General features: G+C 51.4%; 3 protein-coding genes across 6 annotated transcripts; 1 reads left to right on the forward strand and 2 right to left on the reverse strand.

Annotated features, from left to right (window-relative positions):
* The first annotated feature begins 488 nt into the window (after positions 1-488).
* Positions 489-26,008, forward strand: Copz1 (COPI coat complex subunit zeta 1). Its single transcript, XM_051159396.1, has 10 exons — positions 489-523; positions 743-842; positions 17,245-17,313; positions 19,203-19,284; positions 19,880-19,971; positions 22,116-22,171; positions 23,743-23,820; positions 23,977-24,028; positions 25,060-25,098; positions 25,830-26,008. Exons 1-10 carry the CDS (start codon positions 489-491, stop codon positions 25,875-25,877), a joined length of 651 nt encoding a protein of 216 aa, XP_051015353.1. The 3' UTR covers positions 25,878-26,008.
* Positions 26,009-36,667: 10,659 nt separating this feature from the next.
* Gpr84 (G protein-coupled receptor 84) lies at positions 36,668-38,829 on the reverse strand. The gene is made up of 2 exons (XM_051159397.1): positions 38,690-38,829; positions 36,668-37,869 (listed from the first exon to the last, which is right to left on the reverse strand). Exon 2 carries the CDS (start codon positions 37,859-37,861, stop codon positions 36,668-36,670), a length of 1,194 nt encoding a protein of 397 aa, XP_051015354.1. The 5' UTR covers positions 37,862-37,869; positions 38,690-38,829.
* A 2,525-nt stretch (positions 38,830-41,354) lies between these two features.
* Znf385a (zinc finger protein 385A) lies at positions 41,355-68,537 on the reverse strand. 4 transcript variants are annotated; one of them, XM_051160436.1, is made up of 8 exons: positions 68,457-68,537; positions 61,168-61,304; positions 48,047-48,157; positions 45,592-45,754; positions 43,581-43,823; positions 43,112-43,281; positions 42,851-42,946; positions 41,355-42,717 (listed from the first exon to the last, which is right to left on the reverse strand). In XM_051160436.1, exons 1-8 carry the CDS (start codon positions 68,464-68,466, stop codon positions 42,487-42,489), a joined length of 1,161 nt encoding a protein of 386 aa, XP_051016393.1. In that variant the 5' UTR covers positions 68,467-68,537; the 3' UTR covers positions 41,355-42,486. The 4 variants fall into 4 exon arrangements, with proteins under 4 accessions (XP_051016393.1, XP_051016394.1, XP_051016395.1 ...); XM_051160437.1 differs by lacking the exon at positions 68,457-68,537 and adding an exon at positions 62,294-62,407; XM_051160438.1 differs by lacking the exon at positions 68,457-68,537 and adding an exon at positions 61,670-61,692.
* Between the last annotated feature and the right edge of the window lie 455 nt (positions 68,538-68,992).

Consider the following 68,992-nt stretch of genomic DNA (forward strand, 5'->3'; position numbering starts at 1 on the left):
CTTGGTCCTTATTATCCTAGTTCATGTTGAACCAAAGGGGGGAAAGTGTAGCCGGGATCATCCATGGAAGTGCAGGTTCCCTGCATGCACCTCACCAGGCAGATTCCCTGGACATGAGCAATGGGACCTGGGCGCTGGGAACTTTCACAAGAAGAGTATGAGCTCTTAATTACTGAGCCATCTCTCCAGTTTCCCAGAAAGTTAAAAAAAAAAGGTATGTTACAATAAAAATATTTATTTATTGGGTATGTGTGCATGTGACACGGTACACACCCTGGGGATATAGTTCGGGAGACCTTGGTTTGTCTAGTTAACGCTTGGCTGCCTATTGCTGGTTGGCTCTAACTTGGTGAACTAACTCTCTGTGAAGTTATTGCAGTGACCTAAAGGACATCTGTCCCACAGGACCTACGGGGGGCGCTGGGAATCCGGATTCCCGCAAGGACAGAGAGACATAGCACCCCCTAGAGCGAGTGCAAATTAGAGCTATGGAATCACGTGTCTTCCTCCTGCCAATGGTCACGTAAGACTCGCTTCCTCCGTTCCCCATGGAAACAACACCGCCCTCAATGGCCCTCCCGCCCCTTCAGTGGTGAGGTTTTGGACTTTCATTGAAAATTCCGGGTGACAATCAAATACCCGCTCGTTCTGGCTGGACAGCTCGCTTCCGTGAACCGGGCCCCTGCGCCGATTGGTCAAGACCTGAAGGCTGGCTCATCCTTACCCAATGCCGCTCTTCTAGGGCGGGGCCTAGTGAAGACTCCCGGCCAATCAGCGGTGACGCCGCCTTGCCCGACTCCACGTCGGCAGCTGCTGCGGGCAAGATGGAGGCGCTGATCTTGGTAGGAGCTGGAGGGCTGCTGCCTCTGCCGTCGTGTGCAGGGGGTCCGGGAGGCGGGGTTCCGCAGCTGGGGCCGGGAGAGGGGAGGCCCGGGCATGCCTCAGGGCCGAAGCTCCCGCAGTCCGAGGAACGCGCGCGTGTGGCCTAGAGTAGGAAGCCTTGCCCGGGAGGGCTCAGAGTCCGTGTCAAAGTTGAAGAGAGCGTGCCCGGTCCTTAGGACAATTCTGAGTGCACTGGAGCGGGGTCCTTCAAGTTCTACCTCATGGCTGGCTTTGTGGATCGTACCTACTTGAATTTCCCCCAGATCTCCATATTCCCTTCCAAGTTGCAACATACGGAACAGAGGTGTTTGGTCACCCCCGGATGCTCCTGGTGTTGGCCAGAGTCCTATTGGCAATTCTGTGTCACGTTCCTATATAAAACTTGTTTTCGTTTTCCTCAGTCCTTAGTATGTAGTTCTGTCATGATTGAGAACCAGCATTCATTCTAAGTTCTGCTCTCCTTTTCCTGTCTCCTTCAGACTTCAGGAACTCGTGCTGTCGGACCTGTTGTCAGACTTCTTTCTCTGGTTGGTTACAGGAGAGTTGTGGTGGCTACAGAGGTGCGTTAGCTCGCTTGTCCCTTGATCCTTTCTGCTTGTTCAAATAGAACACGACCCCTTTAGGGCAGGACCAGAGCATTTGTTTCAGTCAGTGCACTTGGTGTTTGGAGACGCGGGAGTCTGCCTACCTGTGTCTGTGTGTTAGTGTAGAAATTTAACTTCCAGCTTCTTCCCTCGAGTTGGATTCCAGGATCGGTCCCAAAAAGTCTTCCTTGGCTCCTCTTTTCCTTTACATTCCTATGTGTATACGTGTCAAACTCTTGTCAGTAAAAGAAAAAACAAGTTTTACCCTCTCTCTTTTTAAAAAGAAAAAAACGTGTTTTTTGTTTTGTTTTAAGACAGGGTCTCTCCCCCAACCCTTTCTCCCTGGTGCCTGGATTGTCCTAGAACTCATTATGTAGACCGTGTTAGCCTCAACACCCAGAGATCCGTCTGCCTCTACCTCCCAAGTGCTGGGAGCATTAAAGGTGTGTGCCGTCACACCAGCTTGTTTTAGTTGAGTAAGGATTTCATACAGAACATACTGGAATCAACTTTGCCACATAGCCAAGGCAGACCACTGTACCTGCCTGGCGTTTATGTGGGGATTTGAACTTTGGGGTTCTTCCTTTCTTTCTTTCTTTCTTTCTTGTTTCTTTTCTGTTTGTTTGTTTGTGTTCCAAGACAGGGTTTCTCTGTGTAGCCTTGGCTGTGCTGGGATTACAGGTGTGAGCCACCACACCCAGCTCCGAACTTTGGTTTTTCTTTTCTTTCTTTCTTTTTTTGGTTTTTCAATAGAGAGTATTTCTCTGTCCTGGACTCAGATCAGGCTGGGATTACAGGTGTGAGCCACCACACCCAGCTCCAAACTTTGGTTTTTCTTTTCTTTTCTTTCTTTCTTTCTTTCTTTCTTTTTTTTTTTTTTTTTTTTTTTTTTTGGTTTTTCGAGACAGGGTTTCTCTGTGTAGCCCTGGCTGTCCTGAACTCGCTTTGTAGACCAGGCTGGCCTTGAACTCACAGCAATCCGCCTGCCTCTGCCCCCCAAGTGCTGGGATTAAAGGCATGCGCCACCACGCCCGGCTCTTTTTTTGGTTTTTCAATAGAGAGTATTTCTCTGTCCTGGACTCAGATCAGGCTGGGATTACAGGCGCATGCCACCATGCCCGGCTGGACTTTGTTTTGTATGGCAAGTGTTTTTATCACTGACCTGTCCGCCCTTACCTTCTTCCCCTGTTTCAGATGTCAAAGAGGGTTTATTCCCATCTGTTGTTTTAATTGCAAATCCCAGATCATTCATTCTCTTTTACCAATAAAGACTCAGGAGCCAGGTGTTGTGATGAAAAACCTGCTAGCTCAGAGAGGCAGAGAAAGCACCCAGCTGAAGGTCCTGCTCAGCTCACATCCTGATGGAGAAGGCCCAAAACACTCCCCAGCTCAGCTGACAGCCCAGGAGGAAAAGCCCCCCCCAAAAAACAACAAAGGCCAAGTTGCTCAGGAGCTCAAGCTAAAATTGCCAAGGCCCCTTCTACTTCCACACGCTGTCTTAAACACCCCTTAACTCAAAGTCCCTCCTCTGTTTCTTTCTCAACCCCTTGACCTAGGGTTAATTTTATTAATTCCTGTGTACAGATAGCTCTTGGATTAAAGGTGTGTGTGCGTTAGGGCTCAACGGAACCAAACAAAAGTCAGTTTTTTTACAGCTCACAGTCTTGGGGACCACATTGGGATCCAATATACTGCAATACTTATCCTACGAGTTGGGCAAGTTGAATAGTTTCAAGTGTTTACTCTTACCAGTCAATGGATTTGTATTTTTTTAATATTTATTTATTATGTATACAGTGCTCTGCCTGCATGTTACCTGCAGGCCAGCAGAGGGCATCAGATCACATTATAGATGGTTGTGAGCCACCATGTGGTTGCTGGAATTGAACTCAGGACCTCTGGAAGAGCAGACAGTGCTCTTAACCACTGAGCCATCTCTCCAGCCCCCAGTCAATGGATTTGTAAAAATCTGGTGAAAGATGCGGATAGTCAGTGAAATTGGTTTTCTTAGACTTTTTAGCCTTTTTAATTGGGTGTGGTCAACAGGTAAGACAGCTCAAAGGGTTAGAATGCGTCTGCTCTTCCAGAGGCCCTGAGTTCAATTCCCGGCAACCACATGGTGGCTCACAGCCATCGATAGTTCGATCTGATGCCCTCTTCTGGCATGTAGGTGTACATGCAAATAGAGCACTCATATGCAAAAATAAATAAGTCTTTAAAAAAGCATCAGGTGTGATGGCTCATATCTGTGACCCCAGCACTCAGGCTGGGGCCGTAGTGCTGCTAGTTTGAAGCCAGTCTGGATTTACAGAGTAAGAGCTTGTCCTATAAAACAAAAAATGAATTTAATTTAGTGGAGCCAGCTTAGAGAGTGAGGAAGGTGCTGCCTGGGCAGCCCTTTACCACTGGTGTAGTGCAGCGGTGAGAGCACGTGTCTAGCTGGCTTTAAAGGCCCTGCATTTGGCCCACAGCACTGGGAGAGTTGAAGCTGTACTGGGAAAGCTGTATTATTTTCTCTCCCTTGTCTGTGTGGTCTGTCCACGGCTGCTTCTTCCTCATGCACCCCCTTTCAGCTGAGCTAACCTGCTGCATGCAGTAGAAGATTCTTGCTAACTTGCCTGGACACCCCTTATCTGTACTTTTAAAGTTTTTCGAGACAAGGTTTCTCTGTGTAGCCTTGGCTGTCCTGGACTCACTTTGTAGACCAGGCTGGCCTCGAACTCATAGAAACAGCAATCGCCTGCCTATGCCTCCTGAGTGCTGGGATTATAGACAGGTGTGCGTGCGCCACCACGTCTGGTGCTGACCTTTACTTGTAAAACTATACTGTGTCTTTGTCACCTGCACCCTATGTAATGGCATCAGGGAAGCAAAGCTGCAGGAAAAGGCTGTCTCAAGGAAGTGCAGCGCCAAAACTCTATTCCATTTTGGTTTCTCCCGGTGGGGGGGTCTACTCTCTGTCTCTGTTTGTCTCTCTCATTTTTTATTATTTTTATTTTTAAGATTTATTTATTTATTATGTACGCAATGTTCTGCTTGCATGTACACCCACAGGTCAGAAGAGGGCACCAGATATCATTACAGATGGTTGTGAACCAAGGTGTGGTTGCTGGGGATTGAACTCAGGAACTTTACAAGAGCAGCCAGTGCTCTTGACCTCTGAGCCACCTCTCCAGCCCCTTTTTTTTTTTTTTTTTTTTTTTTTTTTTTTGAGACAGTTTCACTATGTAGCTTGGGCTGTGCTTGAATTTGTAAGCTCTCAGCCTCACCAAGTTTCTCTCTGAAGGTTTTTGTTTTCTTTGTTTTTTGTTTTTTGGCTGTCCTGGACTTGATTTGTAGACCAGGCTGGTCTGGAACTCTCAGAGATCTGCCTGCCTACCACCATGCCTGGCATGTTGATATTATTTTTAAGAACAGGGTCTCAAAGCCAAATCTGGCCTTCAACTCATTTGTTTGTTTTTCGAGACAGGGTTTCTCTGTGTAGCCCTGGCTGTCCTGGACTCACTTCGTAGGCCAGGCTGACCTCGAACTCACAGCGATCCGCCTGCCTATGCCTCCCAAGTGCTGGGATTAAAGGCGTGCACCACCATGCCCTGCACCACCATAAACCATATCCTTTGTTGTTTTGAGGCAGGGCCTTTAAATTTTTTAAATTTATTTTTATTTTATGTGTATGTGTGGGTGGGTACCACAGAGGTCAGAAGAGGGTCCTCTGGAACTGGAGTTACAGGCAGTTGCTGCTTGATGTGGGCACTTGAACCTGAACTCAGGTCTTCTGCAAGAGGCAGGATTGAGTTTGAAGCCAGCCTGAGCTATATGGCAAGGCCTTGCAAAAAAAGAAAGCAACAAGCAAAAATCCAAGGATTCTACTGGCTGAAGAGTTTACAGTGCCTGCATAGTGCTAAGAAGCTACTCTTAGAGTAGACATGGTCCTGTGCCGCCTCCAGGCTTCCTGTCTTGCATTTCCGTTTGCTGATTTGGTGGGACCTCTGAGAAAGCCTAACCAGAACATGTTCTTGCCTTTCCCCCACAAGACACACAGCTGTACAATGCCGAAAAGACACAGGGGCCAAGAAATAGATAAAAAATTGCCCCATTCTGGGCATTTCTAGGTAACAATAGATTCTTTCTTTTTTTCCTTTTTTTTTTAAGGTTTATTTATTTATTATGTATACAGTGTTATGCCTGCATACACACCAGAAGAGGGTATCACATCTCACAGATGGCTGTGACCCACCATGTGATGGCTGGGAATTGAACTCGGGACTTTGGAAGAGAGGCCTGTTCTCTTACCCTCTGAGCCTTCTCCCATTGAGGTTCTTTACAGAGAATCCTTGAATTAAGTGACCCAGCCTTGGGGGTTGGAGAGATGGTGCAGTGGTTAAGAAGAGCACTTGCTTTCTTGAGAAGACCTGGGCTGGCTTTAATTCCCAGCACCATATGTGGCTCACAACCATCGTAGCCCCAGTTTCAGGGGATCCGACACCATCTTCTGCCTTGGGCCTCAGGGGCGCAGGTGATGCACACAAGTGCAGGCAAAACAGTTATAAAAAAGTCTAGCCTTAGCTCATACTCGGATATATTGAGTACCCTCCAGTCCTTTGTCTCTCAGCTCCAGCCTGCTGCTCTGCTGGCTCCTGTTCTCAGTTATTGGAGCGCAATCTGAAGGTTGCCATTCTCCATTTATAATCTGGAGTCTTTTTTAAAAATACATTTTATTTAATTTTAATTTATGTACATTGCTGTGAGGGTGTCAGATCTTGGAGTTACAGAGAGTTGTGAGCTGCCATGTGGGTGCTGAGAATTGAACCTGGGTCATTTGGAAGAGCAGGCTGTGCTCTTAACCACTGAGCCATCTCTCCAGCCCATCTGGAGTCTTTTTTTTTGTTTTGTTTTTTGAGACAGGGTTTCTCTGTGTATATCCCTGGCTGTCCTGGACTCACTTTGTAGACCAGGCTGGCCTCGAACTCCCAGGGATCCATCTGCCTCTGCCTCTCGAGTGCTGGGATTAAAGGCATGCGCCACCGCGCCCGGCCTAATCTTGAGTCAGAAAGTTAATAACTTATATTCTCCTTCGGCCTTTGCTTTTTTCACCCTCAAAGCTGAGTTATTATAGCAGCTCAGATCCTTAAAACCTTTGTACGTAGATTTCCCCCCGTATTTCTGCGTTTTAATTTCTGAGTGCTTTCCTAGTGTTTTACAGAGTAGGCCTCAATTCTACCCATTGTCTACCCTTAATATTTTATCCTGAAACTGACAAAATCCTGATTTCCACATCTTATTCAAGTATCAGACCATCTAAAGTGCACCAGGATGTCCATGGATCTAGGGGAGGCGGCTGTGGGGCACATCAGTGGCTCAGAGGCTGACACGGTCTCAGTGGCCTTTGCTTCCTGAATCTTCTTAATGGGGCTTTTGTTAAATTCTTTTGGCACTAACAGTAGAGGTACTTGGCCTAAATGCCCCTTCTTCCTGCTTTGGGCAAAGTTATCAATTACATTAAGCCCCCAAAGCACTCCCATCTCGTTCCTGGCAGTCCCCTGTGCCCCTCTCCCAGCTGCGTCCTTGCTGGTGCTTGGCCCCTCCATTTAGACAGGAGAAGCAGTCTCCTTGTCCCTGTGCTGCAGAGATATATTTCTCAGGCAGGGCTCGAGCAGTGCCAGCACTGCCCCCAGCGAGGTCCCTGGCAGCCATAAAAGTTTTATTGTGATTATGTTGGTGTCGGGGTGTCCATCTGGGTTATTGCACACCTAGTTTAATTGATTGAAGTTTAATTTATTGACACTTCAAATTAAATGATCAGAATAAACTGTGCTGTTACTCTGGCCGGCTTGTTTTAATGGTTGATTGCTGGAAGCAGACCTTGGCTTGAACTAAAACCCCAAAAGAGTAATTGACGCTGCTTCTAACTCTCCCCATGTCTTGCCCTCTAAGAAGACCTCGTTATAGATTTCCGACATATTTATTTATATATATTTTTTCCTCTCTTTCACAGTGGTGGGAAAGGGTTGGTCCCTGGCAAGATATAAATTATATCAAAGGTCCAGGGGAGCAGTCACATGGTCAGAAGGGGAGGAGAAGGCCTCTACATAAAGAAAACCAGACTCTGGAGAAGCCAGGTCTTCTCTGGGAGGCAGATTGTGAGTGCATTTGCTCACCTATGTGAGGGAGCTTCGAGGCAGGCTTGGCTCTTTCTCAGCTAGGTTCTCGCTGCTGTTTATTCCATTGGCATGGCGTGGCTGATATTGACAGAAAAACGAGGAAAGAGGAGGCAATAAAGATGGGACAGGCAGTGGATGTGGTGGTGCATGCCTTTAATCCCAGCACTCTGGAGGCAGAGGCAGGTGGATCTCTGTGAGTTTCAGGCCAGCCTGGTCTACAAAGCAAGTCTAGGACAGCCAAGGCTACACAGAGAAACCCTGCCTTGGTGGGCAGGGGCCAGGGGCGGGAAGATGGGCCAGGCGTCCTCAGTGCCTGTGCAGCCACTTATGCTGGGGTAACAGAAGGATGTAGCTGAGGATGCCACTGGGATGCAGCTGGGGACCACGCCCACTGGGATGCAGCTGAGGATGCCACCAGATGCAGCTGGAGACCACGCCCACTGGGATGCCGGTGTTGGCAAGGGCCTCCCAGTCTGCCTCTTTTGTTTTTTTCTCACATGGGGCTCAGATTTCTTTTGTCCTTACATTGCCTCTGTCACCTTCGGGTCTTCAGGAAATCCTCTTGTGTAACTTAACTCATGTGCTGCAGACATGATCCTGTCTTGGTGCTGGGAATGTAGCTCAGTTGGTAGAATGCTTACCTAACACCCCCTAAAACTGGGCACGGTGGCACACACCTGTAATCTCAGTACTCGGCAGACAGAGATAGGAAGTTCAGAAATTCAGGTCATCCACAGCTACATAGCAGCTTGAAGCCAGTCTCTGCCCCTCTCCCCAAAAATAAATAATAATAATCGAAGAAAGGAAAGCCTGTGTCTTTCTGGGTTTTCATTGTTTCTTCACAATCAATGTATATGATTCCAATTGTACCAGATTATTCTGAATAAGCTCTGTCAACCAACTTCCCCCTCCCCTTCTCTCTGTGGGGGGGGGGGGAGGGGATAATCATGTAGTCCAGGCTATCCTCAATTTAGGATTGTCTAATCGTCTTGTGCAGGAATTGTGGGTATGTGCCCCCAAACCCGGCTTCCACCTTCTCTGTAGTGTAGTTAGACTGAAGGACACAGGCTGCTCCTCTGGGTTTAGCTCTTTTTGTGAGGAGCAGATGGAAGAGGGCAGCAGGATCCATCCTGCTGTGAACTGTGGCTGTGTCAGGGCCACACAAGGGTGCACCAGGCCTGGATCTCAGCTGACGGCACATGTCTCTAACTCCAGGCATGGGGAGCTGGCACAGAAGGACTCCAGGTCGGAGTGTTAGAGTTTGAGGCCAGGCTGAGAACTAGTAAAATCCTGCCTTGAAAAAGAAGTAAAAATCACATTTAAGAAACTAAGACATTAGGGTGTCTTAAATTTAGATGTCTAGCTAGGTGTGGGCACAGAGCCATTATTCTAATACTGGGGAGGCTTAGTCAGAGGATTGCAAATTCCAGCTTATTTGGGCCTTGTACTGAGACCCTGCCTGTCTCAAAACAAAATACCCAGGGCTGGGTATGTGTGTAGTACAGTGATAGCACTGGAAAGGAAAAGAACAAAAGAGGTCTCTAGCCCTTTTTGATTTTTTTTTCCTTTGCTGAATAATATTTAAGTGTGGGCTGCTGAGTTACCACATTCAGGTGGCAGGGTGCTCTGACGTAGCCCTCAGGCCTGGCTGAGGGTGCACCTGACCTCAGCTTCTCCGTTCACCTGATTTTTTGCAATGCTACCTTATTTCTATGAAGTCTTTACCTTGGTAATGGCTGAAGAGTTAGGAACTGTGTGACCTCTGGGAGGAAGTTCTTCAGCAGCTAGGGGTCCTGAGCTTTTAGAAAATACCTGGAACTGCTGAGCAGTGGTGGCACACATTTAATCCCAGCTCTCGGGAGGCAGAGGCAGGCAGATCTCCGAGTTTGAGGCCAGCCTGGTCTATAGAGCTAGTTCCAGGACAGCCAAGGTTACACAGAGAAACCCTGTCTCTAAAAACAAATGAAGGAAGGAAGGAAGGAAGAAAGAAAGAAAGAAAGAAAGAAAGAAAGAAAAAATAGAAAACACCTGGGAGCTGGAGAAATGATTTGCTCCAGAGCACTTGTTGCTTTTACAGAGAGCCCAGGTTTGGTCCTCAGTGCCTACAGCAGATCACAGCATTTGTAGCTGTAGTGGTTACTCATACAAGTAAAAGAAACCAGTCTTTAAAGAAAGAAAGATAAACAAAGACCTGGTGCCCTGCATTCCCAAAGAGCGTGAGGCTTGCTTAACTTGTCCAGTTTGGTTTCCAAAGCTGGCCAGGATGGTGTGGACCCTGACTCCCCCTGCTGGCTGTGTGAGAGCCTCGCTTATAATTAACTTATAAAGGCTGCGTTTTTTATTGACGTTAACTGGCTGAATGAAGGTGGGAAATGACTCTTCCTCAATTTTTTCTCTTCACATTCAATAGATTGTTTGGCTCTTTTGAATATGGCCTCACCATGTAGCAGTGGCTGGCTATGTAGACCAGGCTGTCCTCAGGCTCATAGAGATCAGTCTGCCTCTGCCTCCCTTGGGACTAAATATGCGTGCCACCAAGACAGGCTGTTGATATAACCTTATCTTTAGAGGAAAAACATTGAATTCTAAATTTAGTCTCATAACAGTTTTGTTGTTTACTGTCTGGGAACAAAGTCCAGAGACTTTTTTTTTAAGGGACTAACCCTAGCTGAACTAGGTGCAGTCTTTCACTTCTCTATGAGGAAGTGGCAGAGAAAGGAAAAGAGGAAAACTAGAGTCGATAGCTTACCCACAATTCAGACTTCAGCCTCTCCAACTGGCAGTTTTGTCCCAAGCCTGTTTGGTCCCACTCCTCCACAGCTGTTTGCCTGGTTGGTGTTTGTGTATTTGTTTGTTTGTTGCTATTGTTGTTTGAGACAAGGGGTGTGTGTGTGTGTGTGTGTGTGTGTGTAGCCCTGGCTGTCCTGGTACTCACACTATAGACCAAGCTGGCCTTGAACCCAGAGATTCACCTGCTCCTGCCTCCCCAACGCTGGGATTAAAGGTGTGGGCCACCAGGCCTGGCTTGTCGGTTACGTTTTTGATTTGGCTGGCTGGCTAGTGAGCCCAAGGGATCCTGCCATCTTTGCCACCTCAGTGCTGGGGTTGACAGTGCATGTGATTAAATGACTTGGGTTTTATATGGTGTCCTCATGTTTGCATGGCAGTACTTTTCACCCACTAAGCTGTCACCCCAGATTTTTTTTTTTTTTTTGAGGCAGAGGCTTTGTGAACTTGTTATGTAGCTGATGATCTTGAACTTTGGGTCTTCCAACCCCTACCTCCTGAGTGGTGCTCGCATTTCAGGCTGTTATACGGTGTCTGGTTTTATGTAATACTGGGGATTGAACCCAGGGCCCCAGGCATGCTAGGCATGTACTATAACTGAGCTATAGTCTGTTTCCTTTCTGCTATTGGTTCTTCCTGAATATGTTTTCAATTTCTTCTTTATAACAAAGATTTGATTTCACATAACCTAGATAATTTTTCTAGGGCCCCATAGGTCTTTTTTTTTTTAAAGATAGGGTCTCTTCAGCCAGGCATGGTGTGCACGTCTTTAATCCCAGCACTTCGGAGGCAGATGCAGGTGGGTTGCTGTGAGTTCAAGCCAGCCTGGTCTACAGAGTGAGTCCAGGACAGCCAGGGTGATACACTGTCTCAAAAAATAAACAAACAAACAGCCCTGCCTGGCCTGGAGCTCTTTATGTAGACCAGACTGGCCCTGCGCTTAACAGTGCCTTCTCCCACCACCGAGTGCTTTAGATTAAAAGTGTTGTGCCACCATGCTTGACTCATGAGTCTTATTTTCTGAGCTTTGCGTTGTTTATTTTGTTTTGTTTTTTAATGTGTGTGAATGTCACCTGTGTGTGAGTTCCTGTGGAGGCCAGAGCAGGGTGTCAGGGACTGGAGAGGTGGCTCAGAGGTTAAGAGCACTGACTGCTCTTCCAGAGGTCCTGAGTTCAATTCCCAGCAACCACTTGGTGGCTCACAACCATCTGTAATGGTATCTGATTCCCTCTTCTGTTGTGCATGAAAACAGAGCACCCAAGTAAGTAAGTAAATAAATGAGGGCATCAGATCCCCTGGAGTTAGAATTGTAAACAGTTGTGAGCTGCCTGATGTGTGGGTGCTGTGAACCAAGCCCCAGGCCTGGAAGACCAGTGAGCACTCTCGCTGCTGATCCCCTCATCAGTCCTGTGAGTTTCATGTGTTTACTTTCGATGCTGGGGGAATGTGACACAGTGCCTGTGTGCTAAGCATTGACTCCACCCTGAATTCTGCCCGCAGTCCCTGAGCTGTGCTTTCCAAATCTAAGTGCTTATCCTTGTCAAAACTTCCAGCTCATTGTTTCTTCATCTGAAGTATACAAGCTTCCCCAGTGAATTAGAGCTCTTCATCGCTGCGCAGCGTTTACCCTTAAGAGTGTTAGCACAGGGTGTGTAACAGAGTACCCGGGTAGCCATGTGCAGCTGGGGTACTATCTAGGAATTTCTCCTTCTAGTTTTGTTTTGCTTTTGAGACAAGGTCCCCACTCCATCCCAGGGTGGCCGGGAGCTCGCTCTGTAATCCAGAATGGCCTCTAACTCATGTCCTGCTCAGCCTTCTAAGTGCTAGGATTACAGGAGTGTGTCCTGTGAAGGGCACTCTTAGCTCCAGCTCTCTAGCTTTAGCTTTCTAAGTAGGATTGAAGGAAGAGCGTTGGGCTGGAGAGATGGCTCTGAGGTTAAGAGCACTGCCTGCTCTTCCAGAGGTCCTGAGTTCAATTCCCAGCAACCACATGGTGGCCAACAACCATCTATAATGACTTCTGATGCCCTCTGCTGACGTGCAGGCAGAACACTGTGTACATAATAAATAAATACATCTTTAACAAAAAGAGACAGAGAACATCTTGTTACAGTATTTTGTTTTTTTCCAAACAAGGTTTCTCTGTGTGGCCTTGGCTGTCCTGGACTCACTTTGTAGACCAGGCTGGCCCCAAACTCATAGAGATCCACCTGCCTCAGCCTCCCGACTGCTGGGATTAAAGGTGTGTGCCACCGTGCCCAGCTTTCTTGTAACAAATTTTAATTGGTCAGATCCATTACTAAGCCAAGCCCTTTTGCTATGGCCCTAAGAATATCCTTGTAAGTAGGGAATGCAGAACTTTCCATGAATCTCAACCACATTGATTGTTTTTTGTTTTTTGAGACAGGGTTTCTCTGTGTTAGCCTTGGCTGTCCTGGATTTGTATTGTAGACCAGGCTGGCCTTGAACTCACAGGGATCCACCTGCCTCTGCCTCCTGAATGCTGGGATTAAAGGCGTGAGCCACCACTGCCCTGGCAATGCTTTTTTGTTTTGTTTTTAGTTTTATTTTATTTTGTGTGTACAAGTGTTTTGTCTTCTTGCATATATGGGCACCCATGTGCATGCAGTACCATGTGAGGCCAGAAGAGGGTGTCAGAACTCCCTTGCACTGGGAGCTGGGAGCCGAACCTGAGCTATCTCTTCAGATTATTAGGCCTTTGGGTTTTGTGACTTACGTGAATCAAATAGTCATAGGTCTAAATACCCTGTCTCTCTGCTCTGTGCATTGTCCCTCCAAGCCTTTTTGAATCATATGGCATTCCCTTACTGTTCCATATATATTGTCAATAGACTTAACACCGTAGTTGTTGTTTGTACTTGTTTTCAGACAAGGTCATTTGTTCCAGCTTGTCCTAGGATTCGCAGGTTTGCTGAGGATAACATTGAACTTGATTCTCCCACTTCCACCACCTGCATGCTACGGTTATAGGCGTGTGCTGCTATTGTCGGCTTTCCATGTTTTCTTTTCCAAACTTATTTCTATTACTTTTACTTAAAATACAAAATACACACAAATAAAGTTTGACAGGGTTTTTGTTTTTGAATTTTGGTGTGTGTGTGTGTGTGTGTGTGTGTGTGTGTGTGTGTGTGTGTGTGTAATAAACACAAAGTCTCGAACCTTAGGCAACTACTCTGCCCAAATAGCTTAGGCCCCAGACTAGTGCCTTTCTAACACCTTTCGCTTGGGCTAAAATTCTGAGGAAGCTGTGAGTTGGCCAGAAGGCCCACAGAGGGCAGCACTGGGAAAGACTGTCTCCCTCTAGCCTCCCAGTATGGGCCGTAGTGCTCTAGACAGGATTTTTTTTTCTTTTTTTTTTAAACCAGGCTTTAGGAGGTCCCATTTGCAGCAACCTAGTTGCTTGTTGGATGACATTTCAGTGTCCTGAGGACAGCCTTCTAGTTTTCTTGATAATAAAAACAGACATGACAATCCATCCCTGCCACTCCTCCTACAAGCCAGTCTGCCTGTCCGTCATTTTCAGGCACTATTAGCATTTGAGGTGAAGTTCTGTTATACACTCAGGCTGTGGCTCTGAAAGTCAGTGCATCACAGAACTTTGTCTCGAAAGCTTTCTAGCAGCTGCCCATTTGGGGAGTGAGAGGGAAGAATAGACCTTTTCAGTCCTTTGGGTATAGTCCTAAGATTGTAGGTCTTGTTCAAGAGTTGGCATTTAATGTATTACTAGGTCAAAGCCTAGTACATTGTCCAGGAAGCCAGGGTTTTCTCTGGGTAGCCTTGGTTGGTCTGGACTCCCTTTGTAGACCAGGCTGGCCTCGAACTCACAGTGACCCCCTGCCTCTGCCTCCTGAGTGCTGAGATTAAAGGCGTGCGCCACCACACCTGGCCCAGGAAGCTCATTTCTTAGTACCTGGAAGTTATGTATAAATGTGCCCTTTGCAAAGTTTAGAGTGAAATTACATTCTCAGTAATGGCTTCTGGAGCCTTTAAGCTGCTGTTTTTATGACATGAAGGGTTGCTCGGGCTTCCCCACCCTTGAGAGGTAAAGGCCACAGGGTGAAGTGGGACCAGCCACAGTTAGGAGGAGGAGTCAGGAGAGTGATGCCTTCAGGTGGCACCCAGTCTCCTGCAGAGCTGGGAAAGACTCTCTCCCTCTAGGCTCCCAGTCTAGGCCGTGGTGCTCCCAGACGGGATTTTCCGAGTCTTTCCTTGTTGTGACTCTTCCTTTGCAAGTTTGAAATGCTCAGACTTTTGTTCTGCCTTCCCTCCCTCCTCTTTCAGAACGTTAGTGTCTAAAAACTGTTCTCTCTTTTTTCTTGCCCAGGAAGACTTGGTTTGTGTTTTGCGGTTTCTTTGATCATATTTTCTAGGACGCCAGTGAGAAGAGCCAGGAGCAGAGCCTGGTCTGTGTCTGTCTGATGTTAGCTGTGTAGGTGCCTAGACAGTGTTGGCCACAGAAACCTTGGCTCTCCCACTTGGCAGGTGGCCTCAGGGATGTTGGCTTGCAATGGGCTGGGGTGTGTGTGCTCCCATTCCTTCTAAGAATGCCAGGCTTTGGCTGCAAGAACAGCCATCAGTGCCAGATTACGGTCCAATTTCCACTTGTGGGCAGCTAGCCCTCCATGGTTGCCGTGAGTGTGGATGGAGTGGCACAACCATCTCCTTCCGTTAGAACTTTCCGTCCCGTAAGGAAAGTCATTCTCACTGAGGGCTCGGTTTTGGTACTTGAGCAGCCAAGTTGTTATAGAACAGAGACTGCTCTGTGGGATGATCTTTCTGTGTGGAGCTAGAAGTTAGACCATCAACTTCTGTGTGTGGCTCTTAGACTCTCTGGAGAAAACTTCCCTCTGCCAGACAGCACCGTTCCCCAGTTGCAGGGGCGATGCTCCTGTTATTTATTCCAGAGAGCAGTGTGCCTAGGGTGGGCAGTTTTCAGTGTGTGAGAGGAGAAGGTGGGTTGGCATCGCCAAACGGCCTCACTGCAAAGTCCACCAGATGCACGATCTAGCTACAGTGCATCATCAACCAAGGGGGCTCTCTTTAAACTTTATTCTCAATTCTGAACGAATATTGAGAGTTCAGAATGTGCCAGGCATTTCTCTGGGTACTTGAGATGAACTAATGAAGAAAACACAAAAAAATTGATGAATGTTTTGGTTTGTTTCTTTTTGCTTTTTGAGACAAGCCCTCATCAAAAATTACTATCTTTAAGAATTCAAGTCAGAGCCCGGAGTGGTGGTGCATGCCTTTAATCCCAGCACTCGGTTCGTTTGAGGTCAACCTGGTCTACAAAGGAAGTCCAGGACAGCCAGGGCTACACAGAGAAACTCTGTGTCGAAAACACACACACACACACACACACACACACACACACACAATCCAATCCAAACCAAACCAAAAAAAAAAAAAACAACAACAACCCCAAAATCTACCTCCACCACCACCTAAACCCACTGGCTTCTCTTCTAGAGGACCCAGGTTCAACTCCTAGCACCCACATGGCATCTATAATCCCAGTTTTAGGGTAATCTGACACCCTCCTCTGGCCTCCAAGGGCACCAGCCATGCAAATGTTGCACAGACATACATGTAGACAGAACACCCATACATGTAAAATAATAAATAAGTGATGGCACTTCAGAGACAGGTGATCGTTGTGGGTTCAAGGGCCTACATATTGAGAGACCCTATCTCAAAAAAGTAAAAATGAAAATAAATAAAAATTAAGCAAAGAGAAGTCTGGGTTAACCTCCACTTCTCTTGAGATACTGTTGCTCCTCTGCTGGGGGCTCCACCCTCTGGGAGCCTCACTTTACCTCTGTTAGGCTGTCGCTTCTGGATCCTGTGCAGCCATTCTTTCTTCTGCCTCAGGCCTTTGCTAAACCCGTGTTGTGAAGCTCGGTGGGTTTCCTAAGACCAGAAGAGCAGAGCATTGCCTTGGCAGAAGAAGTAATAGAAAGTCGTGGTGGTGAGAGCAGTGGGAAGGAAGGAGGGAGGGAGGGAGGCCTCTGCACAGTGACAACTCCTCTCACCTTCAGAAAGTTGTGAGGATGGGAGAGACAACACCCGGCTCAGCAGCTTTCCTAAGTCAGAGAAGGTGTTAAGTATAACCATTACAGCTGAGCTGTGATGGCTTCGTGACCAACATCAGCAGCTGTGTGTCACTCTGGGGTTTTGTTGTCTTACAGAGGGAAAGGCGGGGGGGGGGGGGGGGGAATGGGGTTAAACCTAGGGCTCCCTGAGGCACCAAACCACACCCCTAAACCCTAAATTCATTCTTGGTAGTGAAAGAAAACTTCCCGCAGACCCCAGACATCTCAAATATTTTTCTGTTTACTACAGTTAAGATTCAGATAGGTTTTTTTTTTTTTTAATCCTAGTAGATTAAGTGGTAATGGTTCATTTCAAGGAAGGGTTTCATCCGTGAGTTTTTGGGATGTCTGCTTTAGAACTGGTGTGTGTGTTTGTGTGTGCATGTGTCACACAAGAACACGCGCATCCTCTCTCTGTGGGGATCTTTGCTTTGGGACTGCAGTGACTAACCTTCTTTCCAATTAGTAGTGCCCATTTGTTAGCATGGTCACAGTCTCTGCTTGCCTGTGTCCGGGAGGATCTGGAAATAGGAGTGGGATGAAGGCCCCTGAGTCTGCGACTGTTGCCCTGGGCCTTCATTACCTGGTGGTGGGGTTAGACCTGACCATGCTGCAGTAGGGCACACACACGCACCCCTGTGGTGGGGCCAGGGAAGGGTGTGTGAGTCTTCGTAGGAGTGGAGCCTCAGCGCTGAAGATGTGTTCTTGTTTCCTCAGGAGCCCTCCCTGTACACTGTCAAGGCCATCCTGATTCTGGACAATGATGGAGACCGACTCTTTGCCAAGGTGAGATTTCCTTAAGTATTCATTTAGGAGCAGGACAGAAACATTGTGATTTATTTATATTAATTGATTAGTTTACATCCAGATTGAAGCTTTCTTTCCCACCTTTTAAAACCAGCCCTTCGGAGCTGGAGAGAGGGCTCAGAAACTAAGAGCACTGGCTGCTCTTCCAAAGGTCCTGAGTTCAATTCCCAGCAACCACATGGTGGCTCACAGCCATCTACAATGTGATCTGGTGCCCTCTTCTGGCGGGCAGGTGTACATGCAGGCAGAGCACTGTGTACATAATAAATAAATCTAAAAGACAAAAACAAACAAAACAGTCCTTCCCTCCCCCCCCCCCATCTCCCATTTCTCCTCAGAAAAGGGGAAGCCTCCCATGGACATCAAACTGCCTTGGCATACCAAGTTGCCGTAGGACTAGGTGCATCTTCCTGTTGTGGGTAAACAAGGCAGCCCAGTAAGGGGAGAGGGATCCAAAGACAGGCAACAGCAATGGAGATTTAAATATTGGGCTTGCCCCACTAACTCAGATTCCTCAGGAGCATGATGATTTTGAGAATTCATTTTACCCTGACTACTCCAGGTAAATCCAAGTTGGCAGTCTTCTGTCCCTGAGTGCGAGAGCTTTCTACCTTCTGGGATCAGACCGTGAACTTCCTCTCTCACCCTCATCAGGGCAGGGAAGAGCTTTGGAACCTTAGTTCCAGGACAAAAACGCTATCTCAATGTTAGAAGCTCTGTTTTGTCTATCCACTCTGTCCTCGACCCTCTTACCTTGTCACTCAGCCTGAGTTTTTCCAGGGAGTCCTCCAGTCTCAGACCTGTAGCCCTCACCAAGCTGCATGCCCCGGGGAGGAGCTGCTAGCTTTGGGTGGATTGAGAGGAGAAAGGACACCCCTCTCCTCTGTTACCCCCTCAACCCTGGCGTATTAACTCTGGAGAACAGAGCATAAATCAATCAGCAGGTGGAAATTAGTTAGAACTCACCAGCTGTTCCTCACTGTAATTGGATGTAACTGTGCAGGACACCTTTGGAAACAGTTATCCAGTTACTAAATGCCAGACCTGTCATAGGTCTCCAGCTGACTTCGATGGATTAGCCCCTGAAGAGCAGGCGGTTTAGCAGCTTGCATCTTACCCCCTCCTTGGGAGTGGACTCACTGAAGTGCTGGACTGCCCCCTCCTCTCATCTGCCGGAGAGAGCATACATGTGCAGGGTGCAGGACGTGGACTGGCCGATCTGTGAAGGAGATGTGCATGGCCTTTCTCCATTGCTCAGTTAGAGACTTTGGTGATGCCTACCTTTAATCCCAGCCCTCTGGCACTCAGGAGGCAGAGGCAGGCGGATCTACAGAGTGAGTTCCGTGACAGCCAGGTCTGAGGAAGCCTCCCTGCATCCCTGTTGCTTATTTCTCCAACACTGTCCCTGACACAAGCAGCTCCTAGGAGGCATGTGGTGGAAGTCTCCTTAGGAGAGCTGGTGGGTCTCTGCCTTCAGAGACTTAGAAATAGCATGTAAGACTGATTGCAATTGCAGCACCACAGTCTTTTTCTTTTTTTTAATTTCTTTTTTCTTTTTGGTGGATGTATGTGTGTGTGCTTGTTAGAGGAGGCCAGAGAACAGCTTGCAGGAGCTGGCTGTCTCCCTTTCCCTGTGGGTTCTGGAGATCACACTCAGGCTGTGGCGTTTGGCAGCGAGCACTTCTTTCTTCCTTGCCATCACTCACCCCCGTCCCCCTGCCTCTGTAGTCTCTCCTCTCTAGCTCTGTATTCCTCTCTCACCCCTTGCTTTGAAGGAGAGACACGCAGGATCCCAGAGTAGAGCAGTCACTAGTCACCCTGGGCCACAGCTGTGATGACCTAACCTCGTCTCCGTTCCTCCCAATTAGTACTATGACGACACGCATCCCAGCGTCAAGGAGCAAAAGGCCTTTGAGAAGAACATTTTCAACAAGACCCATCGGACAGATAGTAGGTCATTTTCCTTCACTATTCTCTGTGTTGGGGGGCAGCCACTGGAAGGGAGTGTCAGCAGGACTGCAGAAAAAAAGATAAAATGACTCGGCAGCCCCCTCTTCTTTTTTCCTCCTCCCTTCATATAATAAACTCTTCAGAAATGTAATGGGGAGCTGAGTGCACCTCACGCGGGAACACTGTGCTAGAAGCTTGGCTGTTAGCTGCATGTCTAGTCCTGGATTTATGAGCCTCGCTTGACAAATTTAACTGCAGCTCTGCTTATTGTGCTGCATCCATTAGGGCAGGTAAGTGGGAGCCTGTAAAGGTGACCGCTCTGCATTTACCTCCGAAGGATCAGCTGGTGCCCTGCTCCATACACAGGGAGGGAAGTAGGTACAGTGGGGGAGGGAGGGCTAGAGAACTTACGCTTAGACTCCCCTGAGGTTCTGAGTCCCTTCTGCTACCCCCAAACAACAGATAGCGCAATGCTGGCAGTGCCCAGGGTCATTAGAAGGCCTTTGCCTGGCTCAGGCAGCTGTCCCCAGGCCCTCGTGGGGCGCCTGTTCTACACCCTCTTCTCCCACCATTCAGTCTCTGCTTCCTTCCCCAGGTGAAATCGCCCTGCTGGAAGGGCTCACAGTGGTCTATAAAAGTAGCATTGATCTCTACTTCTATGTGATTGGCAGCTCCTATGAAAATGAGGTGAGAATTCCTGAGCATTTGCTCCCTCTGATGCCACTTCTGAAACCATAGATGGGACAGCCATTGGTTCGGGGCTTTGTGAGGCACACTTCCCTGCTACCTGGCGAGGTCTGTCAGAGACCCGTGTCAGCCTTACAGAAGTGGCCCAGAAAGGAAATTTTCCAGGTCTTATTTTTTTTTTTTTTTAAGGAACTAGGTTCTTACTGTATAACCCAGGTTGTTTTCAAGTCACACTACCTATTTTCTAGGTGTTGAAATTACAGGCATGAACCACTATCTCCAATTAGAATATACACTTATGGTGTTTTAGATTTTGTTTGTTTTTTTGGTTTCGCTTTATTTTTGAGACAGTGTCACAGTGTAGCTCAGAGTCACAGAAATCCTCCTGTGAGCAACCAAGGGGTCACTTGATGAAACATCACAGTGTAAGTGTGTCAGGGTGTGTGTGTGTGTGTGTGTGTGTGTGTGTGTGTGTGTGTGTGTGTGTGTGTGTGTGTGTGTGCGCGCGCGCGCACGCATGCACTTTAGATTGTGGGGAAGCCATAATGGTATGAAGGGGTCGCTTGACGGAGCCTCTTGGTGTAAGTGGGTTTGTGAGTATATTCCTTACCCTCCAGTATGTAGGAAAAAACTTTAATTCAAGTGGTAGCAACTTGTGGGGGAGAAGACAGGTAAATACGCCACCAGGTACTTTTCCTTCACAGTTAATAAGCATCTGCGAGGCCAGGCCCTGCTGAGCCCTGACTGCTTTGTGAGCGCCGTGAGGTACATCGGTTAAGCTTGACGGCACTTCTGTGGGTTGAAGGCATTACTGTCTTTGTTTTGCCAATGAGGAAACCAAACCACAAAGAACCATATAAAATTACTTGTATTTGGCTTTTGTCAAACTACAAAAGTTCCATCTGATTCAGCCCATTGACTCTCTCAGGGCTACACATGTAGAGTCAGCTGAGATTCAGACCCAGTTCTGACTCGGCCCAAGCTAGTGCTCGGTGTGTAGCTTATTAGTGAAATGTGTGCTTAGCAAATTAGAAGTCTTGGATTTGATCCCTAGTACTGTTTGTTTTATTTTCTGTTTGTCTGAGACAGGGTTTTCTTTGTGTGGCCCTGGCTGTCAAGGAACTCACTCTGTAGACCAGGCTGACCTTGAATTTACAGAGATCCGTCTGTGTCTGATTCCTGAGTGCTGGATTAAAGATGTGCATGACCACACCCAGCTCCTAGTACCATTTTCCAGAAGGACTTTCCACTACCTTCCTCTACCTCAGCTCTTGGTTGCTTAATGATTTTTCTCTTTACTAATCCATCAGGTAGCGTGGTAAAGACATAGGGATAGGGGCTGGAGAGATGGCTCAGCTGTTAAAGCACTGGCTACTCTTCTAGAGGACCTGGGTTTGATTCCCAGCACCCACATGGCGGCTCACAACTCTCTATGACGCCAATCCTAGAGAATCCAGTGCTGCCTTCTGGCGTCTCTGGGCACATGGTGTACAGACGTAGATGCAGACAAATATGTATATACATAAAATAAGGTAAAATAAAAAAGACGTAGAGGCTGAGAAGCATGGCAGTGCACACCCATTATCTCAGCATTTGGGAAGTGTAGGCAGAGTGAACTATGTGAGACAGAAAAGAGGAATGCAGCTGGAAAGATTGCTTAGTGTTAAGAATGCTTGCTGTTTTTTCAGAGGATCTGAGTTTGGCTCCTAACATCCATGCTGGGCGGCTCACAACTCTCTCTAACTCCTGCTCCAGAGAGGTTCCGTCCCCTCTTCTGGAATCTGTGGGCCCCCGCGCACATGTGGCACATGTGCACATGTACACAAATAAAAGTAAATTTTAACTGATAAAAAGTAAACACACACACACACACACACACACACACACGACTGAGATACATCAATACTAAGATACTAGCAAAGTTCTGTCTGAACTTCTGCCTTAAAGAAGTCTCCACTGTGGAGTTGTTTAGCAGAGCTCATTTCCCTGAGAAACCAGAGTGTTTTGGCTGTTGTGTCTGCCCTTCACATTATGTCTCTGGTCATTTGTAAAAGCGTGTGCTTTTTGCTGAGGAATACAGTGGAGGTCTGCTTGCAATAGCGGTTTTAGGGCTTCAAACTTTCTTCTGTCTCCTTTCTCCACAGTTGATGCTTATGGCTGTTCTGAACTGCCTCTTCGACTCCCTAAGCCAGATGCTGAGGTGAGCGGCCATTCTCACTTAAATTTGGAAGAGAACATACTTAGATCTTAGAGCCAGGGGTCTGTGGGAAATCAGAGCCACACTGGGGAATCATTCAGTGTGAGAAATTGGGCTTGCTGTTTGGGGGTGACTGACTGGGGGCGGGTAGGTGGGGAGAATGTTTCTCACATGTGATAATTCTCTCACTAAGGGAGGAAAGAGAGTCTCCTACTCAGGAAGAATTCTCTTTTCTCTCCCTCCTTTGCCTGTGCTGATGACTAAAACCAAGGGTAGGCAACTGTTCTACCACTAAACTTCTCACCCAAACTTTTGTGGTGTTTTGTTTTGTTCTTTTTCGAGACAGGGTTTCTCTGTGTAGCTTTGGCCATCCTGGACTCACTTTGTAGACCAGGCTGGCCACAAACTCACAGCGATCCGCCTGCCTCTGCCTCCCGAGTGCTGGGATTAAAGCCAAACTTTTCTTTATTTTGCTTTTTCTTTTAATTTAAGGCAAGGTCTGACTAAGTTGCCCAGGCTGTCTTAGAACTGTGCTTTCTGTGTAACCCAGGCAGCCTTTGAACATGCAGTCCTCTGCTTCAGCCTCCAGAGTAGTTGGGGTTACAGACATGAGTCTGTAGCTCCTCTGGTCATGTCTAGTGACTCTGAGAGTGCTCTGAGCCCCTGGTGCTTTCCTAGGCTTTTCATCTGGGTTTGAAGGATGCAAGACCAAGGCAAGTGTTCCAGGGGAAACATCGCTGCCTTGGGAGGGGAAACACTACCAGCTTTCCATTACCAGCCCTCAGAGTCTTTGCCTGTACGTAGAATAGGCCACTGTGCTCTTTGCCCTCTTTACCTCCCCAGCAGCACTCTGCTCCCACACGTACAAGCTGGGAAGATATAAGATACTTTCTCAGAAAACATCCAGGGCTCTGAACTTCACCACAGCAGCTCCTAAGTGAACACATCTTAGAAATCCATCCGGAGTAGAACAGCGGGTGCTCTCAGCCCACAGACCATCAGGGCAAAGGCTCAGATTTCCTCAGGAAGGGGGGTGATTTATTTCCCAGCCAGGTGAATGAATAGACTTCATTTCTAGTAATCTAGAGAAAGAGTCATACTGACGGATGTGACAGGCCACATGCACCAACTGCCGGATCTGCGGCTGGTGGGTGCAGCCCTTGACTGTTCCCAGCCCCCCTTGGCCTTTGTGTTAGGACTTGAATGGATTGGGGTGGGGGTGGGGGCAGAGAGACGTTGTCAGAGCTTCAGCGCAGAGGGTTTGCATCCCACTGCTGCCTCCCACCATCACCGGTTCCAGACTGTGAGCTGGGCAGTTTTCTCCTACCCTCCTATGTTTCTTACAAGCGCCTTCAGCAGCAGCAGCAGCACTTGGGAGAATCACCTTAGGACTCAGAAGTTGGCCATTTGGAATCACCCAGAATGTCAAGATTCTGATCACTATTCAGCAGCGTAGTTTGACGGATCTTCACTTCTTGGTGTGGGTGGACACTGGTCTAACTCACAGTCCCTAGTCAGACAATGGCCCAGGGTTCCTTTCACATACAACCTGGTTTTTCTCTTTTTTGATTCAGAAAAAATGTAGAAAAGCGAGCCCTGCTGGAGAACATGGAGGGGCTCTTTTTGGCTGTGGATGAAATTGTAGATGGAGGGTGAGTTCTCTGCTCTGCTTGGATTTGGAGTGGGGAAGGGAGGTGGCTGCCCCTGTTCTAAGTTGAGTTGGCTGAGCCGCCAGTGATCCTGACTTGACAATAAATTGATCCTTTGGGACAGGACCCATCAAACAACGATCTTCTTTGTGTTTGTAGGGTGATCCTAGAGAGTGACCCCCAGCAGGTGGTGCACCGGGTGGCACTGAGGGTAAGCAGGGATGTGCGTCCCCATCGCTTCCCAAACCAGGCTGCTGCCTGTAGCCGAGGGTCCGACCCGTAAATACACCTTCTCTTAGCCTCGCCACATGCAGAGCTCGTTCTCCATCACAGGGTCCCAGAGCAGCGGGGGCTCTTGTGCTTCTAGTGTGGCGCCGAGCATTTCTTGGTCTTTGCACAGAATGGGAACATTATTGTAAACATGTCAGGCGAACAAAAGTAAGAGACAGCTTCACATTCACATCTCTGAAACTACAGAGGAGCTGGAGGTTGGCCTGTTGCCTCTTTGAGGATAGAGCTGGTCATGAGAGGCAGAGAGGTGTGTCTTAGTCTGATGGAGCCTCAGAAAGTACTTACTTGCCAGCACCTCAGCCCTCCTTGGTGCTACAGTACTAGAAAGGGGTCCCTGAGATAGTAGAAGCTTTGTGTCTGCTGGGGTGATGATAGTGCAGACATGTCTGACAGAGGACTGCTTCCAGTGCCAGCCATCCCAGCTCTGACCGCCACATAGTAACGGCTGGCAGTGCTGGTGAAGGGCAGTCTCCCCCTGCACTGCCACAGGCCGCCTTCCGTTTGCATAGTTTAATCTTCTCCTCTAACATATGTTTCTATGTGGGTCCCCCCCCCGCCCCCCTTTCGCATCTCAGGCTGCTGTTGCAGCAGTTTATTTCTTCAAATTAACATGCCGTTGTTACCCATCAGGCCTTGCGGGATCCATTACACTACCCTGGCTCCCTCCATCTCCCCTCCATATTGATATTCAGGGAAGGTCTTTTCTGACTAGGGAACCAGGTCTCCCACCCCAGAGTTGAGGGAGGTGAGGGTCAGATATTGTGCTGATTACTTGGAATGAAATAAATCTTTTAAAAAGTCATCCTGCCTTTAAGTGGGGGATGGATAAAATGACCCTTTTGTGCTCACAGTCCTCTGGCTGAGAAGTTTGGGGCGTTTTCCTTTGCTTCAGTTTAAAGGAATACTACTTCCTCTGCCAGCTTCAGTCTAAGTGCTTATCTCTGTGTACAGGGTGAAGACGTCCCCCTTACAGAGCAGACTGTCTCTCAGGTATGACTTTCTTCCTCCTCCTCTCCACAGGGACAGGTTACTACGGCAGGAGCCCCCAACCTGCCTGAATTGAGACCTCACACTCAGCCAGCTTCCTTGGCTCCCTCTTAGCCCAGAGCTCTGGGGCTCACTGAACAGTGTCCTCAGACCCCACACGGCTCCTTTTACTGTGATCATGACTGAGCCTTGCTCTGTACCCTTCAGACCTTCCCTGCCTGACACCTCAGTCAGTGATTTATTTCCCAGCAGAGGCTTGCCATAAGCAGATGGTCTGTGTGAGCACACGCTCCTCTTTCTCTTATTATTCAAATGAGAGGCTGAGCTGGAAGTGCATGTTCTGGAATATGCAGGCTTCGCAGAGCCTCCACCTGCACTGCGGATCATCTGCCTGACCGGGGCCTGTGTGGGAGTGCTTCAGTAGGACTCCTCACCATCTGCATGTGGAACCCCCTCTTCATAACATGTGTCCAGTAACCCCCAGCTTTTTTTCCCCCTTTCCTCCCAGGTACACCTCTTCTCTCTTCATCCCCCCAGTGGATTTGAATTCGGGGGGAATTTCCCAAACTGACAGCCCTCTAGGGTCTTAGAGCTTCCTCCTATTCTTCTATTCTTGGGATTTTCTATCCCCTGTTCTTCTGAGGAGAGGGAAGGCAAGTGTGGGGAAGGAGAGCCTCAGCCTGCCCACACCTGTGGCGTGTAAGCCTCCCTCAGTGCTGTCTTTATCTCCGCAGGTGCTGCAGTCAGCCAAGGAGCAGATCAAGTGGTCCCTCCTTCGGTGAAGATGTTTTATGCCCGCTTCCTTGCCTCTCAAAACCCACATCTGCTGTGATTTTTTTATTCAGGTCCCCAACTGATGAGCTTAGGGTCATCTTGGAGAATCACAAAGGACCTAGCATCTCTATCCTTTTGCCCCCCCACCCCAATCCCCGTTTCATGGGAGTTAAGTCCCCAGCAGATTTGAATGAGGTAGGGGAAACACCCTTTTCCTACATACACTGGTCGCACACCCTCACCCTCACCCCCACCCCCACATTCTCTCCTTGGCTTTTTGGCCCTTTACCATGGCCAGACTTTATTTAGATCATCAAAGCAGGAGAAACAGTGTGCTGAGTGTTTTCCTCCCTGTGCCTTAAGGGCCCTCGTCCCAGCAGCCCGTATCTCCAGCAGAAGAGGAGGGCTCCCTCGTTCAGTACAAGTGTGTGTGTGGAGTAGCAGTCTCCGCCTCACCAGCTTTTCTCCTTCCTGCTGCCCCTTTCTCTGCCTTAGAAGAGTTTGGGAACAGCTTATCCAGAGGACAGGGAACTGCCGAGGAACACTGATTTAAATGTGCTTGGAGCTTATGAAGTGCAGCCTCTACTGTGATCTGCACCACACCTATCTGCCTGTGACACCTGTGAGATCTTTGCCTAGTGTGTGACCTCTGGTACCCCGTAACTAAAACCACTCCAGTCCCCAGAGGAAGAAGGAAGGGGCCGTAATGACTTGGGCCTTGGCATGTTCCTTTTCCTCAGCTCCTTCACTTTCATTCCTCTGCCTTGGTTCTGCAATCTGCTGCTGAGCTCTCCTCTGCCTCAGCCTTCCCGGGAAGGGGAGGGTCTGGTGTAGCGCCTTTCCTCTAAGGCCTGGCTTCCCGTTCTTGAGTGTAATGTTGCCCCTTGGCCCCACATCCCTGTGAAAATGTCTTAGAAAAAGCATTCCCGAGCAAGCCTTCTGCCCCATGCATTGGCTGAAGTAGGCAGACTGGAGGCGGCCTCTGCAAAAAATGGAGTCAGGCGAAGTCCTTGTATGCATCAGAAGAATAAAGTGAATCTCTTTCAAACTGCCTTTGTGTGATGGTTCTGTTCCTCCCTTTTTGGCAGCTATTCTTGCTCCTCCAGCCCCCCACCCCATCTCTTATAATATTCCTTCTTACCTCAGAGATTCCCCAGCACCCCCACACCCCTAATTTACAGGGCTGTTTGCCTCCTTGGCATCTCTCGGTCCCCTCGCCTGGAAATTGGCGCCAGGGGTGGGGTGGGGATGGTATTTTCTCAGTGGGAGACTCAGGGAACTGAGTTCTCCCCCACACACCCCCAAAGCCAGCTGCCTGCTCCCGCCTCAGCCATTAGTAACCCGGAGACGCGCACCTGCGTGGGGGCTCTCCTCCAGCCCCTGCTCGCTTCCCGCACCTCCCACTCCTCTGAAACGGCGCTGAGCGGGTTATTTATCGGAGCCAGCGCTGCTCCAGAAGGTCAGGACGGTGGTGTAAATAACCTCTTCTCGCCATTTCCCCGTCCCTCCAGAGCCCGCTCCCCTCCCCTCCCCCACCTTTATTCGCACAAATGAATGTGGCTGGGCTGGCTCGGAGCCTGGCCCTGCATCTTAATGGGGCGGTGAGCTCACAAGATGGATTTAGCTGGGGTTTTTATGGTTGCCGCGGCGACAGGAGAATGCTTTGGTTTTCTTTCCCCCTTCCTCTGCAGGGTTTTAAGGAGGGGGCAGTGTGGGGACTCCTCCTCTCCACTGAGATGGGAAGGGTCTCCTCAGTCACCTCTACTGTTCTGACATGGGCCTGCAAGTCCTGGACCGTCCAGGATAAGGGGAAGGAAGGAGGCAGACTGGGAAGAGCCCCGGAAACACAGGCACGAAGCCTACGATTTGAAGTCTTTGCTCCTCTGTGGAAACCTGGGACTTAGGCTTAGCAGCTGTGAAGCACCAGGGCCCAGGATGTCCCTAAGCAGATAGAAAGCTCTGTGTTACCCCACTCCTGCTTGGGGCCCTGCGCTGGACAGGGCTATGACGCCCTCTGTCTGGCTGTCTGGTCTGTGAGAAGCAGTGGCCAGCTTCAATCCCTTACCTCCTTCTCACCGCCCTGTATAGCCTTTGGCATGGGAGAGCTGGGTTAGAATGCAGTTGAGGGCTCCTAAGAGAATGTAGCTCTCTGCTTGTTTCTCCAGCCTTCTGTCTCCCACCAGGACGGAAAGGTTGGCGCCCCTTGCCTACCCAGTCTTCTGGCCAGCAACTTTCATTTGGGACTCTGCAACCCCATCCTTAGCACCGACTAAAAGACACAGCAGGAGCTTGGACTGTCTGGTTTGCCTCCCTCCCGCTCTCTAGTTTGTGAACCTTTCCCTCTTCCCCAGGGGACTCTAGGAGGCCCTCCTCCCTTCTTCCCCTTTGGCTGGGAAAGAGACTGTAGCCTGAACAGTGCCAGACACCTGCCTGCCAGATGTGGCGGTCCCCCATGCTGCCCCCACCCCACTGAGCTCAGACAGAGGGAGCCCCCCCACAGAGTGATTTACTGCTGCAGTCTCTTCCTCAACTGCCCCTTCAGGCGGCTCTCTCACTCTCTCCTGGTGCCTCGTGCTCCCTCTTTTCCCACCAAGGCCCGGCAGCCTCCTCCCATTCTGGACTGCTAGGCCCTGGGCTGCGTGAGTGCTGGCTCCTTCTCTGACTGAAGAAGGAATGGTGGGTGAAGGATGGTTGCCCCTGCTGCACCCCTAGGAGAGAAATCAGCAGGAGGACTCAGGACAGTGGCAGCCAGAGCTGATGTCACTCTCAGCAGGGCTGGAGTGGAGGAGGCCAACAGACCCAGAACACTGAACCAGCACTCCAGGACTAGGCAGGGGTCCTCTGAGAAGCAGACCAGACACCATAATTGGGGCTGTGTCGTGAACACGTAGTTTCACATCTCTGGCTGGGTCTCCAGGCCTTGTTTCTGGATGTGTGTTTCAGATAACGCGCAGGTAACCCTTCAGTCTAATCCCAAACACTCCAGGGCCCCCAAGCCCTCGGCCCTCTTCAGCGTCCTCGCCCTATGTCCTCCTGGGTCTCCCTAGGTGCTTGTGATTCTCCCTTAGTGGCATTTCTCTCTGCTCACACCTCAGCCACCCTGTCCTCTACTTCCTGGCCATAGCGGAACTCACTGGAATCCCACCAAAGCAAGGACCCATGTAGAGCCTGTTTTCCTCCCATCCATCCTTGTAACCTGGTCTCTGCTGGGCTGCCACAGGGTCCATGACTGGACACATGGAGAGTCCAGAGAAGTAAGGGAAGGGAGGAGAGGCCTAAAAAGGAAGAGAAGCAATGGAGGCACAGAAGGGTGGAAAGAGGTAAGTGAAAGTGACAAGCTGGGAGGGAACCCTAGACAAAGAAAGCAGCACGCAGGGCTAAAGCAGAGAAAAAGAGCAGAGGAGGAGACAGGAAAAACCCAGCGAGAAAAGGCTGCTGGGGAGGGGGCAGGTGAGCTCTCCCGGGCTGCTTTATGCTGACAGGTCATAAATCACCTGTGTGCATATGTGTACAAGACACATGTATGTAGGGGTCTGAGGTGCTGGGAAGGAGGATGTCCACAATATTGTCCTTTCTCTTAGCAGCCTCCTTTGAGGCACCTCACACCATGTCGCAGCGTTCTCCATGCTCCAGGGACCATTCTGAGGGCACGTCCACGTCTCCTCAGAAACCCTGGCTTTCTCACTTGGAATACAGCCTGCTGGAATGTTGGGGGGGGGGTGGCGCACAGAGTAACCCGAAGCCCCACCCCCTCACTGCCCACCAGCTGCTCCTGCCCTTCTCCTCCCCCCCCACTCTTCTTCTATGTCCCCCTTCTCTGCAGCAAGCCCTCCCCCCAGACTCTGACCCTCAGCCTGGTTGGGGCCTGGGTCAGAGGAGAGACAAAGACAGGATTTATCACCAGTGTAGAGACTCAGCCAAAGATCAGGGCTGAGGGCAAGGACTGACCTCCCTGGGATGGGAGGGGACACTGGGCCTGATGCAGGACGCTGGAAGGCTGAGCTCGCCTGGCTCCTGCCCATAACCCCCTGTGTTCTTGCTCAAACTGGATCTCTCTTCTCTGAAAACAGAGAAGATGCCCCTGAGGCATTCCCCCGCCCCCCCCCTTTTTTTTTTTTGGTTTTTCGAGACAGGGTTTCTCTGTGTAGCCTTGGCCATCCTGGACTCACTATGTAGACCAGGCTGGTCTTGAACTCACAGTGATCCGCCTGCCTCTGCCTCCCGAGTGCTGGGATTAAAGGCGTGTGCCAACACACCCGGCTCCCTTTTTTTTTTTCTTTTTTTTCTTTTTTTTTTTTGCCTCTAAAGGAAAACTTGAGAGGGGAACAGATGAGATCTATGTCACAGGGTCATTCTCTTATGACTGGAAACCGAGGCAACCAGGCCTCCAGTTGTTTCTGGGGCTAGGAAGATGAGGGAAGAGGCTGCCAGATGTGGTACAGCTGACAACCGCTCTCTGATATAGCCTGTCATGCAAGAAGGGACTGGAGGCATGCTCCACCTGAAGATACAGCAGCAAGACTGGTTAGGGGTTACTAGGCCCTACTCCGGTGGTGAGGCAGTTTTCCTCCTGAGGTGACGACACTCAAGGGGCAGGGAAAGCAGCCTTTGAATCAGGCCCAGATGGCCTGAGATTGTCTGCCCAACAGACAGGATGTGTGCTGGAACAATCCAGGGTGTTCTGAGAAACCAGACTCTGTGTCTTCTGTGGGTGGACACTGAAACGCCCCCAGCTGCCCTTGGAGGCATATCCAAAACCTTGTTGCCTCTGGCGTCCAATGCCCTGGTTACTGCCTTATCTTACTGTTTCCAGGGAAGGGCAGACACTACAGTGAACTCCAAGCATGGGCAAGGTGGCTGAGCCCCTGGGCCCTCACCTCAGTTCACCCAACCCATTCCTACCCAGGGCTGATGGAAAACTTGGGGGTCTGCTCTCTGACTGCTCTACAGAGAAAAGCCATTGTCTCAATATCCAAGGAAGTGCTAGAAGTTGGAAATTTTACTGGAAGGGTAATGGATTGGGAGAAAACAAAAGAAATGGGGGGGGGGGTCAGGAGAAGGGAGATCCTGTCTTTTTTTTTTTTTTTTTCCTCCTTACTCCCCCTTCCCTGATTGAGGAGGCAGATTTACAGCCTTGGTGTTGGGGGGAGGTGAGCATAAGGAAGACAGATCTGCAGTTTTGCCCTCTGAGTGTCTGGGTACTTAGCTTTAACTCCCCCATTAGCATCAATCCCCATCTCGCTGCCCATCCGTCTTCTGACATCAGCTCCTTCCTCTCTATGTAGGCCAGGCTTTCTGACCCTAAGCGGCTCTTAAAGGGCCAGTCTAGACCCTTCTTGGTTCCCTCCTCTCACTGGGAGGAGGTGGGGGCGGGGCACAAGCTGGTGCCTGTGCATACGTGTCCTGTGGCCGCCCTTGCTGAGGCCAGTGTCACCAAGGGCATGGATGGGGGCTTCCCGGTCTCTGTAGACCTCCCTTCTGTCACGGCCCCTAACTCTGTCTGCTACCCCACCCCCAAACTTAGACCAAAGACCCTGCTGGCCAGGGGTTGAGGACTGGAGAAGGCATGTGGGTCCTTAGGCATACCCTTCTTCCCTCCCTCATTTCCTGGAGGCCCAGGGCAAGGAGTGTTTTTAATTCTCGGCTAGCAGTGGGGGTGGATAGGTTGGGAACAGAGGCTCCTAGGAGATGTTCTGAGCGCCGCATTCCTTTCCCAAGGACCCAGGCTCTGGGCTCGATGGGAGATCTCAAATCCCTTCTCAGTGAAGGAGATGTCAAGCCCGAGAAACATGCTTGAGCTTGCTGGCTCCTCTCCCCGATTCGTTTCTCAGCCACTGAGCTTAGAGGCTCAGGAAGAGCGGACTTCTCCCGGTCCTCTGCAGAAAGGCTAACTGCCCTCCAGGGTCTCCAAAAACGACAGGATCCTCACAAAATTCCTCCCTGATCTGCCTTCCATCCTTTCTGCTGCAAAACTCTGCGGGCACAGCAGTGGGCTCTCAAGGGCCACGCCATTATAGCTCTCTTGCTGGTGTCTGAAGCCCACCACTCACAGCCCCGGAGCTCCCTCTTTCTCGAGCCGAGATGGAGAGCCGCTGGTGGGGTTCTTGGGAAAGTGGCCGCGTCCGAAACAGGAGCCCCCACCGCACCCCAGCGGCCCCTTATTTATCACCCTCCAAACCTCACTCTCAAAGAAGCATAAATATTCCTAATTCTTGAAGGCTGAGCCTGAACTCGTAAATCTCAGCGGGGGTGGGGTGGGGAGGGGGTCCCGCGTCACTAACGCGGCGGCAGAGCTCCCACGGGCTGCGCGCCGCCGGCCCGGGGCCCGCCAGTCTCCAGCCTGTCTCAGCCGGTCACTCGCGGAGCCGCTCCCGAAGCGGCACGGCGGGCACGCGCGGCGGGCACGCGCGGACTCGGCCCTCGGGGGAGGGGCGCGCGGCCTCGCCCCCCCCCCCCCGCCGCCCCTACCTCCCCCACCCCACCGCGCCACAGAGCTGTAAATCAGGGGCCGAGGACGCTGGACCAATGGCAACGCGCCTCGTAAATCGGCCTGTCAAGATCAGCCAATGAGATGAGGCGTTAAATCAAATGCTGTCAGCGCTCGGCCAATGAGAGGCTCTGGGCTGACCATAAATCTGTCTGCGAGAGACAGCGAAAGAGAGAGAGTGTGTGCGCGCGAGCGAGAGCGGGCGGGCGGGGCCGCGGGGCGCGGTGGGGAGGGGGGCGCGGGCGGGCGAGAGACTCTGCAGTCGGCTCCAGAGAAGCCCAGATGGAGAGGGACAAAGAGAGGCCAGGCCAGGGCCCGGCAGAGGCAGAGGTGGGGGTACAGGCGCTGACTTCCCATCCGGGCACGCGCGCCCCAATAGGGAACCCGCAGAACCCAACTCAGTCTTCACGGAAATTAGGCTCGGAGAGCGCAGCGGGTGCCTGTAATCCCGGCAGCCAGGGAGGCAGAGGCAGGTGGATTGCTGTTGAGTTCGAGGCCAGCCTGTTCTGAAAAGCGAGTCCAGGACAGAAAACAAACAAACAAACAAAACCCTGTCTCGAAAAACAAACAAGCAAAAAAAAAAAAGAAAAAAAAGAAAAGAAAAGAGAAGTTAAGAATGGAGAAGAGTGCAGAGGGGACCCCGGAGGGTGAGAAACCAGCCTCCTTGCTAAATTTCTGTCCTTTGGCCTTGGGGATTCCCGTGCCCTCTGAGTCATTTTTTCCCCCAGCAACTGAGGGTTAAGAAGCTACTGTGGTGCCTAACTGCAACAGCCCTTTTCGTTGTTCCCTTATGCTCGGAGGAAGCTTTCCAACTGCCTTCAAGGAATGTGAAAGGCGAACCTCCTACAAGCCTTCAGAGAACTGTCAACCCTCAGAATCTTGGAGCAATTCCTCAGGAAGGACTTTCAGGGTTTGCCTGATCACAGATCTCATGAGCAAGCGTCAGCGAGACTGTGTAGTACTCAGTCCTTAATGCTGGCAACAGCTCTGGTTAGACTTTGCACTCAAGCCACAGTTTATCACTTAGCAGCCCTTTGACTTTGAACGAATTAGCCTGTTGGTGTTTGTTTTCCCATCTGTAAGAAATTATATAAATCATCACAGGAGTCTTATGCTTACATGAAATATCTTTGCAAAATTTAGCACTACACAAAGACTGTCTTCCACTCTCGCTTTCTACAGATCATGAAACTTGAAGCTGCCCCGAGGTCTCAAGTTCAGGGAGCCGTCACTCAGGTCCTTGGCCAGGCCTCAGCTGCACAGTCCCAGGCTGCCTCAGCAGTGTCTCCACCTGGCCTGGCTCCACCCTGTCTCTGTAGCCTCAGCTTGCTTTTGTTTGTGGGCCGTGGTGAACCCCTAGAAACACAGGCTCTGGGTTAGTGGCCCAGATTTGGGACCCTGACAGCCTCTGTCTCTGTCTCTGTCTCTGTCGTCTGTCTGTCTGTCTGTCTCTCTCTCTGTGTCTATTCTTATTTCAATTCTTCAAGATTCTGTTTTCTCTAACCAGGCACTTGAAGATAGGAAGGGGCTACATGCAGTAGGGCATCTTGTCCTCTGCAGAGTCTCACGGTGCCCTCCCCTGCCTCACTGTAGATAAGGACAGAGGCTCCACTTGCTAAGCATGGTGGCACACGCACCAAATCCACATCGTCTGGAGCCTGGGGTAAGAGGGCCAGGGATTCAAGACCAGCTTCAGCTACATAGTGACAGCCTGCTGCTAATGACATAAAAGAAAATTAACGGCTTCGGCAAGGAGTAGGTGCCTGTAAGTTCGCACTCCAGTGATCTTGGGCTGGAGGATCATGAGCTTCACGCAGCTTGGTTACATGCTGAGAAGAGTGCAGAGGGCCCCCGAAGGGTGAGAAACCAGCCTCCTTGCTAAAGTCAACCTTAAATTCAAAACCTTAAGCAGCATGCACAGGGGCGCAGGCCTCTAACCCCAGCACTCGGGAGGCAGAGGCAGGCAGATCTCTGAGTTCAAAACCAGCCTGATCTATAAAGCAAATCCAGGACAGCCAAGGCTACACAGAGAAACCCTGTCTCGAAAAAAAAAAACAAAAAGCAAAACAAAAAAAACAAACAAAAACCCCATAAAACAAAACAAAAAAATTCTCCCTTGTCCCTCATCCCTCATTTTTCTAGCTAAACTTGGTGTGTGTGTATGTGTTGTGTGTGGTGTGTGTGTGTATGTGTGTTTAGTGTGTGTATGTGGTGTGTATGTGGTGTGTGTGGTGTGTGTGTAGTGTAGTGTGTTTGTGTATGTGTGTATGTGTGTGTGTGTGTGGTGTGTGGTGTGTGGTGTATGTTTGTATATGTGTGTGGTATGTGTATGTGTGTGGTGTGTATGTGTGTGTGTATGTGTGTGTGTTGTGTGTGTGTATGTGTGTGTGTTGTGTGTGTGTGTATGTGTGTGTATGTGTGTGTGTATGTATGTGTGTTTAGTGTGTGTATGTGGTGTGTGTGGTGTGTTTGTGTATGTGTGTGTGTGTTGTGTGTGGTGTATGTGTGTGGTGTGTGTGGTGTGTGTGTATGTGTGTGTGTATGTTGTGTGTGTAGTGTAGTGTGGTGTGTGTGTAGTGTAGTGTGTTTGTGTATGTGTGTGTGTGGTGTGTGTGTGTATGTGTGTAGTGTGTGGTGTGTTTATGTGTGTGTGGTGTGTGTGTGGTGTGTGTGTGTGTATGTGTGTGTGTGTGGTGTGTTTATGTGTGTGTGGTGTGTGTGTGGTGTGTGTGTGTGTATGTGTGTGTGTGTGTTGTGTGTGGTGTGTGTGTGTATGTGTGTAGTGTGTGTATGTGGTGTGTGTGGTGTGTGTGTGGTGTGTGTGTGTGTGGTATGTGTGTAGTGTGTTTGTGTATGTGTGTGTGGTGTGTGTGTGTAAATTCTGGGCTTCCACCCCTGGTCAGGGTTCTTGCTGGCTTTCTTTTTCTTTTATTCCCCCCCACCCCCCAGGACAGAGTGCTGACTTCGAACTCAGAGTTCTGGGATTACAGCAATATCACCGCTCTGCCCAGCTGCCGGCACTTTCAATAGTCAACTGAAAGTAAAAAAGGAAGCACAGAGAACCAGCGCCACCTGGTGGACATTTGCTTTCTGATGGTAGTTGGGAAAGCAGGGCCTCTAACATCCCTGCCTGGCTTTCTTCAGCCCGCACAGGAAGAGCTGAGGAAGGAGCCTTCATGTACAGCTTAGCCACACGCTAAGCTCGGTTCCATTTCCCCAGAGCACAGTCTCCACCTTGTCTGTCCCCTTGCATCGGGCACGGTGGGTGGGAGGTACTGCAGGGGTATAACCGGCAGAGTTAAATAACCGTTCTGGCCTGGGTGGGGGATTCTGGCAGTGAGCGAGCAGTAAGGGCCATTTTATTAAGGAAAAAGGCGCACACCTGTAATCAGGCCGTGCCTATCGTTGCAAGACATCTCAGTTTGAGCACAACTTGGGCTACACAGCAAGATTGTCTCAAAGAAAAAATAAGAAGGAGAGGGGAAGCTAATTCTCTCTAAGAGTGCATGCGTCCTGTAACTTGGAACCCTGTCAGTCGCAGGCTGTGTCTGTCCCTAGACAACTGCTTTCTGTGTGGCTCTGACACGGGTCACCCCAAAGCCTCAACCACTCGGTTCCAGTTCTGACCCAGCTTAGAACCTTCTTTCACACATAACCACTTCTGGGCATTAAAAGCATGCAGTGTGGGCCTGGAGAGATGGATCAGCAGTTAAGGGCACTGACTGCTCTTCCAAAGTACCTGACATGGCAGCTCACAACTGTCTGTAACTCCAAGATCTGACACCCTTACACAGACATATATGCAGGCAAACACCAATGTATGTAAAAATAAATAAATAAAAATGTAAAAGCATGCAACGTGGGGCCGGGGAGGTGGGCCCTGAAGTGCTTACTACACAAACATAGGGAATCTGTAGTTGGACCTGCAGCACATATGCAAATATTGGTCATGGAGGTGCAGGCCTGTAATCCCAGCAGTGGAAAGGCCTTGTCAGGAGGGTCCCTGGAGTTTGTTGGATAGTCGATATAGTCAAATTCCCAAGCTCCAGGTTCAGTGAGAAACACTGTTGCAAAAATTTAGATGGAAAGAGATGGGAAGGCAACACACTCGCGTGGGTGCGCGCGCTCACACACACACACACACGCATGCATGTACGCACTTGCGGCGTGGGGAGAGTCCAATGCATTTATTAATAATTAACACACTCCTTGGGTCATGCAGGGCTGAGACATTGATCCCTGAATAGGGAAGCAGCATGCCTCCACACGGTTCCGAATGTTTGCCCTGGCCTGGTGAATGGCCTACCAGCTCTAACGGAACCGACGGAAACTCTGTGGCCCGCGTTTCAGGATGGAACCGTAAGCGTGGCGAAACTGGCGGTTCATGGCCGCGTAGAGCACCGGATTGATGCAGCTGTTGAGCCAGGTGAGGTTGGCAGCTACCATGTGCACAACGCGGGGGGCGCGGCCTCTGGTGTCCAGAATGTTGAGCAGCAGGAAGGGGATGTAGCTCAGGGCAAAGCAGAGGAACACCGCGAAGCACATGCGTGTCACCTTCCCGAAGTCCGATGGGGCATCCGGGGGTCTGCGCACTCCTGCAGCTTCCCCAGGCCTGCGATGAACTTCTGGAAGGCCTCTCTCTGTCATCTGCGGAGCTGCCTTTCTAGCGTCCTGGTGGGTGGCTTCTGAAGAGTCGCCTTCCAGGGTCTGTGTGGTCGCAGCACTGACTGGCTCAGATGAGACTCCCTGCTCGCTGGGCCCTTTCGAGGCAAGGCCGCTGTCTAGCTCCTGGAAGTGGCCAGGCATGGCTTCGTGTGTCCCAGCCACCTGGTGAGAGCAGAAGCTGGCCTGTTGCAGCCGATATTGGTCTAGTGCTCTAGCCGCACGCTTCACTTGGCGGTGGATGAGGCAATAGAAGACTCCCACACTGCTCAGCCCAAGCACAAAGTAGACGCCCATGAGGACGGTGGTGTAAGGCCGTCCTCGCATGCGGTCAAAGCTGCAGGTGCACACCACTGGCACCAAGACAAAAACATTCCAGAGAGGGGCAAAGCTGGCCACCCCCACAACCCAGCTGCCCACCAGTGCCAACACGATCCCCTTGGCACTGAAAACCTGGGGAAAGAGCTTAGGGTGGGCGATGAGGAGGTAGCGTCCGAGAGCAATGAGACAGAGGGTGAGAATGGAGACGGAGTTGGAAGTAAAGAGGAGGAGCCCGAATACTCTGCAGAAGATGGCGCCGGTACGCCAGTGGAGATGGAGGTATGTGTCCACGGAGAAGGGCTGCAGGAGTGTGCAGTAGAGTAGATCGGCCAGGGTAAGGTTGGCTATGAGCAGGTTGAAGCGGGTTCTGAGCTTGGGACGGATGGCCAAGGCCAGCAGAGTGAGCACGTTGCCCACGGTGCCTGTCACAGCTACCACCACGCCCCAGATAACTGCAAAGTAACGATAGCCCAACACGGACTCGTGGTAGCAGGAGAAGTTGGCATCGGAGCTGTTCCACATGCTGGAGACTGAAGGGAGAGGAGAGGGAGGGGGAGATGGTATGAAAACTCGCCCCTCTCTGCACAGCTCTGTCCCCTTGCACCTGCTCTGTCCCTACAGCTCACTTCAATTCACGGCTCTGGAAAGTCACTAACACACAGCTTCATCTCAGAGCTCCTGCTTATCTACTTAGGTTCTCTTGCCCTTTCCTCCCACATTCTCAGACTTGTAAATTCTTCTTCTTTTTTTTTTTTCTCTCTTCGGTTTGTTTGTTTGTTTGTTTGTTTTTGCTTTTCGAGACAGGGTTTCTCTGTGTATATCCCTGGCTGTCCTAGACTTGCTTTGTAGACCAGGCTGGCCTCGAACTCACAGCGATCCGCCTGCCTCTGTCTCGCAAGTGCTGGGATTAAAGGTGTGCGCCACCACGCCCAGCCAGACTTCTAAATTCTTATCAAACATCTCTTCTGGAAACGGGTTAATTTTGTTTCTGCAAACTTTGTCAATATGCAAGGCTTTGCAATATGTGAGGAATGTTCCCCACAACCCTGGCCGCTTCCATTCTATACTCCCCAGTTCCTGACCAGCCAAGAGTCTTTGTCCTTTGCCCCTCTGCACAAGAGCCTTACTTTTTCTTTGTTTCACTCTTTGATACTGTCTTGTTATGTGACTCGGGATGGCCTTAACTCTCAATGACTCTCAGGCCTCAGGCATGTACCACTATTCTCCTGACCTCAGATTTTCTGATTGTAACTACCTGGGAAATGAGAGAACTGAGAAAATAGAACTATATACAGTACACACACACATAACACACACACACACAAACACACACTCACACGATGTGCTCACCTGAGGGTTCCGGTTTTCACACTTGTCTTCAGTAAACACTGCCCAGCTCACATAAAGAGCAGGCCTTTCTTGGCACAGCTTGGCCTCCAGCCTTTCTTGGGGGCAGCCCGGCTTCCAGCTGGACATGTAACCCTCCTGCCATGCTAGACTGAGAGAACCAGAAACCCTGAGTTACCCAACATTAGCCACTTCCTTCCCCGCCTCCGCTAGTCCTACTAATTTTACCTTGGCTACTAAAGTCCAAGCTCTCTGTTGAAATTCCCCTGCAACTTACTACAGAATTGTCTCACTCTTTTCTCCTTCCTGAAACACAAATGCTGTTTCCTTCCTTTCTGTGAGGCAGAATGTCTATTAGGTCATTGCTGAGAACTGTTAAGCAGGGAGACAGGGTCAGATCCTCTGGACTACTTCTATTTTTTTTTTTTTTTTTTTCCCTTTTCTTTTGAGACAGTGTCTGACTCATTAATTCCAGTCTTCCCTGAAGCTCACAGAAATCACACTGCCTCGGCCACTTGAGCGCTCTGGGCATAGGAACGAACTACCACACCTGACTGGACCACTTCTCAAGAGGTCAAAACCCAAGACCAAGCCAGGCTTGGTGGCTCATGCCTGTTATGGCAGCACTCAGGAGGTGTGGAAAGATGGTAAGTCCAAGGTCATGCTCAGCTACAAAGTAATTTTGAGGCCAGCCTGGACTACAGAAGACTCTGTCTTAAAATAAATAAATGAAGCCAGGTGAAGTAGCCCATGCCTTTAATCCTAACACTTGGGAGGCAGAGGCAGATGGATCTCTGAGTTCCAGGACAACCAGTGTTACATAGCGAAACTGTGTTTCACAAAGCCAGACCAAGACAAAACCACATAAGCTTAATTGACAGCCAGACTGTTGACTCCTGCTCACAACCCTGGCTCTTAGGGGTCAGAAGCATTTTGAGGCCAGGCTGTGCACAAAATGAGACCCTGTTTCAGAAATAAACAAATGGCGACTCCTTGTTCTGTGGCCGGTTGGGGGCACTGCTGGTCACGAGACAGAAGGACTCGGGTGTGGCTCAGTGGTGACTACCTGGGGTTCAGTCCCCAGTATCAAAGAGAAAGATAAGGAACCTGGGAGGAGGAACAAGCTCAGGGAGAGGAGTAAATGATACAGTACATTTAGAAACATCAAGTTTGGGGGCGTATTGGTTTCCCAGCCTCTCCGACTCCTTGTCCCTCCATGCCCTCCTCCCCACATCAAGCCCAACCATTGTCCTCCAGCAAAGGAGTGCGGGGAATGCAGGCACCACCTGGGTCCTGAGGGTTAAGTACTACGGTCTTTAGGCTTGGTGCGAGCGCTTTTACCTTTACTCACTGAGCCCCTCACTCCTTGATTCCTTCCTCTAAAGGCCACCTTTGCCCCCATACCTCAGAACTTCTCATCTTTAATATAATTTATTCATTTATGTATATGAGTGTTTTGTCTCCATATACGTCTTTGCCTGTCTGGTGCTCAGGGAGGCCAGAAGAGGGCTTCAGGTACCATGGGACTGGAATTACTCAATCACCGTCTGGATGCTGGGAATTGAACCCAGGTCCTTTGGAAGAACAGCCAGTGCTCTTAACCACTGAGCCATCTCCTTAGCCCTAGTCTCTATCCTTTTGAGCTGCAAAGTTAATTTTTTTTTTTTTAAGGCTGGGGCCCCACTTCAGTTGATTAACCTGGGGGCCCCTATTTCCCTCTCCTTCCTCTTTCAATCAGCAATCCTACTTCCCCCCTCCTGTGTTCTGCAAGAAAGACTGGGAAGTGGGGGAGAAAGAGACAACCAATCAGGGACCAGGGCAGACTCTGGGTTTTTGGTTTTCTTACCCACCACCTGCTACCACATGATGGTATGAGGGGAAGCCTGTGCCATTCACTCACAGGTCTGTCTTTCTTTCGGCTTTTGTTTTGTTTTGCTTGTTTGTTTTTGGTTTGGTTTGGTTTGGTTTTTTGAGACAGGGTTTCTCTGTGTTATCTTGGCTGTCCTGAACTCGCTTTGTAGACCAGGCTGGCCTCGGACTCACAGCGATCTGCCTGTCTCTGCCTCCCAAGTGCTGGGCTTAAAGGCCTGCACCACCACACCTGGCCACTCACAGTTCTTGAAACTACATGATTGGGCTGAATTCAGGTTGAGGGGGCGCCTTCCAGGGCACCACGTGCCTCAAACCATTTGGGGCCCGATGAGAAAGTATTGTAGCCGGTCTGCAGATAGCACGCACGGCCTTGGTGGTCTTGGACACAGGAGGTCTCAAAGGGTCATTGAAAAGACTCAAGCTTGCATGCTGCTTGCATGCAGATTAGGAAACTCAGGCTCATAGAATACAATGACGGATCCAGAGTCAGTATATGAGAATCATCCCTCTTCCTCTGCCTGTCTTGTTGACGTGGGTTCCCAACAGAGACACAAAAGCCTGCGCTCTTTCCTTTGTCTGGGTTTAGACCCCTCTCCCCCGAATTGCGAGAAACAGCACATTTACGGAATTGAACTCCTTTTCTGCGTCCTTAGCGCCGCCTAGTGGAGTTATACAGAATTCTCAACAGCCTCAGCAGTAGTTTCTGCTGGCTTTACACCTCTTCCAGTCCCCTCCCCGGGTGTCGCGCTTCCTCACCCTCAGACACATCAACCGAGCGAATCGCGCCCCAAACAGCAAGCAAAGACGACCTGAGTTCTGAGTGTGGGGGGCAGAACGAATCCAGACTTTATTGTCAAGGAGAGAGAAAGTGGTGGTGGGGTTTGCTACATTGTCAAGCAGAAAGAGTCCATAGGGAGGGGAGGGCCAGTGGGGGCCGGTCCCCATCCCGGGCCGGCGGCTGGAAGGGCTTGACCACACGGAAACCACAGAAGGGACGGGTTGGGGGTCACGCCCCCGCCCGAGTTGTGCAGTGGAGGTGTCACGGGAGAGGGCAGCCATGAGGTCTAGGGACTGGAATCGGGGAGGCTACAGACGGCAAATCCTGCGGATAGGGGTGGGCCGGGGCGGGGGCGAGGCTTCTATTGCTTTTTGCTCACAGTTTTGCGGAAGGCGAGGCGGGGGTGGGCTTGGACTGGACACCCCTTGCCCCCCTTGGTACCCCTTGGGCGATGGGTGCTGGTGAAAAGAATGGAACCCGGACCGGGGAGGAAGAAGGCGAGGGAAGGGTCTGTGAGGGCATCTCCTTGGTCCCACCCAAGTGCCTGAGATGCCCCCAAAGTGCTGCCCCTGTGATGGGCCCGACTGGACCTGGGGCTGGGGCATGGTGCGGGGCGGGCACAGTGAGGTTGCAGGCGGTAAAACCAAAGTGCTCAGAGGGACCCAGGATCCCGCCTGCTCCCCTCCCCCTGCGGAGGACAGGGTTGTTCACGGAAGCGCTTTAGTTTGGGGTAGGGGGGCCGGAGTCCCAGAGTCCGCTTATTGCCAAGAAAATCCTTGTTCTCCCCCCGGGCCCCGACCATGGCTTGTGAACCCCGTTTTGTGCTAGGTTTGGAGGGGAAGGGTTGGATGGACATGGCTTTTGGGAGGGGGTGTCTCCGAGGGGGGTCGGGGGTGTGTGAGACGGCCCCCTTCTTTTCTAGGGGAGAGGGAAGGGCAGGGGGCGGGGTTCCCTGAGATCTGGGGTGTTCCCCCTCTTCTGAAGCCCCCCCTCCCCCGCTACCCCTCCCCTTTCCTGGAACCCCGTACCTCGGGGTGGGGGGAAGGAGAGACCATTCAGGGAGCGCCGGGAGGAGGGGCGGGCTGGGAGCCCGGAGGCCTGGGTCCCGGCTGGGGGTGGGGGATTCAATGGGAGGGGTTCAGAGTTGAGGTCAGTAGGGGGAGAAGAGGATGGGTCCGTGCGCAGTTCGGATGGGTCCTGGGGCTGGGTGGAGTAGAGGGTGTGTGATCGGTGGTCCCTGCAGAAGAGGTGCGGCTGGAGCTGGGCGCAGGGACAGCGGGGAGCCTGCTGCAGCAGCCATCACCGCAGCCACCGCCAGGGGGCTGGGGAGTAGGCCACCAGCCAGGGACTTGGGCAGCTCCTTTGAGAAAGTCAGCGTGCCCTGCAGCAGGCAGAGAGATGGGGACAGAGGTCAGACGGGTGGTCCAGCAAGCCCACCCTCTGCGGCTGGCCCAGAACCCTTCCCAACTCTTCTGGGTCCTCCCTAGCCCATTTCCCCAGCATCCAGGCCTCACCGCCAGCTCTGCAGCGCCCCTAGGCTTCTTGTGACGGCTCAGTAGAGGGTTGGGCTTCCCGGCCACACCATCTCGGTGTCTCCTACTGGAGATGTGCTGCGGTGCAGTGGGTATTGGGCTGTGAGCTTTCAGCAAAGAGCAACTAGTCCCCGAACCAGGGCCGCTGTTAGGCACCGGGCCATATTTCTTTCCGAGTGGTCCTAGCCCAAGCTCCCTTCCTTCCAAATCCCTCAGATACCCTGGGATGGGTGCAGGACATACCTGTTTCAGCTGGACCTCCGAATTGACCTTGACGTTGCAGATCTCACAGTGGAAGGTTCGGTCCTGGGCAGGAGCCTCTGGTTCCCCAGGAGTGGGAGGCCCCAGCCGAGGATAAGCTTTGATGGGCCCCAGACCGCTTCGGGCCTCCAAAATTGTCTTGTGCTTAGTACCTGGTCCACAGAGGTAGGGGTGAAAAATTCTCCAGGCCTTCCAGGCGGCAAATGCCCACCTTCCCAGTAATTATGTGTAAAGGAACCAGGCAAGTGTAGCATTTGTTTGGAGCCCTAAGGAATCCGTCCTAAGCACGAAGGGGCCGGGGAAGGTGAGGGTCAGCTAGGAAGCAGGAGGCTAAGGAAGGGGACAAATGGCTGAGAGGACCAAGCAATGCGGGAGGCAAGGGAGTCAGGACGGGGAGCGGGGCCAGAGTGCGCTGAGCACAGCAGACTGCTTGGGAGTAGAGGATCCATACCTTTGTTATGTGCCTCAAGCTGGGACAAGGAGTTCACAGCCACCTTGCACAGTGCACAGTAGAGCAGGCGCTTAGCCTTCTCCTCCTCCTCCTTGCTACCCCCAGGCAGGGAAGCTGCGACTGAAGTTCCCCCTTCACCCTTGGTTACACCCTGTCCAGGCTCTGGAACACTGGGAGGGGATGGGGAGCCAGGCTGTTTCTCTGGGGATCCTGGGGCTGGACCCAGGCCATTCTCCATGGAAACTGTTGGAGAAGAAACTTGGGGTCATCCCAAATGGCTCTTCATGTGTAGGCCCACCCCCATTTCCTTGAGGGTTAGAGCGCAGGAGCTAGTCCACACCCTGTTACAACATGCATGCGCTCATGGCCTGGGCCACAGCCAAATTTCATTCAGCGGCCACTGGCTGTGTGTGCGGTTATAATGCCTGGCTCACTCCCCCAAAGCTGAGGATAGCCAAGAGGGGTGTCTCTCCACCAGGCTACCTTTAGGGTAAAGCTGGCAGTCTTCCCAACCATGGGTAAATCCAGAAACCAGGAATTCATCCCACCATGACTTGCTGGCCATCCTGGGCTCCCTGCCAGGATCACCCATTCCCAAAGTCGTGCCTGACCCTCAAGGAGGCACAGCAAGGAGCAATGGGAAGGCAGGAAGAGGGAGAGCTGGGAGAGGCAGATGTACGAATGGCAGAGGGAAACAGATACAAGAACCAAAGAGGGAAGATGCAGGGATCCAGGCTGCTCTATAATTCATGGCTGATTAAAGATGCACAGGCCCTAGGCCTCTGCGCTGGGTCCGTGCTGCTGCAGGAGAAACTCTAGCACTCCCACTCCTGCTCCAACAGCTGATCCAGTTTCCGGGTGGGTCACGGGGAGGGTTGTGGTGGGAGTAGGAGAAGGTGGAGGAATCGTTAACCCCTGCAGGTGTGTGCTTGTCCACCCCGTGACCCATCCTTTGCCTTTGCTACTTACTCAGGACGTCTTCACCTCAAACTAGACAGCACATCCTCATCCCAAACTGGACAGGATGCCACAGTTTATGAAAGCAGTGTGGGTACCACACCTACCCTATGTCCTCAGAAAGTGTGCAGGGACTAAAGGAGGCGATGTGTGTAAGGCACACGCATGTGAACAACACTAGTCAAGAACTGTTAACCGTCACCATCACCAGCTCCACCCACCCTTATTTTATAGAAGTGTCTAGAAACTAAACCAAGATGATCAGACTCAAAATCAGCCAGAGCATAGTTAGGACTCGGGTCTGGGCCAGAGGGTGGTTCTGTGTGTGTGGTCACAGTGTGGGCCTGGATCCCGAGCTGGTGATACAGACACTTGCTTCTCATTATTTTTAGGGTGGGGCAAACAGGACAGGCCAGAATACGAGGAGACAAGGACAAGGGGATTGATAGTCTCTCTGGAGCTGGCCGTGACTGACATCTGATGTGGTAATCCCAGGATGGGGGTGGCTGATCTCCTTCTGTCCCTGTGTTCCCTCAGCCCCAGTTCCTCGGAAGTAGGGTTCAGGATTGCCATAAGCCATGAGGGGAGAAGAATTGTAGAATTGCTTTTTGTAAAGCTGAAAAAGAACTTAAATTTTTTTTTCCTCCAATTTTCTCTTCCTTAACTTGGCTCCAAGAAGTCCACAGGTCCATCCAAGATGGTGTAGGGAATCTCCTGGGCACAAGGCCTCACTCTCCAGGGAAGCCTGGCAAGTACATGGGGCTTTATCTGGATCAGATGGCCTCCCCGTCCCTGGGGATGCTTGCCAGGTGGCCTCACCCTAGCCCCTCGCTGAGTCACTAGGCAGCAGAGAGCACAGACAGTAGGGATTCTGTTGAAGAGAGCTGAGGCTGGGGCGGGCAGGGTGACAGGATGGAATTTTGACATCACTGTGCCGGGCTCCAGGTCTCACCTTGGGTGTCAGTGGGGGTGGGGACTGAGGGGGGCGGATTGGGAAACAAAGACAGAGATCAGTTAGGAAGTGGGCGGGCGGGGGGGGGGGATTCAGACACACCTGGACGAGGGGCTACACCATCCCCACTTGGGGGAGTGCTGCCTGCTGGAGTTGGATCTCCTGGTTCCCGGGCACTAGGCTCCCTGCCTCGGGTCTTGGCGGCTTCGATGCCTTTGACTCTTCGGGCATGGCGATTACCCTTGTAGTGTGCCTCAGCCTGGCTCTTCAAGGATGGAGGAAGAGAGGGAGTGTGAGGTCACCTTTCATTTACAGCATCTCACAGAGCTTCGTCAGGTCTCAGGGTGGCCTCAGCAGGCTGCAGTGTGCTCTGCCTGCGTCCCATGCTGACATGCCTGGTTGTTGCTGTGCCTCAGAGGAGCGTCTCAAGCTGGGAACCTGGACCCTGGCCGAGTCCAGACTGCACTCCACTACCACACCCAGGACCTGGCAGATGACTCAGGCCCCCACCTAGTCCTGAGTAGAGGGAGGGACCTCAAGCCTGCAAGAGAGTGCTGAGCTGGGGGAGGTGGGACAGGAAACTCATTGGCATTTCAGACCCCAGGCCTAGGTGCCCAGGACCCTGCTCTGCTGTTTTATTAGCTCTGCCCTGGTACTGCTTCTAGGCCCCATTTCCCCTGGAGCCTCCGTGGACACCCTGGAGGACCCTGGACTCAGGCCCAGCTCTGGAGACAGGAGACAGCAGCAGAGACAGCTGTCAAAACAGAGACACTTTATGGGGGAGGGAAAGGGAGGGCAAAGAGGGGAGAGCTGCCTTATTGGCTTTCTATTCCTCCATTCTTGTTCCCTCCACCAGCAAATGGAGTCAGAGTTGGGGGGAAGGATGCCTGGGGTCTAAGCAATGAGGCCTGATGCTAGTTTGGTTCTGGGCGCACCCACTGCCTGCCCATACCCTCCTCCTCTGCTTGGGTGGCCACTAAGAATGTACAACCCTGAGTCACAAGGTCACCTATGCAGGGGTAGAAATAAAGGTGAAACAAAAGTGACAGGGTTAGGGTGGTGGCGTGCAGGGCCCAACAGTGTGGCGCCTGTGCACGTGTGCACGCATAGGGCAACAGAGCACGCCCCTCCCCCTGCTTCTCTCCCAAAGCTCTGAGAGTCCGCCCCCTACAAAGTCTGGACCTAAACAAGTCCCAGTGGTGATTAGAGGGAGGAAATCTGGGAAGCTTCCCCTTAAGGGACTTTCAGTGTGATGTGAGGGAGGTTGGAAAGGGGGTGGGGAGTGGAGGAATGTGGGGGGTTGGAGGGAAGTGGAAGGCGACCTCAGTCCTGTGGAATGAGGTGAAACTCAGAACCTAAGGATGGAAGGTTAGAGGCCGCACACCTTCCCTGACTCCTGTCTTTCCAGGCACTCTGAGTAGGGAATGCTCCAATAGCAAGAAGGGCCAGCCTTGGGGGATTTGCCTACTTCGTGTCAGAACATACAGAATTGGCCAAGCCTGGTGGCACAGGCTTATTATTGCTCCTTATGAGGTGGAGACAGGAGAATTGAAAGCTCAAGCCTGTCTAGGGTACGGTAAGCTGGAGGCCAGCCTGGGAAAAGTTCTGAAGCCATGTCTCAAAATAAGAAATAGAAAAAGGCTGGGAGGTGGTGGTGCATGCCTTTAATCCCAGCACTCGGGAGGCAGAGACACGCGGATCACTGAGAGTTTGAAGTCAGCCTCGTCTACAAAGTGAGTCCAGGACAGCCAAGGCTACACAGAGAAACCCTGTCTCATAAAACAAACAGAAATAGAAAAAGGAGCTGGAAGCTGGGCTGGTTATGGTGGTGCATGTGAGTGAGTTCCTGGACAGCCAGGGCTATGCAGAGAGACTCTGTCTCAAAAACAGAAAAAAGAAAGAAAAGAGCATGGTGGCACATGCCTTTAGTCGCAGGGCGCTGGGAGGCAGAGGCAGGCAGATCTCTGATTTCAAGGCCAGCTTTGTGTACAAAGCAAGTTGCAATACATCCAGGACTGTACAAAGGAACCTTGTATCAAGTCACTTCCCCGAAAAAAAGAAAAAAACTGGGGGACACAGCTCGCTGGTATAGCACCCTTCTACTATGTATGAGGCCCTAAATTCAATCCCTACCACTGACGGGCACGGTGGCGCATGCCTTTAATCTCAGCACTCGGGAGGCAGAGGCAGGCGGATCGCTGTGAGTTCGAGGCCAGCCTGGTCTACAAAGCGAGTCCAGGACAGTCAAGGCTACACAGAGAGACCCTGTCTTGAAACAAAACAAAACCAAACCAAAAGAAAACAAATCAATCCCTACCAACACACACACACACACACACACACACACACACACACACACACACACACGAAACACTCGTCTCTCTCAAGTGCCTTCCACCGGCTCCTGCCACCTCCCTTCCCAGGGTTCCTGTTCTTTGTTCTCCTTCAAAATCCCCTTAGTCACTGACCCTCACTCAAATCTACCAGCTTTGCCCTCCCTCAAGGTCCCATGGCTGCCCTACCCTACTCACTAGCAGGCAGCAACTGGGCCTCTTACCTGAGAATTGAAGCGTATCTGACAGACATTACAGGAAATGACTGGCCGCTTGGTCTTGAGCAAGGGTCCTCCAAATGTGTGGGAGAGCACAGCCTTCTGTACAGGGTCCATCTGTGGATGTTGGGTAGGGTGAGCTAGGAACCCCTGTTCAAGCTCCTCTCTCGCCCCCATTTCCCTCCACCAGCTGAGGCGAACCAAGGTCCTTCAGCCCTGCCTGAGGCCTCAACGTGCCTAAGGGCTAAGCCTCAGTTTTCTGGTTCTCCTCAGCCCAGTCTTCACAGCCCTGGGAAAGACCTGACGGACACACTGGCCCCAGGGCTCCCATTTCACAGGAAGTGGAAGGGGTCTGGCCCAGGCCACACCATGAATTAACAGCAGAGCTGCAAGTTGGACCTGGTTCTTTCTCTAGTTCACCATAGCATGAAGGTTCAGTCCTGTCTGTTACCTTCGTCACTGACAGGCAGTCCCAAAGCATCAGAGGTTCGAGGCTCTTGAACCGTTCTGGCCCTGCACTGGGGTACAACTGTCTGCCAAGTGCAGCTTTTGTTCCCAGGAGACAGATACTCTCAGTTTCCCATCTCTGGGCCCCACTTCACCCTAGCACATATTTATGATCTGCATGGTGCTTTCAGTCAGCGGCTTCTAAACAGGAATACAGGGACCTGGGAGAGAGTTAGCGGGTCTGTTGAAGGACTGGGAAGAGGAGAACGGGAGCTCAGGGCCTTCTGAACTTTCTCTCCTCCATCAGCAACAGGAGGGCTTCAGGGCAGAGTTGTTGGGCTTGGAAGGACTGGGAACCGCTCTGCTCCACCTTGGGTCGGCAGATAGCTTTAGTCTCCTGCCAAGAGTTCACAGGAGCAGGGAAAAGAACAGGAGCTCCTCTGAGGCCTTCTGCTATCAAGGGATGCAGCTAAGGGTCCAGAGGCAGAGTGAGCAGTTCTCTGCTCTTCGCCCTGGTGTCCAGGGAGGGGAAGAGGCTGGAATACAGCCAGGGCTAGAGAGACTCTCAGAACAACTTAGGACTGAAACCTCATCTTCCAAGGGGAGGAAGTTAAGACGTGTTTGCTGGTGACTCAGGGGTTCTTAGCAACTCACTTGAATCTCTCTGTGCTCAGGGTTAGGGTTTTCCATGAGACAGTATGAACACAGATCCTCTTGCTTTCCTCGGGAGTCTCTCTCAGGAATGGGGCTCCAGGGTCCCAGTGAACTGAGTGCTGGCCTATGTCTGTCCCGTTTTGGTAGTAGTGGGTGCTGGAGCAATGACCTGTGTGACAAGTGTCAGTCCCTTACACTGCCCTTGACCAGAAAAACTGTTCACCTGCCACAAACTTCTGGAAAGCCCTAATCACATACAGGGAGAGAGGCGGGGGGGGGGGGGGGGAGGGATGTGTGTGTGCGTGCGTGTGTGTGTGTGTGTGTGTGTGTGTGTGTGTGTGCACTCGCGTGCGCGCACATGCAGCCATGAGCATTAGACAGCCTTTGATCAGTTTTTGCATGGGTGGAGTGAGAAGAAGAGACATGCACTGTGTGTATCATTTGAAGATCAACATTTCTGCATTGGGGGCTTTGCTGACACTGCGGATGGTCACGTTGTGTAATCTTCAGCTGTGTGTTTATCTGTACAAACGTATGACATGTTTGGCAGAAAGAAAGACAGACCAAGTTGGAGACAAGCTTTAATCAGAGGGGGCGGGGGGAGACAGACTGCTGCTCTCAGCTTCTTAGTCTCCAGGCCTGGTCCTTCCTTCTTGGAGACACCCCCCCCTCGACTCTGGCCCTGGGTTCCTCACATGCAGGGTGGGGAGTGGGAATTCCGCCCAAACAGAAACCTAATCTGGGCCAGGAAACCTAAGCCGTATGAAAACAGTACAGGGAGAACTGTTGGAGAGGAGAGAGTGCTCTCCTGGCTCTCTGTCCGAACCGTCCCCCGGACGGCCTGAGAGCCCAGGATCCCAGGCATGAGCTGTGGATCGACTGTAACAGTTTCCATCCCTTAACATGTAGGTTCCACCCAGGTCCCTCCTCAGGGCTGACAAGTTTGGGGAACAAGGAACGGAGGGAGCCAGGCCAGCCTGGCCCACCCACGCTCTCTTCTAGGGACTAAAGAGACAGCTGGTTGCAGGTGAGGGCTCAGGGCCCAATCCCCAAGTAGGTGGAACGTGAGCCACTAGGTGCTCGGCTAGACCAAGGTCAGGAGGCCCTGGTGACCTAGATGAAGGCTCCCTAGGGAAGGGTGGAAGGCCAGCATCTCCCAAGACCCACTTCACTTTAGAGACCCTTCTGGGATGCTGGTCTAGACACACCCTAGCAAACTCTCCAAAGCAGTCCCCTCCCACCTGCCCTCCAACAGTGGCGAAGGGGACAGGGCGAGGAGGAGGAAGACCAGATCAGGAGCAAGAGGGAGCCTGCAACGATAAGGTTTCCTCTCACTGCCCTTCATCGGGATGGACCCCACAGCACCGTGTACTACCACCCCACTTCCCTACCCCACCCAGACCTCAAAATAAGGCGACAAGAGAAAAGGGTGGTGTGGTAGGGATGGGAAGCCCCGAGGAACAGACAGGACTGACACGGGAAGCAGAGGGTGTCCGAAGAGCAGGTGGGGAGTGGGTGGGGAAGGGCTGCTGGGAGGGGAGAGGGCAGGGCTGGGAGGCGAGGTCTGGGCAGCACGGTGCTATGAGGGTAGGTGTAGGACCGATGGCAAGTCTGAGATTTGGGGATCCCAAGGACCTGGGAAGCAGAGGCTAGTGTATCCCAGGAAGGCGGCAGTAGTGGGGGGGTGGGGGGCGCCAGTTGGGCTCCAGAGATCGGCGAGGGCCGCGCCGCGTGGGGGGATGGGCGACAGCCGAGGACTGGGCGAGAGGAGAGGTGGCCAGCCCCGCAGGGCGGGCGGGGATGGGGTGGGGTGGGGGTGCGCTGCGGCAGCCGGGGAGGCAGGGAGGGAGGGGCCGGGTGGCTTACCCTGCGGGGCCCAGGCGGCCGCGGCTCCATGGCCCGGGGCGGCAGACCCAGGCAGGGGCCGAGCCTGGCCGGCCGGGCGGGCCGGAGACGCGGCGCTCGTTGCCCGGGCGGCTCGGGGCTTGTGAGGCCCGGCTAGTTGGGAGGAGGGGAGGCGGCGCCGGTCCGTCCGGAGCCCGCCCAGGAGGCGGGGCCGAGGGCGGGCCGGGGCCGGGGGCGGGGACCGGGCACGGGGGAAGGAGGCCAGGGGGCTCCGGCGGAGAAAGCCAGGGACCGCGACCAGACACCGCTTACAGGAAAGGCCTTGTTCCGGTCCGGGGCCTCTCTGCCTAGCGGCAGGGGCATTGACCCGATGACCTCGGCTGCCAGCACTTGGGTTCCTTCCTGGGTCGAGTGACCGCACCAGTCCTGTGCATGGCCGTGTCGGTCTAGCTCAGACATCTGTCCTTTCTTTCACCCCTTCCGCCCTGCGTCGTACTCCTCTGCTGACAGCTTCTCCCACACAACCCTTTCCGGCATTCTCCGCGCACAGCCCCTGTGCCCTTGCTTTAACAGGTTTTCGCTCACATGGGTGGAAAAGCCAAGCTCAGGTACCCAAGATTCCCAGCGACTTGAGGGCGGCCAGAGCAGAAGCGACCTCGGAGTGGCGGTCACTGCCCCTTAACTTCTTCCACCTCCTCTCCTGGGTGCTCCACCTGCCCCAGAACCAGGTTCCCAGAGCTACGCTTCGTGTGCCGGCTGCCCTCTGGCGGCCAAGTGTGGCAGCACTGAGAAGGCCAAAGAATCCCCCACTGCCAGGACACCTCATTTTCCATAGCCTCCATCTATCCCTGAGTCTCACAGTTCCCACCCCATCCAGGGCAGCGACCAGAGAGACAAGTGAAGCTGGGTACTTGTTTGAGAAGGGCCGGCTTTGGGAGACCGGGATGGATGTCCAAGGACAAAGGCAAGCAGTGGACTGAGCATGGGGAGAACGGGGGAAGATGGGAGTGTGCAATGCCCGAGGAGGGGCAGGGACTGCCCAGGTAGGAGGGGGGCGGGGAGAGAGAGACTGCCGCGATCCCAGCACTACCACCTACTGTCTGGTGAGCGCGTGGAGTGCGCCAAGCTCTGCACTGGGCTCTCTGCTTGGATTATCTAATTTAATCATCACAACCGCGATCTGAAGTAAGTACTGTTATTATCTTTATAGATGAAGGAACTGAGGTTTAGAGAGGTTAGATAATTTGCTCAAGGTCATAAACTAGTAAGTGGCTGAACGGGGATTTGAGTTTAAAGCTGGGCAGCCTGACTCCAAAGCCCCGGACTTAGCTGCTGCTGCACAGTCCCTCTGAAGGCGGCTGCACGGCTTTTCTGCAGTCTTCGTTCCTCTGCAGAATCTGAACTGTCATGTAGCCAGACACTCTCCCTTGCCCTCCACCTCTCCAGAACAGCCTCACCGCCCCGCCTTCCCCAGGCCCCTCCAGCAGCTCCTGTTTCTTTGGCCAGAGCCTCCTCCTGTTTCCACTACCCAATTCAGTTTATTTTCCAAGGCTGTGGCCTCGGTCATCCTACCTTTCTCTTCCTTCTGTCCTTTAAATAGCAGTATTGGTAACCAGTGACCAGCCAGTAGAACTCCGATTGAATACTAACTCTGTGCATTAGTGCTATTACTGGCTCCTACCCCCCACTGGACAATCTTTCTTTACTCTGTAGTCCAATCTGTCCTTGAACTTGCCGTCCTCCCGCCCTAGACCTTTTAAGTGCTAGGATTACAGGTATGTGCTGCCAGGCATGACCGATATTTCACTTTATAGTAGGTACATTTAAGGTTTGGGGTGGGTAAATGACTTGCCTAAGGGTGTAAAGCAAGGAGTCTGCAGCCTCAGTTCACATCTTGGAAGTCAGGTGCTAATGGGTGAAGCTGTTTGCCACCCTGCTACGCCCACACTCAGGGCTCCTTCTGAGGTGTTGGGGCTTGAAGCCATGGTTTCATACATATCAATGCTCTACCACTGACCTGTACAGCCCCAGGCATCTCTCTTTGTTCAGGCTGGCCTAGAACTCACCCAGTAGCCTAGGTTGGCTTGGAACTCATGGTGACCCTCTTGTCTTAGCACCCTGAGTGTTGAGCCACCACACCTGGCTCCATACATATTTCGGGGCTCTCTCTATTTTGCACTTAAAAAGGGTGCATGCATGCAGATGGCTCAGTGGGTAAACACCTGCTCCTAAGTCTGATGGCCTAAGTTCAGTTCCCAGGACCTACACAACAGAAGGAAGACAGCGCAGTGGATTGGAGAGAACTAATTCCCACAAGCCTTTTCTCTGACTCCCACACGCATGCTGCGGGATGTGTATACACACCCTCACCCCTACCCTCACAATAAATAAATAAAATGTATGGCTGGCATGGTGGTGCACACTTTTAGTCCCAGTTCTCAAGAGAGAGGGGCCAGTGGGTCTCTGTGTGTTTGAGGGCAGCTTGGTCTACAAAGTCATGAGCACTTGTCTTGCAAGTCTGAGGACCTGAGTCCAGTCCATGGAACCTACCATGGAAGGAAAGAACCAGGCGCTGCCCTAGAATACACAATAATTATGCACTTTAAATACCAAACAGGGGTGGAGAGACGGCTCAGAGGTTAAGAGCACTGACTGCTCTTCCAGAGGTCCTGAGTTCAATTCCCAGCAACCACATGGTGGCTCACAACCATCTGTAATGTAATCTGGTGCCCTCTTCTGGCCTGGAGGTGTTACATCCAGGCAGAGCACTGTATTCTTGATAAATAAATCTTAAACAAACAAACAAACAACAAAATAAGCTTGATAAAACAAAAACATTCAAAATACAAGAGTATAAAGTTGGTTTTCCATATTCTGAGGTCGACTGATGGTATGCTGAAAATATTTGAAAAACTCTTGCCTTTATTGAACATGTACAATTTTTTTCTTTACTTGTTTCAGTTTTTGTTATTTTTTGAGAAAGGGTTTCTCTGTGTAGCCCTGGCTGTCCTGGATTGACTTTGTAGACCAGGCTGGCCTTGAACTCACAGAGATCCACCTGCCTTTGCCTCCTGAGTGTTGGGATTAAAGGCGTGTGCCACTACTGCCGGGCCTCTTTCATATTTATTATTACAAATATTTATTTGTGTATATGTGAAACCTCACGTTCATGCCACAGCGTGCTTGTGAGGGTCAGAGGACCCCTTGTAAGAATCAGTTCTCTTCTTTTACTACATGGGTCCAAGAGATCAAACTCAGGTCCTCACACTTGACAGCAAACACCTTCACCCATGGAGCCCCCTCGCCATGCGCAGACTTTTTGTCCCTTGTCATTATTCCCTAAACAATGCACTTGTAAGGGGTGCTTTGAATGGCCAGATGCAGTTCAAAGTAGAGCAGATATGTAGATTATTTGCAAATATTGGATGACTTCATACAAGGGACTTGAGCATCCACAGGCTTGTCACTCTCGGTACCTGCATCCAGTGCTCAGGAATGACAAGAGATGATTATATAATAAAAACGTACATCTTGGTCTGGGGAGATGGGAGCACTTGCTCTCAGGCCTAATGAGAATATGAAGATGACCCCCGTATCAACAACGGCAGGAGGGAATCAACCCCTGTCGTCTGGTTCCCACGCTTGCACCTGCACTCACACACACAAACGAAGTAATAAATATTATCAACAATTTCTTTTTTTCCAAGACAGGGTTTCTCTGTGTAGCCCTGGCTGTCCTGGACTCACTCTGTAGACCAGGCTGGCCTCGAACTCACAGCGATCCATCTGCCTCTGCCTCCCGAGTGCTGGGATTAAAGGCGTGTGCCGCTATACCTGGCTCAAAATATTTTTAAAGATTTATTTATTTTCATTTTATGTGTTGTGTTTTGTCTGCATGTGTGTCTGTGCACTATGTGTGTGCCTGACGCCCCTGGAGGTCTGAAGAGAGCATCAGATTCCCTGGACCTGGAGTTACAGACGGCTGCAAGGCAAATGGGTCCTCTACAAGAACCATGCATTCTTAACCACTGAGCCACCTCTCCAGCCTCGAATAACTAAGTATTTAAAAACCAAAACAACACGGCGTGTGTAGTGGTGCACACCTTCAATTCCAACACTAGGGAAGCAGAGGTCAGTGGAGCTGTGAGTTCTAGACCAGCCTGGTCTATGGAGTGAGTTCCAGGTCCGTCAGGGCTACATAGTAAGACGTTATCTTAAACAAACAATAAGCTGGGCAGTGGTGGCACCATCTTTAATCCCAACACTTGCGAGGCAGAGGCAGTCGGATCTCTGTGAGTTTGAGGCCAGCCTGGTCTACAAAGCCAGCACAGGACAACCTAACCCTCACCCTAACACAGGGAAACCCTGTCTCAAAAAACCAAAACCAAAACCAAAACAAAAACAAACAAAACAAAACAAAACCCAAAAAACCCCAAACCCAAAAACAAAACAAAAACAAACAACTCCCCCCCCCCCAAAAAAAAACCAACAAAACAAACCAAAGCAAAAACCAAAACAAACCAAAACAAAAACAAAAACCAACTCTACATCTCAGGCTAGGGAGATGGCTTGCACTTAGGAGTACCCTGCTCTTCCTGAGGACCTGAGGTCTGCTCCTAGCTGCGACATCCTGCTCTTCCTGAGGACCTGAGGTCTGCTCCTAGCTGCGACATCCTGCTCTTCCTGAGGACCTGAGGTCTGCTCCTAGCTGCGACATCCTGCTCTTCCTGAGGACCTGAGGTCTGCTCCTAGCTGCGACATCCAGTGGTTCACAGCAGCTTGTAACTCCAGTTCCAAGAGGATCCGATGCCTCTGGCCTCCTTAGGCGCCTGCACTCAAATGTGCATGCTCACACACTGGCACACACATAAATATAATTAAAAATAATAAAAACAAATCTTTTTTAAAAATCACATTTCTAAGACGGGCGTGGTGGCGCACACCTTTAATCCCAGCGCACGGGAGGCAGAGGCAGGCAGATCACTGTGAGTTCAAGGCCAGCCTGGTCTACAAAGCGAGTCCAGGACAGCCAAGGCTACACAGAGAGACCCTGTCCTGAAAAAATAAACAAACAAGCAAACAACAATAAATCACATTTCTTCTAATGGTAAATTTTCTTTCCCTCACAGAGTGGCATCATTTGTAAATTCTTGATGTCCATCTGTGGACATCCCCAGCACTCAAATAGACGGTCCAGTTTAATTTGTGTATTAGGTGGATGTGTATGTGCTGGAATCCATTCTCCATCTACCATGTGGGCCCTGCTCTTCAGAGTTCCTGGAAACTATCTTTACCCACTGAGCTACCCTGCTCCCACTGCCCCCTTGGTGTCTCTCAACAGAGTCTCCTGCTGTAGACCAGGCTGGCCTTGAACTTGTGATTCTTCTGCCTTAGTTGCTTTCTTTTCTTTTCCTTGGCTTCGGTCCCATACCTTGGCTTCTAGGACAGCTGGCATCACAGGCCAGTGCTACTAGGCTTGGCTTTAAATTTTTGTTTTTACTTTATTTTATTGTCATATATGGGGGAGGGGGTGCACATGTGTCAGCTGAGGAATAACTTTGTGGATTTGGTTTTCTCGCCTTTGTGAAGGAGCCTCCTGCCTCTGTCTCCTGAGTTGTACAGTTATGGGTGTGACCACCATGCCCAACTCTTTCTTTCTTTTCTTTTCTTTCTTTCTTTCTTTTTTTTTTTTAATTTTTAAAAATTTTATTTTATGTGCATTGGTGTTTTGCCTGCATGTATGTCTGTATGAGGGTGTCAGATCTTGGAGTCACAGACAGTTGTGAGCTGCCACGTGGGTGCTGGGGATTGAACCTGGGTCCTTTGGAAGAACAGTCAGTGCTCTTAGCTGCTGAACCATCTCTCTCGCCCGCAAATTCTTTCATTATTACTAGTTTTAATTTTTATTGTTAATTCTGAGATTGAACCCAGGACCTCATGCATCACAGGCAAAAGCTCTACTTCTGAGGGAGCTGGAGCAATGGTTTAGCAGTTAAGCAAGCCTGATGTTCTTCCAGAGGACCCACCACCTGAGTCCCTGAGTTCCATTCCCAGCGCCCCCTTGTGAGGTAACTGCAGCTGCAAACACTGACACCTCTAGTCTCCATGGGCACCTGTACCGATGCACACATACACACAACTAAAGACGATTAAAAAAATTTTTTTTTTAAAGCCAGACAGTGGTGGTGCACACCTTTAATCTCAGCACTCAGAGGCAGGGGCAGAGGCAGGTGGATCTCTGTGAGTTTGAGGCCAGCCTGGTCTACAGAGCACTTTGCAGGACAGCCAGCGGTGCACAGAGAAATCCTGCCCCCCTCTTTTTTTTTTTTTAAAGAGTCCTACCTTCTGAGCTTTAGCCTCCGCTTACTGTGATTTAGCTTTGCCAGATGTGGTGGCTCCAGGAGACTGTGGGAGTCAGAGATTCCAGGGTAGGGACAGCAAAGTGGGCAAGTAAATGAAAGTGCTTCCTACCAACCAACCTTGAGTTTGAGCCCCAAAACCCACAGTGGAGAAGGAGAACTGCTTCCTGAAAGTTATTCTTTGACCTTCTCAGAAATGGCACAAGAGTGTCAGTGCATGCAGACACCATATATAAATATATAAATAAATACAGTAAAGAGGGGGGAAAAAAACAAAGAACAAAAAACCCAGGCTGTAGCCAATGGAGTGTCAGGCATATACCTGTAATCCCAACCCTACAGAGACAGAAGCAAAAACCCAAAGAACAAACATGACAACGAAACAAAAACATATTCACACAAACGGACTAAGGCTGAGTCTCAGATGAGTCATTTAACCTCCGTGCTTCTGCGTCTATAGACGGAGACGATACCAGGGCTGCTGACCCTGAGAAGAGGATATTTAGAGGGACAACATTCGCTGCCCTTCAGCTCTCAGTACACAGGTCACTTGCACTTTCCCAAATGTTACTTTTAGCTCTTGTTCATGTGATTTGATTCAATCTGGAATGTTCTCTGAAGCCACTTCCTTTCATTTTATCATGTTTTATGTGTATGGAGCATTTTCCTGGGATATATTTTTTTTTCTTTTTCTTTTTTGAGCTATGGTTTCTCTGTGTAGCTCTGGCTGTCCTAGAATTCACTGTGTAGACCAGGCTGGCTTTGAATTCTTAGATATCCACATGCCTCTGCCTCCTGAGTGTTGTGATTAAAGGCATGTGCCGCCAAGCCTGGTTGTGTACAAAGTATTTTGTCTGCATGTTTGTATGTGCATCACACTCCTGCCTGGTACCCTCTGGTGCCAGAAGAGGCCACCTGATCTGGGACGAGTTACAGATGGCTGTGAGCTGCCATGAGGATGCTGGGAATCCAACCCAGGTCCTCTGGAAGGGCAGCTGAGTGAGCTATCTCTCCAGCCCCTATCTATGCCCACTTTTGAGTATGTTGTGTGTTGTGACAGATGTCTGGAATCCCAGCAGTTGGGGGGCTAAGATAGAAGAGTCCCCAAGAGTTTGGAGCCAGTCTGGACAACACAGCAAGACCTTATCTCAAAAACAAAACAATACAGTACGAAAGAAAAACTACTAATGGTTCTTCAGAGCCGAGATCCTGAGTCCTGATTCCAGCTGGATTGATTCTTTTTCTTCTGCTTTCTTTTATCCTGCTTATCCCATTGGCCCTGTAGATTCTCCTACATCCAGCAAGTTTCTTTTTTTTACTGATACCCCTGTGTGCTCCCATGCAAGCTAAATGCTTTGAACATGGCTCTTCGTCAGGGTTACAGCTATCTTGCTGTTATTCCTGCTAAACCACCGGCCCCGGGGGCAGTGACCAACTGACTCCCGTGCCTCAACACTGGGTGCAGTTATGAGCATATAGTACGTGTTTAGTGCTTTTTTAAAAAAATTGCTTTAATTCCCCCCACCCCGGCCCCCACAGTGCTGGGAATTGAACACTCATGCTAGGCAAGTTATTTACTACTGAGCTGTATTTCAAGCCCCCCCACCCCCCCATCTACTTTATTTATTTATTTTTGAGACATGGTCTCATGAAACTCAGGCTGGCATCAAACTTGCTATGTGGCTGAAAATAACCTTAAACTTCTGATCTCTCTCTCTCTCTCTCTCTCTCTCTCTCTCTCTCTCTCTCTCTCTCTCTCTCTCTCTCGAGTTTTCAAGACAGGGGTTCTCTGTGTAGCCTTGACTATCCTGGACTAGCTTTGTAGACCAGGCTGGCCTCGAACTCACAGCGATCCACTTGCCTCTGCCTTCCGAGTGCTGGGATTAAAGGTGTGCGCCACCACGGCCCAGCTAACTCCTGATCCTTTTTCCTCTACCTCTTGTGTGCCGGGAATTCAGCAGTGTACCACCACACCTAGCTAACACTGTACCCTTGTTAATGTGTCTGTCACAATATTTGTAACCTTCCTTCTGCTTTGTTGCATATATGCCTATCTCCTCCTGGATATAAGGCCACTTAGGATAAACTGTTTTCTGCTTATTCTCCTGTTAGCATGGGCCTAGGACAGTGCCATTCCTACACTCAGTGCCAGATTCCCTCATCTGTAAAATGAAGCTAGTCACAGCCACCCAAACGAATGCTGTAAAGGTGTTAAGATGTGACAAGGACTTTGTAAAAGTCAGAGTGCAGGGCTGGAGAGATGACTCAGAGGTTAAGAGCACTGTCTGCTCTTCCAGAGGTCCTGAGTTCAATTCCCAGCAACCACATGGTGGCTCACGACCATCTGTACTGGGATCTGATGCAATGTACATGCAAATAGAGCATCCATGTATCATAAAATAAATCTCTCTCTCTCTCTCTCTCTCTCTCTCTCTCTTTTGCGGTTTTTCAAGACAGGGTTTCTTTCTCTATGTTATCTTGGCTGTCCTGGACTTGCTTTGTAGACCAGGCTGACCTCGAACTCACAGCAATCCACCTGCCTCTGCCTTCCGAGTGAGTGCTGGGATTAAAGGCATGCACCACCAATCCTGGCTAAATAAATAAATCTTTAAAAAAAAAAAAAAAGTTGGAGTGCAATACAAAAGCTGGTCTGGGTTTCTGGAAGGAGCTTGAAGGTGGCAACAATGGGCTAAGGAGCCTGGGGGGCACTCAAGTGTGTCAGGCCCAGGATGACCTTGGATTTCTGATTCTCCTGCCTGAGTGCTGGGGCTGCAGGTGGGCTCCACCACACCTCATTCATGCAGCACTGAGGACGGAACTCAGGGCTTGTCTGAATTACCTACTGTGTCAATATCACAGTTACTAAACCCTTCTGAGCCTCAGCTTCTGACCCCATGTGTCAAACAGGAAAACCAGTGCCTGCCTTGCTAGACCTTCTCTGTCAGGGGTGATCTCTTCCTCCCAGTCACAGAGGCCTGAGCCCTGGACTCATCCTTAGCTCACCCTTCCTCCTCTCCCCTATTCTCTCAGCACCACTTGGTTACCATGGTCAGGTCAATATTTCCTTGAAAGCACTAGTCTTTCCTTCTCCTCACTCAGGCTTGTAAGGCAAGAGAGCCTCTTCCAGCGTTTGTCCCCTCCGTTGGCTGCCTGAGTCACCGCCCTCAACCACAGTCCTTACCAAGGCACTCCCTTGCTACAGAATGGGCAGTAGCTCTATGTTTCTTTTCCTAATAAACATAAGATGTCTTTGCCATCCCTCCAAGTTCTACATCAAAACCAGCTGTGTACTCTGGAGAGCTGCAGACGGTAAAAGGTAGCTGTGTAAGTTCAATCCCAGGACCCACATGAAAGGCTGGGTGCCACGGAGTGCAGCCTACAATCCCAGCACCCCTGTCATGAAGTGGGAAGTAGAGGGGAATAGGCCGAAAGCTCACAGGCTAGCAAACTTGAAACACATCGCATGGCAAAAACACTGCCCTCTACACTCATGCAGAGGCCTGTGTGTTGTGTGCACCTGCACACAGGCTTACAGACACATAGGCACATGCACACACAGAAAGAAAAAGCCCCACAGCCGTGCTAACCTTCTGGCCCCTTGCTTTTCCCCAACCCCAGCACCCTCATGTCTTTGGCTCCTTATAGTACGTAGGCTCTTTATTCTCTGTGAGGCTGAGCACTCCACTAAGGATGAGTGTCTGGGTGGCAGAGGGAGCTCAGCAGCGCTTGCCACACCATGACTTGATATGAGAAACCCAGGGTGACAGGGAGTGAAGGGTTCAGGCCAATGGGGCAAGGGAGAGACAGACAGACAATACTCACTGTGCTGTAGTTGCTGAAGAGGCCTAGGGTTGGGGCCGGCTCCAGTGGAAAGGGCAGGATCTGCTTGAGGTCCATTGGGGGCTGCATGATCGGGGGCTGCCGGAGCAGAGGGAGGGGCCCTGCCCGGCTTAGGCTGCCTGAAGGGCAGAGAAAACATTCTGTGGGGTAGGAAGACTGAAGCTTGGGAGCCCCACCCAAGCACACAGCGCTACTCCCTAGCTGAGGCTCCCATACTCAGACATGTGCCCTCCCCCCAGTGTACATATGTGTGAGCCCTACACATAAGCATACTCAGGGAGCAGATCCACTGTGGCCCTGGGGACACAGGCCGGTCTTCCCTTCTGGGCAGATTTCACTTCCCTCTTCTGCAGCCTTCTTCCCCAAGCCCTTCAGACTTCTTAACGATCCAAGAAAAGCCCAGGCCGCCTCCTCTGCAGACAGCCTGCCTCTGCAGCTGCCCTGAACCCCAAACTCCACCTTTGGTCTGGAGCTCCCTGGGTACCTGAAGGTTTGTTGCATCCCCAGATCTGGGTGACTTATCCCACTGTCCAGAGGGGGACGCAGAGGAGGCTGCTGCATCTGGCACCCTAAGTTATGGTGCTGTTCAGGTCACAATTCCTGAGTAACTGTCATGTCCTGGTGTCATTTGCACCAAGCCCTTCCGTAGCCCCCTTGTCCTACCAGACCCATTTGTCTCACCAGGCAGGCTCAGTTCCAGCTCTGCAAGAGGAACCATGGCCAAAGCCTCTGTGAGAGGAGGGCCTGCATGTGACCCCAAGGGGAAATGAAAGTCCAGCCAGCCATTCAGTGCCGCCCCTGGAGCGGTCTTTCCCCGCTGGAGTCCTGGAGGAGGCTCCACTAGCTTCCAAAGGACCCAGCTCAGAGGTACTCAGGACCCTCTGGGTTTTGATGGCCCAGCTTCCTTCGGAAGCAGCTGTTGTCAACCGCTGGGCAGTTTCTGCTGCCCTCTACTACCTAGAGCACCTTCTGCCAGCAGCAGGGGTTTCTGGGACAAAGGCCAGATCAAGAGACTGCATGCTTGGCTCTGGACCTCCCTTGACCTTCCTAGGGTAATGGGTCCCCAGGATCCTTTCTTGTCCCCTCCGTAGAGACGCCCCTGTCATACCTTCCATAGCTGGTACTGGCTGCCCCCAGGTAGTGGCCTGGCCCTGGCCCCCTAGGGGCCTGGGCCCGACAGCGTCCCCTTCCTTTGGTTCTGCCCTCTGCCCCCTTGCTTTACCATCCCCCTCCCCCCAGCCCAGTCAGTAGAATCAGCCAATCAGAGTCCTGGAAAAGTGGGGCAGAGGGGAGGGCGGGGGAGCAGGGATTAGGGGAATCTGAGGAGAGAGGGAGGGGGTGGGGAGGGCTCAGGCACAGCTGGGGGTGGAGACTGAGGTCCAGAAAGGTCTGGAGGGGTCTGTCTCTTCTACCCAGTGCCACCACTGGAGGCCAGTGTGCCCCAGACGGAGGTTAAGGCCGCTGGGAGCTTGGTTTCTAAATTCTAAGGCCTAAAGGAGAATAGGATAGGATGTTTGCCTTTGGCCTTTGAACTCTTGGGGGCTCTGAATTCCTCACGTCCACTTCCTCTTCTGATACCTTAACATTTGGAATGGTGTGTGTGTGTATGTGTGTGTTTGTGTGTGTGTGTGTGTGTGTGTGATAGAGAGAGAGAGAAAGAGAGAGAGACAGAGACAGAGACACAGGAGAGACAGAGACACAGGAGAGAGAGCATGTGGCAGAAGCAGGGGTAGCTGACTGGAAAAGAGACAGACACAGAAGAGGCTGAGGATGGAGAGTGGAAGACGCTGCTGACAGGCAGCATGCAGAACTAGATGAAGACAGAAAGACCCCGGGGCAGAGAACATAAGGTGAGAAAGATGAAGGTGAAGACAGACAGACTGATGATCTCCTCTTCCTGGTCTGTCCTCTTAGGCCTCTCCCCTGCGCCCCACCCTTCCTCACGGCCTGGCACACTAGGGCAGCCTTAACGAGCCTCAGGAATGGTGAGAGAAACCCGAGTCCTCAGTGTTCCCGCTCCCACTCCCAGCAGCTGGTTTGGGGCTGGCACATCCACACCGGGGCACCGTGGACTACTGCTTGGCTCCTTGACCTTGTCCCTGGCTGTCAGCTCTCTAGGATCCCACTCCCAAAATCCATTTTAGAGGAGAGAGATGAGTTCCAGAAAAAGCCACAGAGAACCACCAGAAAGAACCGCTATGCCCCAGACAATGATCGGGGAGTCTTGTCACGTGAGCTTGGAGCTAGGGCAGTCTGGGAGATGACTGTGAACCTATCCATTCAGCATGGCAGGGAGACTGGGGCTCAGAGAGGTTAAAAAACTTGGCTGATGTCACACAGCCTTAAGTATCCGGGGCTGAGAATCAAATCAAGATCTGCCGCACTCTAGCAAATTCTTCCTCTGCTCCATTGCTCCCAGAGGGCTCTCATTTAACGCTGAATCGGAGGGCTGAGCACAGGCTAGCATCTGGTTTGAGCAGAGAATGGGAAAGCAAATTCCTTGCTTTTCCTGGGTGTGGAGCCCTCATTTAGCACCAGAGGAGGAGAGATGGAGGAGAGCAGACAGAAACCATTCGGCTCCCTGAAGCAGCCGATGTGGAGCAGGGCTTGGGTGAGAAGAGAAGTGGGGCGAAGGGGGTGAGATGAGAGAGAGCACAGGGACGGGAGGAAGAGAGGGGGCAACTGGGGAGGGACTGTTCCCAGATTCTGATGGCTCCTCCACTCTGGAATCTGAGGTGGGGAAAGGGCAGATGGCATTTTAGGAATTGGGTGAACAGAAACAGGGCCCTTGAGGGCTGGAGCCAAGCAAGGCTCAGTGGGAGAGCGGGTCCTTGGCATGTGGGAGGCCCCTGGGTTCAGTTTCTGACACCTCACTGCCCTCCCACTCCAAAAAAGCTCCAGGATTCGTGGTTTGAAGCCGCAGGCCCATGCACCCTTTGCTGAGAAAAATAGTTGCCACTTTTTGAAGCCCATTCTTTTCTAGCTTTTTCCTTTTTTATTTATTTTTATTTTTTTGAGACTACAGTGCTGGCTGTCCTGGCACTCACTATGCAGACACGCAGACCAGGTTGGCTCCCAGCACTGGATTAAAGATGCATACTACCACAACCGGCAATTTAAAAAAAGATTTACTTTTTTTTTCTTCTAGTTTTTCGAGACAGGGTTTCTCTGTGTAGCCTTGGCTGTCCTGGACTCACTTTGTAGACCAGGCTGGTCTCAAACTCACAGCAATCTGCCTGCCTCTGCCTCCTGAGTGTTGCAATTAAAGGCATGTGCCACCACACCTGACTAGGATTTACTTCTTTTTATTTTTATGAGTGTTTTGCCTGCATGTATCAAAATGTACCTGGTACCCACAGAGGCCAGAAGAGGGTGCTGGATCCCCTGGAACTGGAATTAACAGTTAGCTGTCTGCTGCAGTGTAGGAACTGAAACCCAACTCAAGTCCTCTGCAAGAGCAGCAAATGCTGTTAGCTGCTGAGCCGTCTCCCCAGCCCCCTGAGGCTTATTTATTGACAGGACTTTATATACACAATCTCCCATGAGATGGTTTCAATGTGCGCTAACTGGGCGAGTAGCTGGTTCCTCTGACTGGCTCAGTCTCCTTTCTCATCTGTCAGACTAGAACAACAGTACCTGCCTCCCAGACAGAGTTGATGACAGGATTGAACGAGTGTAAAGTGCTGGCATGACACAATGAGTGCTCGAAAATATTTGCTGAATAAATGAATTCTCTTATGGTAAGTGGTGACAGGTGGTTCAGATAGGGGGTGTTACTAGACCAAGGTCACACAGCCAGGGGGGGAATTTGAACAGGTCTCGCTCCAGAGTAAGGTTTCAAGCATATGCTTTTCTGAGTAGGCTGGAGTAGAAAAGGGAGTTGGGAAAAGAGGAAGAGGTGGGGAAGATGGGAGCCTATCTATTAAAGGCTTTTGTCATGAGGGAGGTGAGGACTGCAGGAAGGCTGGAGGAAGAGGAGAGCGTGCGTGCATGCGTGCGTGCGTGTGTGTGTGTGTGTGTGTGTGTGTGTGTGTGTGTGTGTATGACCCAGGTTAGGTGGGGTTGGGAGGAGTTAGGGCTGGGGCAGGCCACTCTGGAGGGAAGCTCATTAGAGTAATTACCTCCAACAGACAGCCCCACCCCATCCATGGGGGGGGGACTGCTAACATGTGTTATTCAAGACAGTTTTCCAAGAGGTGATGGAGCTTGCAGACCTTGGATGGCATGCACTTGTCCATCCCCAAACCGTGTTTAGCCCTGGCACTTTGCTTGAATTCTGCACCCTGCAGTGAAGCCATATGAGGTGAGGAGCTTCCTGCACCTCAGCGAGGGCTGATCTTTTCCTTCCTCCCCTAAAGAGGTGGGGCCAGGTCCTGTGCCATGGCGCCTGGGCTTTCTTAGGTGGGCCGGGCAGGCCTGACATAGAGAACAGGAACAGCCTGGGTGAGCTTGTCATGAACTGAGCTGTCTCTGGGAGTGGCCCATCAGGGTAGGGCTGAGAGTTAGTGACTGCCTCACAAGGGTGACAGTGAAATCTTGGCAGCGAAGAACACCCCATGGGCCTAAGATGGGAACCAGCCTCAGAGGTGAAACAAGAGACGGAGATTTCATCTGTAACCACCTCTTTTCTTCTTCAGGCCTTTCAGCTCCTTCCCCAGAAATGGCTAAAATCAGGGTCTGGATGGTTGGGGAAGCCTTGAACTCTTATGTCTTATCGTTCTGGTCAAGTCCAGCGACTCGGTCCCCTCTGCCTCAATTCCTTCATCCTGGCAGAAGGCAGGCTGAGGGCTGGAAAGCTTTGAAGTCAAAGATGAAAGAGACAAGGGGATGATTGTGCACAACTAAAAACATCAGCCCTAATAACCTCGGGGTATATGTGGGCGAGGCGGGGCTTTGAGAGCCCTAAGAACCTCGGGGTATGTGTGGGCGGGGGCGGGGCTTTGAGGGAGGTGGTGCCTAGGATGGGAGGGGCTGACTGCAGACCTTCGGGAAGTCACCCCAACCTGAGTGGAAGGGCCCTCCTTCTCCAGGGACTTGCAAATAGAGAATCTGAACTCAGAACTGCCATCTTGAACCGTGAGGACCTGTTCTCCCCTGCCATCACCCTACCCTGCGCACCCCAATGGGTTTCTTTCTTTCTTTTCTTTCTCTTTCTTTCTTTCTTTTTTTTTTCGAGACAGGGTTTCTCTATGTAGCCTTGGCTGTCCTGGACTCGCTTTGTAGACCAGGCTGGCCTCGAACTCACAGCGATCCGCCTGCCTCTGCCTCCCGAGTACTGGGTTTAAAGGTGTGTGTCACCACCGCCCGTCGAGGGCTCGTTTCTTTTGTTTGTTTTAATTTTGTTTTTTGAGACTCTGTAGACCAGGCTGGCCTTGAATTCATTCTTTAGCCCCAACTCCCAATAAAATCCTCCCTCAACCTGCTGGGATAAGAGGCGTGAGGCTCTGAGTACGGCCACCCCATAGAGGACTCAGTGACCGCAGCATTCAGACCTGAACACCTTAGTATGGTTCTGTAGGTGGGCCTTGTGTCCTATCAGTAACTTTCTCCCTCTCTTCTTCCTTCTTAGAGAGGGTTGGAATGTGGGGGGTGAAAATGAGAGGGCTAAGGTGTGTAGGGCACCATTAGGCTCCGACCCCTCTGTGTACTTGGCACTGCGAGGGAGTTAATTATAGTGTATTCCAGGAAGATGATGGGGGCCGGTAGTGGCAGGGTCTACCGTCGGAGAATTTGGATTGATCTTTCTGTGTCTGGGCGTTGGCAAAGGCTCTTTCCAGGTCTGACATCTTGTCCCCTGGGGCCTCGGGACCAGGGCAAACAAGGCTTAGCCTGGCTTTACTGCCTCTGCAGCTGGTCCAGAGCACAGCAGCTAGTACAGGGAGCACACAGGCTGGCAGACTGTGGAGCCTGTGTGCTAGGGTTCTGAGCCTAAAGTGTGTTGGAGTGTCCCAGGGCAGGCCACCTATCAGAGACAGCCTTGGGGAGGAGGTAGGTGACCAGGCATTCGTGTCTCGGTTTCCTAATTCATTTAAGTAGCTGAGGTGGATGGCGGGCTGGAGGGAGGCAAGGCATAGAAGTCATGAGAGACGCTAGATGGAGGAAGGAAGGTAGCCTGGAGAAAGGGGCTAGTGAAGTTAGCGGGACACACAGTCAATGGAAAGAAGAGAGCACAGGCAGAGGGTCTTGGGAGAAGGATGAGGGCAAAGGAATATAGCACAGCCCTCAGGCGGCAGCACAGAGCCAGGTGTCCTCAGTGGGGGCAGGGAGACCACAGGTGTCTGAGAGTGTCAAGGGGGCTCCGCCGTAAACAGGGCCCTGAACCGGCCTAGCCAGGGTGGAGGGCAGAGGTCAGAACAGGCCCTCTGTTCGCCACGGCTGGCTGTGGCGGCAGGGTTGTGGGCAGGGGCTGCTGCAGAGTCCAGAGCACAGCTAGGCCCTCTCCTCCCCCATCCCTGGGGCTCCCTTCCCGATGTAGGTCAGTGAAGATGGGGTGGCTAAGGCTGAACGGGCTGGCTGTCAGAGCCCAGCGGGACTTCCCTTCCCCCACTCTGACTTTCCTTCGTCCCTTGATCTCCTGTAACCCCCCGACCCAGGCCTGGGGTGGAAGGGAAGAAGGAAGAGGGGGGAAGAAGGGCCCAGGCAGCGGGCGCAGGGAGAGAGGGGCAGGTCCCGGCGTGTCGGGGCAGGATGGCTGCGGAGACAGGATCTAAGCCACAAGAACCCGGGATGGACAGTTTCCCACCCGCTCGTCTACCCAGCCCCTTTATCTTCACCGGTCAGGTTCCCACCTCCCACCGCACTCACCTCGAAGCTACATCCAGCATCTTCTTCCTCCGCCCCCCACTTCCTCCTTTCCCTCTTATCCTGGGCCCAGAAGGCTGTCGGAGTAGCAAAGCCAAGGGTGGGGGAAGGCGCTAGGGGTGACGGGTCAGAACCTTTAGCTCAACTCCACTAGGCCAGGACCAGCCCCCTCCCCCAGTCTCTCCTACACTGTCTTATAATATTCATGAGTCTCATGAATACGCAATATTCTCGTTATGGGGCGGGGGTCTCACTCTCTCGGCCTTCCTCTTGCCCCTTCCTATGTAATCAGGAGAAGCTGCAGCTAGGGGAAGAGGGGACCCCAGATGTGCAGCCAGATGAGGGGGGAGGGGGATCGAGTGACAGACCGGCGGCCGCAGTCACCGCGGTGCCGAGGTGAGGGAGGGTGGAGGGTGACCCAGTGAGGATAATCCAGGTACCGGGAGCCCAGAGTCGCAGCGACCACTCACCGAGGATCATGCTGGGGACCCTGGCGCCCGGGATTCCGCGTCGTTCTGTCCCGGGGGCCGTTCTGTCCGGACTGGGGGTACGGGGGGTGGAGTCGGGGAGGAGCAGGGGCGGGCCGAGGCGGAGCGGGGGCGGAGCCCACAGCAGGTGAAGACCGGAGGGGGCACCCTGGTACCCCGGGCTCCGCGAGGGGGCGTCCTGGCAACCTCAGTTACCGCCTTCAATCTCTGGGCTTTACGAGGTCGCTCTAGCTGGGGTTGGGGAACAAGATGGTGTGAGATGATGGGGGAGGCTGGAAACTAAAATGCCTGGGTTCCCCAGGGGCTCAGTCTGAGGGCGGGAAGACTCATTCTCGGCTGATATGGGGACAAGATTGTAAGTGCTCCGGGGAGGGACAGAGCCCGGGTTGAGTGGGGGTAGTGACGCCCCTCTAGAGCAACGGGCTTTGTCCAGGAGGTGCAGCGAGGATGCCTGGGTCCTAGTTTGTTCTTCCGCTTTGGAACAGGATGTCAGGATTGGGTATTAGAGGTGAGTTGGG

Source organism: Acomys russatus, chromosome 17, assembly GCF_903995435.1.
Source record: "Acomys russatus chromosome 17, mAcoRus1.1, whole genome shotgun sequence".
NCBI classification, from domain to species: domain Eukaryota; kingdom Metazoa; phylum Chordata; class Mammalia; order Rodentia; family Muridae; genus Acomys; species Acomys russatus.

What these genes read in the sequence shown, in the direction of transcription:
- Znf385a (XM_051160436.1), bottom strand. An exon ending in TGGTGTAGCCCCTCGTCCAG is followed by an intron (nt 43,824 to 45,591) that starts GTGTGTCTGAAT and finishes CTTCTCCAACAG; the next exon opens with TTTCCATGGAGAATGGCCTG. An exon ending in GGGGCGCTGCAGAGCTGGCG is followed by an intron (nt 42,718 to 42,850) that starts GTGAGGCCTGGA and finishes TGCCTGCTGCAG; the next exon opens with GGCACGCTGACTTTCTCAAA.
- Gpr84 (XM_051159397.1), bottom strand. Translation starts at nt 37,861, where the DNA reads ATGTGGAACAGCTCCGATGCCAACTTCTCCTGCTACCACGAGTCCGTG.
- Copz1 (XM_051159396.1), top strand. Translation starts at nt 489, where the DNA reads ATGGAATCACGTGTCTTCCTCCTGCCAATGGTCAC. An exon ending in GATGAAATTGTAGATGGAGG is followed by an intron (nt 23,821 to 23,976) that starts GTGAGTTCTCTG and finishes TTGTGTTTGTAG; the next exon opens with GGTGATCCTAGAGAGTGACC. An exon ending in CAGAGCAGACTGTCTCTCAG is followed by an intron (nt 25,099 to 25,829) that starts GTATGACTTTCT and finishes TTATCTCCGCAG; the next exon opens with GTGCTGCAGTCAGCCAAGGA.